Below are 72,089 nucleotides of genomic sequence, written 5' to 3'. Positions count from 1 at the left end.
GCCCATAACTTGAGCAAGTAGATCCCATCATTAACTAGATCAACAAAGGAGCACTAAGAAATCATTATGTCGTGGCCTTTCTTTCTATCAAATACCAAATCGCTGACCATAAACTTCCAAACAAATGACCACCCATGCAACTCACGTGGGTAAGGAGATAATTGTCCACAAACTGCAAATAATGCAGTAAATGGATCCAACTGATCACATTCCCACGAAGCTAATATTGAGGATAAAGAGAGTTTCTTGAGAGCAATTTCTATATCTTCACAACCTTTAAGATCCCAACTTACACCTAAGTCCTTATAAAAATTATGATCAACTCGATTATGGAACCCATCATTTATCCCACCACAGCCACCACAAAAAGGATCTAGTTCAAATTCAATTGCATTGCCACCAATGTTAGTGGCTGTTAATTTTATGCCCTCATTCTTGATTACATGAGCAACCGCATCTGTTGAAGTATGAGTTTGGCCACAGTTAAACACCATTGGATCACTCGTATTCACACCAATAGCAACAACATCATGCATTCTTGGATCATCACCACCTTCTTTGTTGGTTCTTTGGATTAAACTTCAAGGGCAGTGTGTACATGGATATCATCATTCACTTTGTCACAAAAATCAATGTCCCAGCTTGCAACTACAGCAGTAGATTCTTGAAACTTGATTTGTTCTTCGAGTTCCATTGAATCAAGAGATTGTAACTCATCTTCTATCATGTTCTCAAGATCCTCTTGCAATCTTGAAAGCTCTTCTTTCATAGCCTTTTTAGATTCAACCAATGCCTTGACATTCTCTAAAATATCCTTAACATCCTTCGAAACTTTGTTCACCATTTGCTTTATTTCTTTCTAAAGTTTTCTTTGGTCACAATCACTCTTCTCAAGATCAACAGCTCTAATACCACTTGTTAGAAACCTAGTGGTTCCTAATGGGGATGGATAGAAATTGTAGGGGAATTGATAGGAATTATAAGGAAATTAACTTAATTTGAGGCATTCACCTTCCATAGAGAAATATTAAGAGAGAGAGAGAGAGAGAGAGAAAGAGAGAGAGAGAGAGAGAGAAAGGAAATGCACTAAGCAATGAGTTGGTTTATTCTTCAATGATGGAAATGCGATTACAAGTAAGTATTTATAGAACCATAAAACTATTCTATTGTCCCGCATGGCCTTATCCTAATGGTCCTATAATTCCCCATGTGCATCAATAATTCCAAGATGTGTTAAATGTGATTAACATGCTTGGACTTGTAACTAACTAACTAAATTCATTTTATACCCAAATTTGGATTCCTAACATATTTTTTTCTATATAAATTTCTTCTATGGATTATATCAATCATCCAATAGAAGTATTGTATCCAATAATCCAAGAAGTGTGTGGTAGCCCAATAAGTGTTGTTTCTTCAAAGAGTAGTATTCAACAAGTGTAAGGAAAACAGCAAGAGAGAAATAGTGAGAGGTGTGTGTAGCAAAGTGTGTGTAATGTATTAAGCATCTATAAAGCTTCTATTTTATTAATAAATCCTTTTTTTTTTTTGAGAATCCAGCCGAAGCTTTTCATTATATTGAAAGTGAAATTTTGTCAAGGATTACAAAGTTGTTAGCCTCATAGTGAATATCTTCCCTCCATATCTATGGAGTAGAATTTTTTTTGGCTAATTTAGCAAGCTTATCCACTACTGTATTACCACTATGTTTTACATGGGAAAAAGAAGCAAAGCAAAATTGAGAAACTAATTTTCAAGTTTCATCAGTTATGTGACCGAAGCCAAACTTGGCAAGGTTGTTGTAAGGTGCTTGTAAACTACTTCGGAGTCTCCCTAAAAAATTACCACTTAGAGACCAAGTTCAATGGCAAAAGTGACTGATCTTTGCTAAGCTAAAGCCTTTAAGTCATCCACTGATGGAGGCATCGTTACCTTCTCTGATAGAGCTGCAATTACTGATCCTTCAGAGTTCCAAATTACAATTCCCAGGCCTGCATAGTCCAAATCGTTGAAGATTGCTCCATCACAGTTGGCTTTGAGCTGAAGCGGTGGTGGTGGGAGCCAATGTGTTGGGTGACTCATTGTAGCAATGAGGAGCGATAGAATTATGGCTGCCTGAAATTCATTGAGCTGCTCCAAAGCATCCTTACAAATTTGAGACAATGGCAGCAATGGACTGCCCACTCTTGATGCATTTCAGTTTGCCCAAATTCTCCAAGCTATGTTGGCGACTGTTTCAGGCAGGTTGGTTTCTTTGAGGAGCAAGATGCCATGAAACAAGTCCCTGAAGTTTACAAACCATTTCGATAAGAAAACTCGGCATGCCTCAATTTCCCACTAAATCTCCTTCAGCCCAATACACCCACATAGTGCATGTGCTAAGTCTTCCACCTCACTACCACACCTCTCACAGAGTGCATTTGGAATGGATACACTGTGATGCCCCAATTTGATTGAGTGTGTGGGTGTGTGGTGAGTCCCACATCGGGTATTTACTAGGTTGAACTGGGCTTTATTAACAACTACAAGGAGCCTCAATTGTGACTAGTCCTTTTGAGGTATAGCACAGTTGTGGCTAGCGTTTTTCCTTAGGTTGTTACCAATGGTATCAAAGCTGGCCTGGTAACCCCATGTGGGCTCAGAGACACTACTCCACAAAGTGGACCCTAACGAGGACGTTAGGGATTTAAGTGGGGGAGATTGTGATGCCCTAATTTGATTGATTGTGTGATATGTGTGGGTGTGTGATGAGTCCCACATTGGGTATTTACTGGGTTGAACTGGGCTTTATTAATAATTGCAAGTGGCTTCAATTGTGAGTAGTCCTTTTGAGGTATAGCGTAGATGTGGCTAGCGCTTTTCCTTGGGTTGTTACAAATGGTATCAGAGCCGGCCCGGTAACCCCATGTGGGCTCGGAGACACTACCCCACAAAGTGGGCCCTAACGAGGACGTTAGGGATTTAAGTGGGGGAAATTGTGATGCCCCAATTTGATTGAGTGTGTGGGTGTGTGATGAGTACCACATCGGGTATTTACTGGGTTGAACTGGGCTTTATTAACAACTATAAGGAACCTCAATTGTGACTAGTCCTTTTGAGGTATAGCGCAGATATGGCTAGCGCTTTTCCTTGGGTCGTTACATACACGCTTGATTAAATTCAATTTTGTTGGGAGGGAATCAGTGCAGGCACGCCAAATGAAGTGTCATATTTTACTAGGGACATTAAGAGATAGTTGAGGGCCATTTGTGAGAATCTAGGTGGAAAGAAGGAAAGCCCAATAACAAGGGCAGTAACGAATTGGCAAAGCAGACAGCAAAACCATCAGGCCTAAGCGGCAGGAATAATGGATCACAGGCCCAAGAAATAAACAAATGGGCCTTGAAGAGGCAAGTGGGCTTAAAGAAGCCCAGAAAGAGAGAAATAGCATCCCATGGACAGTGTATGATGTAGAAAAGTGAGAAAGGGCCGCCGTAAGTCCAAAGTAATGCAAACTAAGAAAGTAAGGGGTTTATGGCAAGCCCATGAACTCCAAGGATAAGAATAAGGTTATTGGGCCAGAGAAGCTCAATGAAGTTAGTAAAAGCCCATGGAAATGCAGAATTAGCAAAAGGGCCGAGGAAGCCCAAAGAAAGCAAACAGGCCAAGGATGCCCAAGGAAAAGACAAAAGGGACATGGGAAACTAAGGAGTAGGCCAAAGAAATGTAAGGCCCATCATCAAATAAAGCCCAACTCCTAAGAGGAGCGGGAAAACAAAAAGCAGCCCACATAAAAGGTCAAAGAACACGGACGACAAGCCTCCAGACCACGGTAAACGAATGGGCAGCAGGCAAATTTTGGACACATATGAAAGGAAGGCACGCGTAAAGCCCAGGCACCACCAGCCTGTACCCAGCCAATACAAGGCATGGTGAGGTCGGGGGTCAGAGATTTAGAGGGCATGGTTTGGTGGTGGGGAGAGGGAAAAAATCTATTTTAAAGGTTCCGGCTCAGGCTCTTTTAGGGAGGTGTCCTGCTGGGATGGCTTACTACCCAAAAGAGGCAAGATGAGTTGGAACCACTAAGTGCATGCCATGAGGGATAGGAAGAGAGAAAGAACCCAGACCATAGCAGAAAAGGGTGCCATGGCGGACAAGCAAACAAAATACTCTTCCTTGTCTGGTGGTGGGAGGGTGACACATAGACGGAACAGTAATGGTAGGCCAGTACACCCAGACCAGACAAAGGGAGTTAAGGGCTAAAACAGTAAAATCTGGTCACGACAGACACTATAAAAAGAGGGTCTTGCCGTGAGCAGAAGGAGGAGGATGGAACTTCGACTAAGAAATAGGAACTTAAAAAGAGAAACAAAGAAATAGAAAAGAGAGGGGGGAAAAGAAAGAAAGAAAACCGCAAGAAAGAAAGACAAAAGTGAGAATGAGAACGGTAGGCATGCACCGGTAGATTGGTTCCCTCTCTCCCTCATGAAATCTTGCTCTCTGTGAAAACCTCAAAGAGCATCTGTGCAGAAAAACCACTCAGGTCCGTTTCCCTTAGGACGGTTAATCTCCATGGCAGGACTCTTTCCTGAGAGATTAACCGCGTTGAGAAGGAATGTTCTTTCCTCTTTGGCTCTGCTCCTGCGGATCGGATCTTGATTAATTTCCCTAACATTTTGACTAATCTATATATATTAATATTTTTTAACTTCTGTTCTGTTCTTTCCCTTCTGTAAAAACGATTAATATTGTGTTGTAATTGAGTTCAAGGGCTGTTTGGTCATTTCCCATTGAGTGGCTAGATATTTTTTGTTTATTTTATTATTATTGTGTCTGTCTGTCACAACTTGCTTGAAACAGTTCTGCCTGCAATAAACACGTTCCTGGCAAACTTGGCTTAGTTTGCGCACAAGTCGAACCAACTTAAGTTGCAGCTGGATCGGTCCCAACTCCCTTATTCAGAAAACTTGGGCTTAGTGCTGTAGGAAACAACCCAAAACCACTAGCACAGCCCACCACCTTACAATTGGCGACTTCATTGGGGAGTTGGGAAGCAGATAGAGGTGAAAAAAAAAAAAAAAAAAAAAAACAAAGCTCCTCGTAAAAAATGCCACCAAAGTCCAAAACGACATGAAATATGAGTGTCGTACCCTCACAAGCAGAATCCAGGCCAACAACGCCCCACCAACAATAACCTAACCAAGCGGAAGGTGCCAACAGAACGGGGGTTGATCCTCAGCCACAGCCAAGAGCCCCCACGGATAATGTCAGTACTTTTATTGAAGTATTACAATCATTGCAGCACTCGTAGCAATAAATGATGGAAGAGATTCGTCAACTAAAAGCAGACAAGACGAAGGAGAAAGGCAGCTAGCATGACCCAGAGCATGCGGCAGACAGAGAAGAGATGCTAGCAGGAGGTGTCCCACGTAACGCAGAACAGCGCTTCATTACTATAGCTGAAGTAGCGGCTCTCCTGGAACAAGAGAGAGCCAGAACACCTAAGGAAAGGTTTTACGCACGAAGGCCTCCTTACCCTCTAAAAGTACTCAGCAAACCATACTCCGAGAGGTATGAGCCAAGGGCCTTTGCACAATACAATGGCAGGAAGGGAAGGGCAGTTGAGCACGTGAGCAAATTTATTGATACCCTTGGCCCTTACGCCGCAGACGAAGACCTATGTCTGCGAGAATTTTCAAAGTCACTATGTGACCGGGCATACACTTGGTACATTGGCTTAAAACCAAGATCGATCCCAACTTGGGATGACATGGTGGATGTATTTTGCACTAAGTACTTCCACGGAGAGGAAATAGTAACGCTCGCAACCCTACAAGCGACCAAGCAAAGGAATGGTGAAGATTTGATGGAATACATCAAGAGGTTCAGGGATATAGCACTTGACTGCTATGACCATTGTGAAGAAAGGACCTTAGTAGAAATGTGCATGACTAACATGATTCGGGAATTCAAAATTGTCCTGGAAAGTCTAGAAATTTCCTAATTTGCACAGCTATTGCAGAAAGCCAGGAAGACGGCCCAGTCTGTAAAATCCAGTTCAGACAAAAAAACGCTTCGCAGGCTATGGCAGTGTCCATTGGAGAGCAGAGAAGGAAAACAGAAGGGAGGGAATATGATACGCCCCCACCCATACCATGTACTCCTAAGGAGCTGGATGTGCTACTAGACAAATGGATAGTGGACGAAATCTTTAAACCCAACCAGGTTTCCAGAGAAACCACGGAGGAAGAAAGAAGAGATCCTTGCTTCTGTCGCCTGTACAACTATGTACAACATCCCACCGTAGAATGCTGGCGCTCAGCAGATTGATGCACCGCAGGATTAAAGAAGGCACATTGAAGTTAACCCAACAGGAAGTCCAAAGAAACCCACTCCCGAACCACAAGGGAAAGGGTATAGCAATAGTGGTAATATGTGTAGACCCGGGGGAGGAGGAGGAAGAGAACTTGGCCCTGCCTGCCGCGGCGATTACCACTCTACAGCAGAGTGCCAAATTCAAAAATTTGTTTGACCAGTTGGGACTCACAGCAAAGGAAAGAAAGATAGCCATAGAAGCTTTGGCGAGTATCGCCTCCGGGGTAGGGGTAGAATGCTTATCAGTAGAAATGCCAGAAGATAGAGCCCTCCTACAGGAATCAACAGAGATCACATTTAGCAATAAGGACATGGAGGTGGGACACCCGGATCATAAGAGGCCTCTCTATTTGGCAGCATCCATAAATCAAATCTCCATCAAGAGAGCCTTGGTAGATACAGGTGCTTCTGTAAACCTCAATCCGTTGAGCACCTTGCAAGCAGCAAGAATTTCAGAAAGAAAGATCCAAGGATGCCCGATGGAGGTAACAGGGTTCGGCGGAAAAGGCGAGTACACCGCAGGCCACATTCAGTTGTGGTTGAAAGTAGGTCCTATCTTTAGCCCGTTTCCATGTGGTCAGAACAGAAGTATCCTATCATGTGCTTTTAGGAAGGCCCTGACTATACAAACACCAACTAGTCCTATCCACCTATCATCAATGTGTGAAAGAAAGATTGAATGGCAGGATGATACGTATAGCTGCATACCCCTCACCATTTGAGCAAGCAGAAGCTCACTTAGTGTAAACCATGTTTTACGACCAATGGGCTCCATCCGGGGAAAGCTCGGTTTCAAAGCCGCGAGGTACCTTCGTGCCTAGGTGGGAAGATGTCTAAGGTGACCCAAAACCCGATCTAAGGGAGCTACTGGCACGAAAGAAGAAAAGAAAAGAAGCACCTGCCGTAGAGCCAGACGACACACCCCAGTGCATCAAGGTCCGAGGCCTTGATGGCAGGATCGTGTATAAGTTATGAAGGCACGTAGGGCCCACGAGTGAGATGTAAGCGGGCCCCACCCAAGAAGGGCAACACGGGAGTTTGGCGTGTTGTGTCGCTCAAGAAAGTTTGGGAAAGGAAGAAGAAAAGGATGGGGAAGTTGTGATAGAATAGGACACATAGGTTGTGGTAGAAGGAGAATTGGAAGAAGTTGACCTGGGGTCTGATTCACAAGAACCAAGGCCTATCTCAATTAGTGCAAGCCTGACAGAAAAAGAGAAGTCATAACTAATATTGTTGTTGAAAGAATTCAAAGACGTTTTTGCTTGGGACTATAGTGAAATGCCAGGACTGGATCCCGGGCTAGTTGCGCGTATATTAAATGTAGATCCAGAGGCCAAGTCGGTGGCCCATCCTGCCAGGATATTTCACACAGAAATAGAAGGGCAGATAGTCAAAGAAATACAGAAATTGCTGGATGCAGGATTCATCGGGCCTATTCAACATTCTCGCTGGCTATCCAACATAGTACCAGTAAAGAAGAAGAACGGCCAGATAAGATGCTGTGTAGATTTCAGAAATCTCAACAAAGCCTGTCCAAAGGACGAGTTCCTGTTACCAAACATGGATTTACTAATAGATTCCGCGGCAAGAAGCGCCATGTTTTCGTTTATGGATGGTTTCAATGGATACAATCAGATCAGGAATGCATCAAAGGATGCAGAGAAAATTGCTTTCAGAACACCCATGGGCAATTTCTACTACACTATGATGCCCTTCGGGTTAAAAAAATGCAGGCGCAACTTATCAACGAGCAATGACGGCCATATTTCATGATATGATGCACCAGGAGCTAGAGGACTATGTGGATGACATAGTGGTTAAATCAAGGAGGAGAGAAGAACACTTTTGCGTGTTAAAGAGGGTATTTGAAAGATGCAAAGCTTTTAAGTTAAGAATGAATCCCCTCAAGTGCGCATTTGGGGTGTCCTCTGGAAAATTCCTGGGTTTCCTGGTTCACAGCAGAGGGATAGATGTGGACCCGGCCAAAGCGACGGCCCTAACAACTATGAGACCTCCGGCCACGGTAAAAGAGTTGAAGAGTTTCTTAGGAAAAGTCTCATATATCTGGAGATTCATCCCTGGATTGGCATCAATCACTTCTGCCTTCACCAAGTTACTCAAGAAGGGGCAAAGTTTTGAGTGGGGGGAAGTGCAGCAGACGGCCTTCAAGAGACTACAACAAATAATGATGAACCTTCCCACGGTGCAGGCCCCTATCCACAAAAAACCATTGCTACTTTACTTGCCACCAACTCGTATGCCATTGGTGCGTTAATCGCATAGAAAGATGGAGGTGGCATTAAGCAGCCAGTGTACCACATCAGCCGTGCTTTAAAGGATGCAAAGACTCGTTATCCAAGGGCATAGAGAACGTGCTTGGCCATTGTATATGCTTTGCAGAGGTTACATCATTATTTCTTGGCCTATGAAGTATGGCTGATGACTAAGTCCCATGCCATCAAAGCTTTGTTACAACAACCGATCCTCTCTGGTAGGATAACCCAGTGGTTGCTACAATTGTCACAGTACGACTTGAGAATGGGGACACCTAGGGCAGTGAAAAGTCAGGCTATAACAGATCTATTGGCACAGTTTCCAAGAGAGGAAGAATTCCCGTTGGATGATGAAGTTCCAGAGGAAGTAGCCGTGGCAGAAGAGGTCGGAGAACGGTGGGTATTGAAATTTGATGGGTCTTCTACTACCCAATCTGGAGGGGTGGGAGTAGTTTTGTATCATGAAGAAGACAAGGCAGTGGCGCTGTCATTCAAGCTGGAATTCCCCTGTTCAAACAACATGGTGGAGTACGAAGCCTACTAGCCACAGCTCTTGAAATGGGAGTCAAACATTTGAGGGTATTGGGAGATTCGAACCTGGTCGTCTGCCAGACCAAGGGAAGCTTTTCCTTAAAAGAGCCCAGCCTAATCCCATACAGAGCGATGGCCCAGAGGATGGAAGAAAAATTCTCAACCTTCGAAATAGAGCATGCTTCGAGAAATGAAAACCGGTTTGCGGATGCATTAGCTGCACTAGGGTCACAAATAATCTTCAAAGGGGATAGCACCAGGATAGAAGTCAGCAAAAGGGAAGAATCCATCATTGAGGTGTTGAAGGAAAAGTTCTGGGAGGAATAGGGCGAAGGGGATTGGCGAATCCTCATAAGGGAAGTCTTGATAAAGGGAGAAGATGCCACAGAATTAAAAATACTAAAAGATTACACCTTGGTGGGAGAGAGGCTGTATCGTAGGATGCCAGGTGGGGTCTTGTCCAGATGCGTGGGGCAGGAGGAAGCCTAGAGAAAATTGAAAGAAGTACAGACAAGACTTGCAGGTCCTGCGGGGAAGTCAGCCTTTACTGAAGATTTCAAAGGGCAGGCTTCTATTGGCCAAGTATGGGTAAAGATGCGGATCAAGTCCAAACCCAATGTGGGACCTGCCAGCTTGCGGTGGATAGGGAGGAAAGTTACGTTGTATTCGTCAGCGAGGACTGGAGGAGCCCTTTCATACAGTATCTAACAGAAGGTATCCTGCTACAAAAGCACAGTGAAAGATACAAGCTTAAGAGGTTAGCAACACGTTACTTCTTGTATAACATTGTCCTTTTCAAAAAAGGATATGATAGGGACCCTTTGAGGTGTTTGGGCCCTGAAGAAGCAAAAGAAATGATAAAAGAAGTACATTAAGGGGAATGTGGTGAACACCAAGGGAAGAAAAAGCTCTACAGATGCCTGCTGCAGATGGGCTACTACTGGCCAACCATGAAAAGAGATGAGACAGAATTTGTAAAAAAGTGCCACAGTTGTCAGGTACAAGCCAACTTAATTCATACCCATCTACAGAATTTACATAGCATGGCCACCCCATGGCCCTTCCACACTAGGGGGCTAGATTTAATAGGGCCAGTTAACCCACCATCATGTGGATACATATGGATACTAGTGGCTATAGAATATTTTACTAAGTGGACAGAAGTAGTGCCATTCCGTAAGGCCACAGGAGGAGCAGTGGCAAATTTCATCAAAGAAAATATAATTGTAAGGTTTGGGGTGCCTCACAGGATCATCAGTGACAATGGCACACCATTTGTCAATAGTGATGTAAGGAAGATGCTAGAGTTCTACCAAGTCAAGCACCACCGGTCATCGCTTTATTACCCTCAAGGGAATGGGCAAGCAGAGGCAACGAACAAAACTCTTATCAAGATCATCAGTAAAATGAGCCAAGAGTATACAGGAGGATAGACGACGCACCTGCCAGATGCTCTCTGGGCTTATAGAAAATCACCAAAGTCAGCCACAGGCTTTTCACCCTTTTCCTTAATCTACAGAACTCAGGTAGTAAGCCTGGCAGAAATAATGACATTGTCCCTAAGAGTCATGCAGATGCGAGAAAAGGAAAAGGAGGGAGAAGTCTTTGCGGTGGAAAGGTGTGAAGACCTAGAAGGACTTGATGAGAAGAGAGAAAAGGCCCAGGAACGCAGCCAAAGATACAGACAAAAGATGACTGAAGCCTATGGCAAGATGACCAAGGAAAGAGTGTTCGCAAAAGGAAAATTTGTGCTAAAGGTGGCAGACTATGTCAGGCAAGGCCTGGCAAGACCATCTAAGTTTGCACCAAAGTGGGAGGGACCCCTTGTGATAAGGGAAGCACATCAAAGTGGGTATTACCACTTTACTCAAATGGATGACAGAAACTTAATGGATCCCATCAATGGGAAATGGCTGAAACGTTATTATGCCTAGGGAAAAGAGTTATGTAGTTGTCCCTTTTTCTTTTGCTAAAAGATTTTATGTTTCCTTTACTTCTGTTTTTTTTTATTCCTTCAAGTGATTATGTCACAAAAAAATAATAATTTTGTAACGTGCTTTCATGTAATGAAAAAGTACGAAGTATTAACACCATGTCATAGTAATAGTAAAAGTAGTAGCAAAGTGTAGCATCATGATTACAAACCCAAACTATGGCAAACACACGCCAAATAAATACTACAGGAAACATATAAGTGTTCTGGATGACATAACAAAAGCAGGAAAGCAAAGAAAAGGGGAAGGGAACTGTATCATCATCAATGGAGTCCGGGAATGAGAGTTTGGTCTCCAAAATGACTGGGCCCACCAACGCCAGAAAGAAGGCACTTGCGACGATCCTCCAAGTCCGCCACCTCCTTCTTTAGAATCTCGATCCGAGCATCTATAGCATCAACGGCTGGCTGAACTCTCCTCATAAAAAGGGCTCGAGTAACCTCACGGAGGTGATCTAGAACAAACCCCACAGCAAAATCCACGCTGATAAGCTCCTAAATTACGAACCTCCACTACAAGATCCTCTCGATAGAGACAGTATCAACAAAGCTGTGCTCAATGTCGTTTAGCACGCATCCCAACATCTTCAAGAAATGCTTCCTAGCAGAACGGCCAAGACAGAATTCTTGCATAAAATTGCCACGGCTACTGTAGATCATTACCAAGTGAGAAACGCAATCCTCGGGAATCCAAAAACCATAAAAATCCACATAAAGAGGATCGGAATCCCAGAAGTCTGCCGGGCCAAGGTCGTTAATCTCTGGCTAATCAAAGCGAGCAAAGAAGGTTGCAGCATCATTCGCAGGGTCTGGGATGGTGGCAGAACTACTGCCCACCTCAAATTAAGAAGGGACAATGGGAAGCGGATCTATAAAGAAAAACGCAAGGAAAAATGAGAAGCCATGGTCTGGGAAGAAAAGATTTACAAAAAAATGATGAAGGAAAAAATAAAGGGGAAAGGAAACTTACTGGGTCCACCAAGAATGGGGGCTGCGGGTGCAACAGAAACAAGTACTATAGGTACAGCAGAAGCGGGTGTAGTAGGTACGGCTGAAAAGGGGACTGAAGGTGTGACAGGAACGGGCACTACAGGTATGGCAGGAGCAGGCATTCCTACACCTGTTGCGACTCCTGGCCCCTCAAAAGTCTCTGCAAGCAGGGAAGTAGGTGTACAGATGAAATGCAAGTACACATAAAAAAAGGGGGGAGGGGGGAGTGAACTTAGCAGAAAATAAGAAAAGACACATACCCATAAAGTCAGGTTCAGTTGAAGTACTCTCCTCTTCGTTAGAATCAGAAATCCTCTTCTTCAAGATAGGCGCATCATCAAGATCCTCAAGAATGTCATCGAACCCCTCAGAGGATAAGTCTGTATCAGGACCACGTGTAGCAGAACCGAGAATGGAGGAAGGAGTAACAATAAGAGAAGCACCACCCTTTGCAGCCTGGGAGATAACTGCAAAAGGGTCACTGGTGGAAATAATAAGCGGCAGAACAGAGGAAGCGGTCTTGGTCTGAACGGCAGTAAGAGAAATTGCTCTCTCTGGAGGAGCAAGTGTCTCGGTGGGCAGAGGTGTAGTCTCACCAACCCCTTCAGTATGAGTACTCTCTTCTCTGGGTACCGGCTCGGTGGAAGGGGTGGGAGATTTGGCAGGAACCTTATGCGCAACAGTAAAGGGAGTGGATGTTGCGAATGCCACATCAGCCCCATCAAAAAAGCCCTCCATGGATACACCCATGGAGGCAGAGATCTCCTCGGCAGTAGGGCGATATACGGAGAGAGGTTCGGGCTCCTCTTAAAAAAAAACAGGGGAAGAAGGGGAATATAAATACCAACGTGAAGACCAAAGGAATTATTAACTATATAAGGCAAGCAAAAGACATATGGAAGATGGAGTACGAGCAAAGAAAAAAAAAAAAAAAGAAGTGAAGAAAGAGATGTACCTCAGATTCGGGCTCATTAAGCAGAATAGGGCCGGTAACTGACAAGTCCTGCTTATGCTTAGACTAAAAGAAAAGAAGATGAGGAAATTAACAAGGTTAACCGTAAGAAAGTTAAGAGGAATTTTCTATTAAAAAAAAAGATAACTTACCCTCCGCTCAGCAACAGACACGGGATGAGAGGTTGTCTTCCTTCTGCTACCTTGGGTTCTGCTTGCCAGGGAAGCACCTATAGGTGGTAGTGGGGTGGCAGGCTTTGATTTGCCGGCAGATTTAAGCTTGGCAGGAGCTTTCCTACTTGGTACAAAAATGTTTGTTACTTTAACCTTTTTCTCCTAACCGGGAGGATAATCACCAGCATGCCAGTACCATCCCTCTTTCACTGCATCCCATTCGAAGATGGTTGACCGGTTCTGTCTTCTGGCATACGCCAAAGCAAATTTGGAAGGAAGAAGTAAGCGAGGGTTAACCGAGATGACCATACTAAGCCCATCAGGGGGAATAAGAGAGAAGCCACGGCTACCCACTAGCTCATTCTCGAATGTAGTCATCACCGCTTGCCAATAACCATGCATGGGAGGAGTACAGAGGCCCTCCCTTAGTGAACTAGGAACTGTAACTGTACTGAAACGCTGCCTCCAAAATTCAAAGGCAGTATGCCGCAGAAAAGGGTGAACTGAAGTAGGAGACTCCATGAGGAAGGAAATGTCATCAGGGATATCTTGATCTAATCCAAACTGCCTTCTTACTCAGTTAGCAGGATAGTGAACGAACCTGATGCCTTCGTCGGCTAAGTAAGGCAGCCATTCGGCATTAGTGGCTGCCAGATAAGTGATCCCCGTTTCATCAAATCCAACCAAGGGAGTAGTAGTCCCAACAGTATCAACAAATGAACCCATGGCAGAATCTATGCATGTATAATTTGCACCCAAATTTCTATAAGCTCTCCAAGAAAAATCGACACCTTCATCAAAAGACTCAACAACAAAATAACCAATGGGCTTCAAGCCAAACCAACGAAAAGCAAGCGGAAAATCAGACCTAAATCTACTGCAAAAGTTAGTAATTATCCTTGGACATGTTTGGTACTTATCTCTAGCAAAACGAGCAAGTCTACACTTTGCTAGATATTAAGTACAACGCTCAAATAACAACTGTTGCAGTATGGTACAGTGGACGAAAGAGGTAACTATATGATAGGATCCCGCCTGACTCTCGTTACTACGCAGGATGTCTAATTGGACATATAGATGCCCCAAGAACATAGGGGCCAACGGCAGGCTCACCCTAGCAGATATTTTGATGGCTAAATGAAAGTATAAGGGCTTTATGGCATAGTGGGGGTGGGACCCAAAAACAAATTTACAAAGCCAAAACGCAACAAAAGTCACGCGGCAGGCAGCTACAGAAAACTTAGAAGAAGAACTAACCCAGTATGACAGTTTGGCGTTTCTGGCCATCCTCTTCCTCAATTCGGCCTCAATAGCCTCTTCTTCCGGAGAAAAATTCTAGAGTGGCAGGATCGGCATCACCAAGAATAGGCAGAAGTAACTGATTGGCCACATCTTCAAGGGTAACAGTGAGTTCACCACACGAGAAAAAGAAAGTGTGAGTGGTGGTACACCACCGTCGGACCAAATGTCGAAGGTTGTAGAGATCCCGGAAGTTTGACAGGCAGCGAAATGAGAAGATGGCTTTCAAGACGCCGGCTCGTTGCAACAACCCCATAAAACCTACATCAGATAACTCATTATCTACCCATTCTCTCCAACCCAAGGCAGTACCCAAATTCGAAATGAATGGGTACGGGAAGTGAGATGCCTTGACGAATGGCTAGATCAGGGATTGAGGATGCTAACGGAGCCCAAGAGAGGTCGCCGGCCAAGAGCGAGCCATACACGAGCCGGCGGCGGCGGCACATAGTTACCAGGAACTTTTGGAAAGTGAGGGTGGACTTCGTACCACGGATCGATCAAAGGGGCGCATTCACTGTTGGGGTCGCGCTGTGTCTCTTCCCCAGCGGACTGCTCCGACTCAGAGTGTTCCGTCTCCTTACCTACATCAGGAACAGCGAGAGAGTTGGAAGCGATTGCTTTCCCTTTACGGCAGGAAGAGCCTTGACTTTTCACCGATGACATGGTAAGAGGACTTAGCCGGAGAAGATGGGTACGGGTGTTTGAAAAGAAAAAGATAGTGAAGAGTAGGAGACGGAGAAAATGTGTTCTTGGAAAATGAGTTTGTGTTTAATGTGCAGAAGGACTCCTCTTTAAATACCCGGGTCATTAATAATAGCACGAAGGAAGACGACGGGTCAACCATCAGAATGGGATGAAATTAATGAAACCGCGGCTATGCATAGAGAATAACTGCCAAACTGGGAAATTTGAAGAGACAACCCTGTTTGCGGTAGGAAAGAAAAAAAAATATAATATAATATATATGAGGAGGGGTCCACTGCTTAAAAAGGCCTGCAAAGAAAGAAGAAAAGGAAGAGAAGAGAGAGGACAGAAACGTCTTTTCATTCACATATGAACTGCAGGAACATTTCATATGTTCAGGGGGCTAAATGTTGAGGGCCATTTGTGAGAATCCAGGTAGAAAGAAGGAAAGCCCAATAACAAGGGCAGCAAAGAATTGGCAAAGCAAACAGCAAAACCATCAGGCCCAAGCGGTAGGAATAATGGATCGCAGGCCCAAGAAATAAAGAAATGGGTCTTGAAGAGGCTTAAAGAAGCCCGGAAAGAGAGAAATAGCATCCCATGGGCAATGTATGATGTAGAAAAGTGAGAAAGGGCTGCCGCAAGCCCAAAGTAATGCAAACTAAAAAAGTAAGGGGTTTATGGCAGGCCTATGAACCCCAAGGATGAGAATAAGGTTATTGGGTCAGGGAAGCCCAATGAAGTTAGTAAAAGCCCATGGGAATGCAGAATTAGTAAAAGGGTCGAGGAAGCCCAAAGAAAGCAAACGGGCCAAGGATGCCCAAGGAAAAGACAAAAGGTATATAAGAGCCCATAAATAAGAGAAAACCAGTGGCCATACCAAGCCACTGGGAGAAAGAGTAAACGGCTAGCCTAAAGAGGCCCAGCAGGATTAAATCATTACAGCAGGAATAATAGAACAATATGGCAAGAAATGAGGGAAACCAAGGAGTAGGCCAAAGAAATGTAAGGCCCAAGAAATGTAAGGCCCATCATCAAATAAAGCCCAGCTCCTGAGAGGAGCGGGAAAACAAAAAGCAACCCACATAAAAGGTCAAAGAACACGGACAGCAAGCCTCCAGACCACGGTAGACGAATAGGCAACAGGCAGATTTTGGACACATATGAAAGGAAGGCACGCGCAAGGTCCAGGCACCACCAGCCTGTACCTTGTCAATACAGGGCATGGTGAGGTCGGGGGTCAGAGATTTAGAGGGCATGGTTTGGTGGTGGGGAGAGGGAAAAAAATCTATTTTGAAGGTTCCGGCTCAGGCTCTTTCGGGGAGGCGTCCTGTTGGGATGGCTTACTACCCAAAAGAGGCAAGCTGAGTTGGAACCACTAGGTGCATGCGATGAGGGATAGGGAGAGAAAAAGAACCCAGACTGTAGCAAAAAATGGTGCCACGGTGGACAAGCAAACAAAATACTCTTCTTTGTTTGGTGGTGGGAAGGTGACACACAGACGAAACAGTAATGATCGGTCAGTATACCCAGACTAGACAAAGGGAGTTAAGGACTAAAACAGTAAAATCTGGTCACGGCAGGCACTATAAAAAGAGGGTCTTGCCGTGAGTAGAAGGAGGAGGACGAAACTTCGACTAAGAAATAGGAACTTAAAAAGAGAAACAAAGAAATAGAAAAGAGAGGGGGGAAAAGAAAGAAAGAAAACCGCAAGAAAGAAAGACAAAAGTGAGAATGAGAACAGTAGGCATGCATCGGTAGATTGGTTCCCTCTCTCCCTCATGAAATCCTGCTCTCTGTGAAAACCTCAAAGAGCATCTGTGCAGAAAAACCACTCAGGTCCGTTTCCCTTAGGACGGTTAATCTCCACGGCAGGACTCTTTCCTGAGAGATTAACCGCGTTGAGAAGGAACGTTCTTTCCTCTTTGGCTCTGCTCCTGCAGATCGGATCTTGATTGATTTCCCTAACATTCTGACTAACCCATATATATTAATATTTTTTAACTTCTGTTCTGTTCTTTCCCTTCTATAAAACGATTAATATTGCTGTTGTAATTGAGTTCAAGGACTGTTTGGTCATTTCCTACTGAGTGGCTATATATTTTTTGTTTATTTTATTATTATTGTGTCTGTCTACCACAACTTGCCTGAAACAGTTCTGCCTGCCGTAAACACGTTCCTGGTAGACCTGGCCTAGTTTGCGCACAAGCCAAACCAACTTAAGTTGCAGCTGGACCAGTCCCAACTCCCTTATCCAGAAAACTTGGGCTTAGTGCCGCAGGAAGCAGCCCAACACCACTAGCATAGCCCACCACCTTACAGAGACCAGACTTGCTACCATAAATTTTTGTGAGCACATCGGTTTGAAGGACCCACTTCAGCCTTACCCACCTCCTCCATGAGTAACTGGTAGGCTGCTTTTGTGGTGTAAACACCATTTTTTGTTGCAAACCAGATTAGTTTGTCAGCTGCACCGCCTTGGTTAAGAGGTAAACTTAGGATTGCACTTGCTTCATGGGGCAAGAGCTCACCTCGGACACGATCCTCTAATCAGCAAGAGTTTTCTTCATCAATCAAAGCAAAAACCCGAGTATTGTTTGGAAAATTTCTTTGTGGTGAGATAATGCAGCTGACATGTTGAGTTGGCAGCCACTTGTCCTTCCTAACAAAAACAGATTCCCTATTTCCTATCCTCCACCTTGCCCTCAATCTCACCACCTGCCTAGCTTTTAAGATACTTTGCCAAGCATATGACCCATTTTTCTTTACTTCATCATCTAAAACTGAGCAATTTGGGAAGTATTTTGATTTGAAAACTTTGTATGGTAGGGAGTCAGTGTTGTGAAGAAGCCTCCATACCTGTTTTCCCAGCAAAGCCAAATTAAAATTCTCAATGTCCTTGAAACCTAAACCCCCATTGCACTTTGATAAACAAAGATTTTTCCAAGCAACCTAATGTATTTTCCTTGCTTCCCTTATAACCCCACCAAAACTTATGGATTAGAGCTTCGATATCCTTGCATAAGGATTTTGGTAGCATGAGGCAACCCATGGTGTAAGTTGGCATGGCTTAAAGAACTGCTTTTATCAGGATTTCCCTACCCCCTTATGAGAGTAGTTTTTCCTTCCACCCTTGAATCTTGTGCCAAATCCGTTCTCTGATATAGCTGAAGCTTTGTTTTTTTGCTCTGACCACAAAGGAAGGAACACCGAGGTAAGACTCAAAATGTGTGGTGGCCGAAACTCCTAGTGTTGTTTTTATTTGATCTCTCATGGTTTAATCTGTGTTGGAATTGAAGAACAGTTGAATTTTGTCCTTGTTTATTTGTTGACCCGAAGTGGCCTCATAAAGTTGTAGAATTTCTAAGATTGTGTTACATTCCTGTTGTAAAGCTCTACAAAAAAGCAGGCTATCATCTGCAAAAAAATAGGTAAGACACCTTAGGGCCGGCTCTACATAGGGAGACACCATGGAGTGTCCCAAAATCCTTTTGTTGCTAAATAAGAGAATGTAGACCTTCTGCACGTAATAGAAACAAATAAAGGGATAGGGGATCCCCTTGGTAGAGTCCTCTTTTGGGGGTAAAATGACCATGGGGTGCACCATTAACCAAAACAGAGAAAGAAATAGAATGAATACATGAGCTTATGAGGGAGATCCATTTGTTATCAAAACCCAATTTCTCCATCACTTTTTCTAAAAAGACCCATTCCACTCTGTCATATGCTTTACTCATGTCAAGTTTTAAGGCCATATAACCGGATTTCCCTTTCCTTTTATTTCTGGGGTGGTGGAGGGTTTCAAAAGTCACTAAAATATTATTTGAAATCAATCTATCAGACATAAAAGCACTTTGTGTTTCGAAGACCAATTTTGGGAGAATTTTTTTTTTTATCGATTTGCAATGGTTTTTGAAACAATTTTGTATAAGACATTACAAGGGCTTATGGGTCTAAAATCCTTGGCTTTTTCTGGTAATTTTGTTTTCGGGATAAGGGAGATAAAAGTGTGGTTTAGGTTTTCTAGCATGTTACCTATATTGAGAATAGAGAGAGTGGCTGCAATAACATCCTACCCAATAAAATTCCAACAAGATTTATAAAAAATTGGTGATACCATCTAGTCCAGGAGCTGATAATGGCTTCATTTGTTTCAAAGCTTGCTCCACCTCATCTACTATAAATTCCCTTGTCAAATCTGAGTTCATGCTAGGAGTAACCTTTTGCTCAATTCCTTTGAGAATCGGCTCAAAATTTGTTGGTTGTGCCAAAGTGAAAATCTTGGTGAAATAATTCACCAACTCTTCCCCAATCAAATGTTCTTCCTCAATCACAAAGCCATCCTCCTTCTCCAACTTTAAGATGTAGTTTCGTCTATTTCTTTGAGTAGCTTGGCTATGAAAGTAGGTAGTATTCATGTCCCCACTTTTCAGCCAATCCACCCTAGACCTTTGATGCCACATACAATCTTCCTTCACCATGAGTTCATATACTTCACCTTTGAGAATCCGTACTTGTTCATGATTGCCTCCCCTTATTGATAGTGCCCTAGCTTGTACAAGTTGTTTCTTTTTCATCTCAAGCATTCACCTAATATTGCCAAAAGGTAATCGGCTCCAACTCCTTAGGCTCGTGCTACATGCATCAATCTTCCCCATCACTTTTTGCATCTGATCTCCTAAATTTGTCTGCAACCACGCATCCTTGATTACCCCCTCACATCTTTCATCTTTCAACTAGACAGCCTTAAAGCAAAACGACCTGTTTCTTTTATAGAATCGAATATTTTCATAATCCAATCTTATCCACAAAAGACAATGATCTGATAAAGAACCTTCTACATGATGAACCCTAACCATAGGGATTAATTGCGACCATGAGGATATAGCTACTCCCCTATCCAACCGGATCCAAGTAACCATTTCATCAATCCTGTTGTTGTACCAGGTGAAAGGAGAACCCACAAAACCTACATCCCAAAAACCACAGAAATCTAGAGCTTCTCTAAACTCTATCATCAATCTTTCTCTTCTAAGGACTCCTCCCATTTTTTCCTCCGCTTTAACTATTTCATTAAAATCCTCAACACAAATCCAAGGGAGATCCACCTTGAGACGAAGATGCTTTAGTAGTGCCCAGGAGTGTTCCCAGTTGGCTGTTACCGGATCCCTATAGAAACCCGTGAACTGCCAAGCGTCATCCTCTCCTAGGTTAACTACTGTGTCAATATAGGATGTGGAAGAAATCATGACTTTGAGATCAATGCCATTCTTCCAATATAGAGCCAATCCACTCCATGAGAAAAATAATTCAATGAGATAACCCTCTCTTGATCTCATCTCCATGAGAAAAATAATTTATAGGGCATATTTCTTGACCAATTCAATGAGTTCCAAAACTGCACGTATTTGGCCTAAACCACGTCAGTTCCAACTGATGCAATGCATTGTGGTTGGCGGGGCTAGCAACCAGCCTCCTCCACCTTGAAAGAAGCATTCTCAAACTCCTGAAGTTTCTGATGTTTTTTGGAACCCTACTCCTGTTCAATCTCTATCAAGGTGAGCTATTTCTTTTTTCCAATAACAGATGTGAAAGAATTACTAAGCTCTGGGATGTTTGGTCGAGTGCATGACCAGGATGGTAGTTTTTGAAGTTCAGATGAGGTGTCATCAACCCTAGCCTTGGTAAGTGGCCCATATGCTTCATTTAGATGGGCTCGGTTCGGATAAGTGTGTCACGTGCTAGGGTAGAGTTTGTTACCTTCTGCGACTCTTCCTTATCAAACTTTGATAGCTCGGCCTCAATGCTATTTAACTCGGATTCCAAGCTATTTTTAAGGTTCTCCAAAATGGCTTAATTGTTTAAAACCTGATCTACAACAGCAGAGTGATTAAAATTCGTCTTAAAAGCAATAGCTATCCCGTGCATCACTTCAGGTAATGCTTCCCCCTCTTTATCGTCTTAACTGTCTCTTGGTCTACCCGTTTGGTGGCTCTTCGGCTTCCTTACCACATTCTCATCAAAGCTTCCTCGGCCACCCCCAACCACCTGCTCTCCGCCGTGATTTGAGGGGTGATCTTGTGTCTCGAATTCCATTGATGATTGAGGAACACTTGGAGTATTTTTTTTTTTTTTTTTTGGTTGAATAATATCCCGGCACTGTTACACAAGTGTTTCAAGATGGGACAAAATCATGTGCTCTTAAATGTGCCCCAAATTGTCTCTCTTCTGATTTTAGAGTGCCCTCACTGTTAATCCAGATTTCACAGTCTTTATCATCATGAGTGAGTCGTCCACGCCAGTAGCACATGTTTGGGAGTCGCTCATATTTGAAACTCACCCATGTTTGTTTACCGTTTTCCAAAGAAATAAGGCGCCCTCAACACAAAGGAAGAGAAAGATCATTTGTAATTTTGAGGCGAAAGAAAGTTCCCCCATCGGATTCCTTTGGAGTAATTGAATGAGAAACCTCTCCAATGACAGAGCTAATCTTAATCGCCGCTTCCATAGTTCTGTAGCATAATGGCATGCCATGCAATTGAACCCAAAAACTAGCTCGGTTAAAAAGGATTTCTTAAATGGCTGTTTCTTGCTCATACCTTTGCATAACTACTAAGTGTTTATCAAAACTCCATGGTTCGCTTGCAAGGACACAATCCACATCAGCTTTGTTATCGAAGGTAAACAGCATAACATGATCACCAAGATTTTGGATTTTAAAACCATTGCGAGGCCTCCATAAAGGATTGAAAGTCCTAGCGATGATGTCCACATTTAGAGCTCTTTTTGTCAGAAATTTGGCTGCTATTGAGTGAGTCATGACGTCTTCCTTTTTGTGAGATTGCATCCAAGGCCCTCCTTGTCAAATAACGTCAGACAACTCCAACTCTGTGTCAAGTCTTCCATTGCCAAGTTGCCTGATTTTTTGGAAACACTAGACTAAAAACTCCTATTTCCCAATCCCTAGAAAGAGAAAACCCAACTAGCCAAGGAATAAACTTGTTATTCCAAGGAAAAATTCACAACACCTTCGTGATGAAGGGACAATAATTCTACTGAGGACTAGGAAGTTGTCCATTTGCCTCAAAGAAAACCTAATTGTATCCTGGTAGAGTTAAAATTTGTCAATTAGAATAAAGTTTCAACATTTTCTATTAATAACTCCATTGAGTATTCTATTTGAGTGTGGTGAGATTTATCATTTATCACAAATTATTTGACAAAATACTTTTCTTTTGAGTGTAAAATTTATTTTGACAAAGATTCCGCAACAGCAAATCTCTATAATCCACTCCAAGATGATTGCTCAATATTATCAGGCCGTAATACCAATTAGTTTTTTATATAGGCAGTATTTGAACCCAAGATCTCTTTTTCATTGACAAAATTTTTTTTCTAATTAAGTTGACCGAAACCTACAAAAACTTACTGTTAAACATTCATAAATTTTCGATTTGTTTTGATTTTTTTTAAGGGAAAAGAGAAAACTTACACAAACTTAGTGGTTGACATTTTTTTGAAAATTTTCTTGACAATTGGGGCAGTAGGGAAGGTGGGTTGTGACCAACGGCAGAGGAAGGAGGGGCCACCAACGTTTGGTCCCCCAATATTTTTTAGAAATTAAGTTATAAACTAAAATCTTCCTCCTCCTCTTATTTTTGTACAGACACTAATTTAAATTTTTTTTTAAAAAAAAAATTATCAAAATAATAATAATAATTAAAGCACTAATATATATATATATAATTAATTAACTTTAATATTTTTTTTTTTGAGAAACAAACACACACACATGAGAGAAAGGGAAAGGAAAAGAGGTTATAACACAAAAAACACACTACAAACTCCACTAAAAAACAATGGTAACTTTTAAGGGAGTTACATGCCCATTTATTTCTAATAATAATAATTTTCATTTTGTATTTAAGAGTTAGAGATATAAGGGTGCATTATTTTTTCCACCTTTATACATAAAAAAATAAATAAATAAATAAAAAAAAAAAAAAAGATGCAATGAATTTTATGATTAAAAGTGGGGTATATGTTATTCTTTTTTCATCCATCAAAATTTTTTTATTTAATATTATTGTTATTATTTTATTTCTCTTAAATATGAATTTATTTGATTTGTATACATTTTATTTTTATAAAAATATTATTAAAAAAAAAAAAAAAAAGATGCAATGAATTTTATGATTAAAAGTGGGGGATATGTTATTCTTTTTTCATCCATCAAAATTTTTTTATTTAATATTATTGTTATTATTTTATTTCTCTTAAATATGAATTTATTTGATTTGTATACATTTTATTTTTATAAAAATATTATTATTGTCTAATGTCTAATATTTAATTTATTTAACAAAAATTAATATTTATTTAAATGGTTTAAATAATATTATTTATCATTAATATAATTTAAAAGATGATTAAACACAATTTAATGAAAAAAATATTTAACTTGAATTATATAAAATTGACTTTACAAAATGTTCTTACATATAAGAAGATAAGCTTATCAAAATATATGAGAATGATAACACATATAATAAATCATGTCAAAGACATAAGAAAAAAAATCTTTGCTATACACTTGTTATTGCGCACACTAAAAGAAATGTGTGTTGAGGTACAAATTTTTGGGTCATAATTTCATTAGCCCACTCACAAAAATACCCACATAAGCCCATAAACTATTTTGAGCCCACATAAATATTCCCCACTTATTACTCAAATATTCTCCATGTTATTGGGCTCCCACAAATACTCTTTATATAAGCTCCATAAATTACCTTGGGCCCCCTCACACATATTACCCACATATTATCCAACTTAGGTTTCCACAAGAAATACTCATCATATTACTACCAAGATTGGGCCACAAAATTATACTATCTCCACAAAAAAAAGCCCAAAAAACATTTACCTTGTGGGAAAATCCAAAAAGCCCAACAAAACCCCCTTTAAAGCCCATTACGATATGGCCTGTTCCGATACGACACCTCTAAAGCCCATTACGACATGGCACTCTAAAAACCTATTACGATACGACACCTCTAAAGCCCTTTATGATACGATACTCTAAAAAACCCGTTACGATACGGCAACTCTAAAGCCCGTTACGATACAGCACCTCTAAAGCCTATTACGACACGACACTCTAAAAGCCTATTATGATACGGCACCTCTAAACCCTGTTACAAAACGGCACTCTAAAAGCCCGTTACGATACGGCCCCTCCAAAGCCCATTATGATATGGCACCTCTAAAACCCGTTGCTACATGGCATTCTTACTAAGTCCATTGCTACACGGCAATATTTTTACGAAATCCTACAAAGCCCAAATACTAATTTGGCACTATTTTTACAAAGCCCAAATGCTATTTTGGCACTTATTTTACAAAACCCAAATGCTAATTTGGCACTATTTTTACAAAACCCAAATGCTATTTTGGCACTTATTTTACAAAACCCAAATGCTAATTTGGCGCTATTTTTACAAAACCCAAATGCTATTTTGGCACTTATTTTACAAAGCCCAAATACTATTTTGGCACCCATTTTTATGAAGCCCAAATATTATTTTGGCACTTATTTTATAAAGCCCAAGTATTATTTTTGGCAACTACTCATAAAGCCCAATGATACTTTGGCACCAATTTACAAAAGCCTAAATATTATTTTGACAAAAATTGTTACATTATGCTCAAAGCCCAAAACTATCTCTTAGCAAAATATATACTAAAGTCCCTAACTCATGGGAAATTTAAATTACTCATCTCTCAAAATATTTCTTTCACAAAATTTATGGGAACTAAGCTTATTTTTCCATAATCAACTAACTACAAAAGCCCATGTATATTACCTATGGCAAAACCATTCATTTTTGTAGGGATGACCTAGCCCAATGAAGCTTAAAGCCCAGCTAAGCCAGCCCAACTCATATACAAATCCCAGCACCTGAAGCTCACGTGAGCTATTCAGCCAAACTTCAGCACAACTTGATAGCTGGAGCCCATCACCATCAGTTCCAGCATGTCCAATCAGATCAGAAGAGGGACACGTGTCCAGCAGGGGTTAAACCCTTCCTTGCCAAGCTGAATTCCATCATTTCTCATGTGACATAAAGCTGAGGTGACATGACAAAAAGCTAGGAAGTTTCAGCCAGCTGTATCTCCTTCCTTCTCCAACACATTCGGTCAAGGGCCAAGGGCGGCCATAACCAAGTCATGAAAACTTCTGGAACAACATGAAATCAGTTCATTATCATGCCAAAAATGTGTACTTTCGGGTTCATGGACCAAGCACATGAACCCACATAGGAAAACTTAGGGAAATGTGGTTTAGAGAGCACCAAAGGGATCCCAACAGAGTTCCCAACGTAGGTTTCCAAGATTGACACCTGGCTTAGGGTGATACAATTTTCCCTAGGGAACTCTGATTCTAGCAGCAGCAAAACCAAGATCATTAGCCTAATACATGCTTTAATCCCATCAGCTAAGGCCAAATCAGCATTTAATGCTAAACCAGCTGTTATTACCCAAAACAGCAAAAGCATCCTAAAGCTAAGCTTACTACTCTTGGCCAAAATCTTATGAACGATTCTCTAAGGACTTTCTGAAGATTGAGAAAGATTTAGCAGAGATTATTTGCTAATTACCCCCTCAAACTCAACTATAAATGGAACTCTCCACTAATCCTTCAACAGGGACCCAATATACACTAAGGGACACACTGATAGAAAGAGTTCTTCTTTAACTTCTCTGTCTAAACATTCTCTAAGCTCTGGCAAAGTTCTGAGTTCTTAGTTTCAAGCTTAGAGACTAAGTTCTCCAGCTCCTAGCTCACAAATACTCCTCAAACTCCTACTCATAAACACTTATCTATCCCCAGTAGAAAGTCTCAGCAGCTTTACTATACACTCTCACTCATTACTTACACTACTCACAAATGACTTTCTCTACTCACTACATATACTATATTCACGAGCATGTCTTGGCACCATAATGATCTTGCTGCACTAGCTGAGATCTCTCTCTCTTTCTTCATCTCACACTAAGTTTTCCTCATTATTTGTTATAATGGAGCCCATAACATTCATTTACTCATTTAATATTGAAGATTATGATGTAACTGTCACTATAGAATTTTTTCCTCATATTGTTGTGTTAGAAGACTCTTCTCTAGAGCCAATGAATGATGAGTTTGAAAATGTGGATACTTTCCTTAATTTGTGAAATAACTAACAACTACCACCAGGACATTTTACCTCTAGGCTATTTTTCTGCATAAACATTTTACTACTGGTCAATTTCTTACAATATGCTTTTTAATCATGCTGATGTGTCTACTATAGGAGTTATTTGTGGGCCGTTCTTGTCAGTCTCAACCTAAGCCCAAGGCATAAAATAAAGTGAGTTCTTCGGATCTTCGCCGATAGCCTTGGGGCCGTGCCTTGAGCCCATTGTCGAGTTTCGATTTAGGCCCCCAACCCAACAAAAATCTTATTTGTTGAAAGGAAAAACTTTTTCGCCCTCGACAATGTTTACAAAGTATGTGTATGTGTGTGTACATGTTATTTGTGGATTGAAAATGACTATATATTTAGCTTGACCCCTAGAAAATATTTATGGCTTTAAGACAAGTTGCGGCGTATCCAACAAAGAAATTACTTAGTCCTCATGGAGGACCACATCTGTAATGCCTAATGGTCTTCCAAACTAACAATATTGTGTCATGTGTTACAATTTATTGATTGAGATCCTAGTCATCAACGTATCATAAAAATAATATTATATCATATATTATATAATAAAAGTCGGGCTTAGAAGCCATGGTTACGCCAAGTGGCTTCACTAAATTGCACCATTTTTTTTCTAAGCTTTAGTTGTGCCAAGTGGCTTCACCAAATTATAACAAATTTTTAGATAAAAACACTTTTTTAGATGGAGACAACAACTTATTTGTTCTTATTAATTTCTTTAGATAAAGTAACAATAAATATTTTAACAAAACATGCAAATGCATTTTAGATAAAATATAATAAGTGTTTTTATAATAAAAGTTGAGTTTTAGAAGTTATGGTTATGCCAAGTGGCTTCACCAAATTACATCAATATTTTAGATAAAAACATTTTTTAGATTGAGACAACAACTTATTTGTTCTTATCAATTTCTTTAGATAAAGTAACAATAAGTATTTAAACAAAACATGCAACATGCATTTTAGATAAAATAACAATAAATGTTTTAACAAAACATGCAACATGCATTTAAGTTTCAGTTGATAGAAACAAAAACTTTTTTTTTCTTGTCAATTTTTTTAGATAAAGTAACAATAAGTGTTTTGACAAAAACATACAACATGCATCTAAGTTTTAGTTGATAGAGACAACAACTTATTTGTTCTTATCAATTTCTTTAGATAAAGTAAAAATAAGTATTAACAAAACATGCAACATGCACTAAGTTTCAGAAATTTAAATTCTACTCTAACTAAAAATATATTATCAAATTTTCAAATTATATATATATATATATATATCAACGTTATTAATTCCGTTTCGGAGCCCGTTTCGATTTGTCCAGTGGAACGAAATATTTCGGTACTGGCCTATTTCGGCGTACCATTTCAAGGTGTTTTGGGGTTCTTAAAATACATATATATATATATATATATATGTATGTATGTATGTATGTATATGAACACACATGTATACAACCTATTATTTACAATTTATTGTGTAAGTATTGTGAAAATGTTATCAATATAATATTTTTCTAATAATAATATTTTTTAAAAAAATAAATTAATATTAATATAAAGTTACAAACCATTGTATAATGAGGAAAACAAAAATAGTACCTCTGAGGCTCTGACTGACATTTGCTTTTGTATTAACTTTTTTTTGTCATTTCCAAAGTCACTCACGTGATTGGGCTCAGAAAAGTTAAAATTTGAAAACAATAAAAGACTCTAGAAGAGATTCAAGACAAAAGAAAATAAAACTATAAAAAAACAAAAGAGTCAAAAGACCGGTCCACTAACCAGTGGATACAAAACGGAGAAGAAGAAGAATGGCGGGCCCAGTGGATACTAACCAGTGGGCTGGGACGCTGGGTTCATTCAGGCAAATGGCGGGCCGGCGTCATTTGAACCTTTACTGGTTTGTTTTGTTTTTTGTTTTTTTTTTAACAGGCTAAATCCTGTACCGACCGGAATTTACATCTCGGCCGAAATTGGCCAAAATTTTCCGGAATGACTGGAATGGCCCGAAACGGCCTGAAATTTGACCCAAGGGGGAACGTGGGTTATTCTGGTACCAATTTTCATACCGGTACGAAAAATTCCGACCATTCTGGCCGGAATGGAATGGTATTAATAATAATGATATATATATATATATATATATATATATAAATATTTAGTCTTTCCATAGAATTCCTCTTGCATCCCACATTTTTGTTTTTTGTTTTTTCCAAGCTGCAACTTAGGCATATGTATTTGTATTGGAAGGATATAAATGTTATATAGATTCATAGGAGTTGATAAATTTATATGATACTCTCTCTCTATCTCTCTTTAGAACTTTTTTTTTCCTAATAAACAACTACTCTCATTAATTATTAAATTAATTTTTTTATTAATTGTTAGGATATATTTCCTCAAATTAAGTGATAAAATTAATAATAGTTTAATTTAGTAAAATTTGAAGAAATTTTAATTCTATTCAAACTAAAAGTCTATTATAATTTTTTTTTTAACTTCCTTCCGTAGAAAAAATAAAAAATAAAAAAAATTCTAAACTGAAGTCTAGAATCCCACACAACCCTCACACTTTTTCCCCCTCAAGGTTCATCTTACGTTTTATTAATTATTTAAAAAATTATTTTATTAAATGTTAGGATATATTTCCTCACATGTTTTTGTTTTGCTTTTTTTTTTCAAGTTGCATCTTATGCATATGTATTTGTATATGATAGTTTTGATTAAATAAATTCATCTTACTTATTGTTATTTGTTTCTAAATTTGCATGTATGAATATTATGTCAAAGGAAGTCTGTTTTAAAGAAGCAAAACATGTGACACCCATTTAAGTTATTGGTTTCTCTTAGGTAAGAATATTTTGTGTGTTTTAGGTTTGGTTATTTTATGTATTTAGTTTGTAAGTGTTTTGATTTTTTTCAATTAACTATCATTATGAAAAATCTGGTTCAAAACATGTCCTTGTGCTATAGTGCAATCTGATTTCAGATTACTTTTACTTATTGATTGTTAAGATTTTATCAATGTTTATCTATTTTTATATTTTAAAATTCTATTTGTGCTTTGTGTTAATTTCTTAGTGTGGGGCCCGTTAATTGGTGGCCCTGGCCCATTTTTAATTTGAGACCCAAGGCCCAAGCCGAGAAAGGTTATGGCCGAGAGTAGGGAATAAAAGTCTGAGTAGCCTTGGGATACAGCCAAGGATGACTCTATCCTCGGCATATTCGAGGATTCCTAGGAAGGAAGGGCAAAAGTGGTATAGAAAACAGTTTGGGAAGAAATCTAAAAATATCTGTGTCTATAGAAAAGGGTGCGCTGGAAAGTATAACGACCAGGGAAAGCTGCCCTTACTACCATTTAATACTCTGCTCCTGACAGAGCCATACTCTCCAGCCTTTATAACCACCTCCAACCACTCTGGGTATGGGTTGATGGGACAAGTATCAATCTTAGAATGCCAATCCTACACGTGGACAAAGGATAAGGAACACACGCTAGTATAAAAGGAAAAATAGGCAGTCTAGAGATAGGGGCTGGGAAAAAAGGGCCAAAAACCAGAGCCTCCCAGCCCGCCTTCGGGAGAGCGACTCCCAGGGCGAACACGACTTAAACCATGTATGAACGCCACGAAAATCCACCGTCTAATGACTAAGGCCTAGCCTTTCAAACCCACGCTCTACAAATGATATTGTTTGGGCCTTTTCACGTGCGAACCCAACACTGTTACGGTTTGTTACGAAGCGTGTCCTTACACTTAGTATGTGGAATTTCTCTCATATCCTTTTAGATCATATAATTTAAGGTTCCTATGAATCTTTTCATGACTATATTTCTTCGAAAGTCTAACTAATTCAATTTAGAATTCCTCTTATTGTTAGGGACATATTTATGTAATTGGTAATCTTTTGACAAAACGCACTTTACTTGTAATTGGGTAGATCTATGATGGATTTAGTACTTCAAGAAACAAGTGTTCAAGTTAAGTATTGAAGCCATGCAAGTCTGACCAAAAAACAAGTAAAGGAAGTGTTGTTCTTTAAAACTTGACAACAATCTCGACAGAAAGACTTTTATCAAGATTTAATGTTAAAGCTTGATAGAAGCTCGACACAAGCTATATCTGTCGAGAATTACGAAATTAGATTTTCAAGATCTGATTACACGCATATTCCTATGTATTTGTGTAGGGTTTCTTTCCTCACAATCCTAGACATATGTAAGGATTATTTTAAGGGTTGTCACAAGATGATGCAAAAGAATAATACATGCATTGTGTGACTGGAGGCAGAAATTGCTCTAATTCATCATTCGCTTTGTAGAAGCTACTACATCTTTACACCAAGGGTTTTGTGACCAAGGAGCTTCCTAATCTTCATTGTTGATAAATTGAAGAACTTTGCAGCCAACACCTTCTTCAAGTTGGTGAGTTAGTCACGTACTGGGATCTATGCATCATTGGTTAGTCACGTATAGAGATTCGTGCATTGAATGGAGAGATTGCCGTTACAATACAAGTCCAATTGGGTATTGGGATAAAGGTTCAACTATAGGTTGGTATTTTGGGATAGGCCAAAGGGTTTGGTAAGATTTCTCATACTTGTAACTGCTTGTGATTGATAATAGTGGATTCTCGGGAGTAGTGACCTTAAATTTATCCGGTGGGGTTTTGCCTTAGTGGTTTTCCCCATTCATAAACAAATTACCTATGTCAAATTTAATTTTGCTACATTTAGTTATTTGGTAATTTGTTTGTGCTACCACGCTATTGCATGTAATTTAACTAATTAATTAACTTGGGTAATTAATTAATTTGCAGGGGGTCAATTCATTTTAACCCAACACTTATGTCCTTTTAGATCATAGATAATATTTGGCTAAATTAGATCTATCGGACTTGTAAGGCCCTGATTTAGTTCCTAAGCCTAAAAGGTAAAAGGATTTAGGCCCAAAGAGCCCAATACAATGAATTTGTAGAAAATGGGTTAAAAAATTAGGTTCTATTGAGTTGGATAACAATTATTGTGGATCTAGATGACAAGAAAGCAAAGATAAACTAGTTTTACCCAAAGAAAATCGTCCTCGGCACAATTTGAGGCGATTAGTTCTTGTATATATTTCTTTTGAATTTGGTTACAAGTCCAGTTCTTGTTCCTATAGTGTTTTTCTCTTTTAATTCTCTGGTCCCCCCTTGTAATGGGATTTCTCTCCTTCATATTACCATCCCTTACTCTATCTCAACCCTCCACGTGTAGATCAAATGGCCAACTCTTACCCTTGTCCCATCAACACCTTCCTGAAACTTTTAGTGGCAGTTGTAAGACTGAACATCACTGTTCAGGTATCGCTTCCACATTAATACAGCTAGAGAGTTAGCTATAGAGCATTTAATGCGATGATAGCAACTTTCCCTTAGATATTTCTTACCATCCCCTTCGTCTTATTCCTTCCTGATGCTCGTCCTTTCCATTAGAACTGCCCAGAATGCTGTCGTTGATGTCATGTCAACCCTTCTAACCTCCGCTCTGTTCAACCGAGGACTCATTTGTCCTCAGACCTCCTTCCTAAACCCTTATGGCCAACCACTTTCCTTCATTCACTAGCTTGTACCTTTATATCAATGTTCCCTTGTCCTCAGACTACTGAGTGTCATCGGACAGAGCCCAAGGCCCAATATACATTTTTGGGCATATCCCTCCTACAAGACAAATTGCTATCTTTACTTAAACTTCTTTTTCATTTAAAAAAAAAAAAAAAAAAATTGGATTGTTTTTCATTAATGAATTGGGATTTTGGCTTAATTTTGTTTTCAAATGTTTTAATTATTAAATTTATTATTTTTGTCATGTGTAATATTAATAAATGTGTTCTTAAAGGTTAAAGCATAATATAGTTAGAGACATTACTCAAGTTGTATAACTTAAGGTGTTAACCATTTGAATAAAATCAACACTAAAACAAATGATTTAAATATCAAAATAGACTTAAAAATGAAATTCTTTTTAGGGGTACAAATAAAATTGATTTTTTCTTTATTTATGCTAGTATTAAAAGAGATTTAGGGGCCGTTTGGTAATATTGTTCTAGTAACGTTGTTTATATTTTTGGAAAATATGTGTGAGTGAAAAAGTGTGGAAATACATGTAATGTTGTTTAAAAACTGAAAACATGTGTTTAAACACATTTACCAAACAGCCCCTTAAAGGCTTGAGTTAGGGGTGTCCACGGGTCGGGTTTGTGCCCAACCCGAGACCGACTTGCCGGACTCGGGTGGAGAACGTTCTGACCCGCCGTCGAGCGGCGAGAGAGTCGGATCGGAGCGGTCGGTTTTGCGCCGAAAACATGGTCGGTTCGGTCGAAACCGTCCACGGTGGAAAATCCGGCCAAAATAGTTAATTTCATGCCAAAATGCGCTAGATCCGGCGGAGATCTCACCGGATCTGGTGAGATCTCGCTAGATCCGGTGAGATTTCCACCAGATCTGGCTGAGATCTCACTAGATTCGGTGACATCTCCCCAAATCTGACCTAAATCTCATAAAAATCTAAGGTATTCTGACCAAAAACTCGCCGGGAAATTCTTATTTCGCCGGATTTCGTTAAGGCTTCGGTCGGGTCGGTTGAGGCGGGTTTTAGAGGAGAACCCACCATCCGAACCGTCGGACTCGGTTTCTGGGCTTTGCAACCCGCCGCCGACCACCGGAGCTCACGGATCGGTCGCGGATGAGTCGGTTCCGGTCGGGTATGGTCGGTTGGATCGGGTCCGGTTCTAGCTGGACACCCCTAGCTTGAGTTAACCATTTTTCAACACACTCTCTACTTGATACTCCTCAAGCCTTGCCTTCTGGATCTCCTGATAAGTGAGGTAATCCCAATTATTTTTCATGTTCCTGTATGTCCTGTACTCCCCAGACCAGAGCTGTCTGATCTGCTCTTTGGATGAGATGTCGCTTCATAGTCTTTAACAATGGCTTGGATTTTCTGACCTGCCTGGATGAAGACCTGAGTGATATGCAGGCTGTCTGTATGTCCTCTGACTCGCCAGAAACGCTATTTCAATTGCGGCATCCAAAATGCCTATACGAACGCAATTCATTATTTCCATATAAGAATGTAAAACCAAAGAAAATAAATCTTTTGAATGAAAAACAGAAAAAGAAAAACAACACAAAATCGTAGGTTTCTTCTTTTTCTTTTCTTTTTTACTTTGCCGCCTTGCAGTGAAAGAGCAAATAAAAAAATTAATCAAGCAAATAAAAAAAAATTATTTGATTCAATCTGGAATAAAATCTATGATTGGATTCAAAAAAGAACAAGGCTTGGGAAATTTTGAAAAGAAAAAACTACTTGAAGAGAATTAAGACACATACAGATCAAACTAAAGATATTAAGCATAACAGATTTTTTTTTTCTTTGTTCTTGAAGATAATTGTATTTTCTGGTTTGTTTGTTTATTTAATCATTCAGGAGATGAAACTACTACCAGGTTTAGGAAAACTTGTTCGAATATGACTAAGAAAAATGCTCAGAATTACATTTTATAAGCTTTCACTGGAACATGTATACGGTATACCGGGCAAAATAATGAGTTTTGCTGGTCACAAGTTTTTTCCCTAAGTTTATTATCATAATCTTTTGCAGAATTTTGAGGAACCAACCACCTGTTTCCGGCAGCCAGAACCTTATATGGGTTTGGAAGGGAGTGGGTATTCTGAATCAAATTAAGCGAGTAAACCCTGGCAGTAACTGGATGCAGGATGATGCAGTAGACGAAGCTAAGAAGTATATAAAACAGGGACTTCCATTCTCGTAAAACTTGGTAATTTACATATATTATAAGAAAGCATTCAATCAAGCCACCAAAGGCATCAATTCAAAATGTTCACAAAAAACTTACACCAGCATTTATATACAAACGAAACAGCTGGAAAAGAGCATCATCAGACCCTTGCCAAGGAAGCTTATCTACATTTTTCTTCTGTACCATAAATGATCCAAAAGAAAGCTTCACATATAGCATTGGGATATTCTTAGAATTTGTACTTCCTGAGCCACAATACATTTCCCCCTCAGGTCTAACCATATGTACAATACAACAAACCTCTCGTCACCTTAAACGTTATTTTATACATAGTTCCCCCACTACACCAACAGTGGCTTTTTACAGAGATCTTTTATGATGCCCCCATAACTACTCAGGACGGAAGCTTACCAGATTGGGGAGATCAGTTGACTGAAGCCTCTTTATATCATTTGCTGTCACCTTACAGCCCTCCAATGTCAGCGATTTCATATTCTTCAGTGTCTTCAAATGACGCAGTCCCACACTAGTGATACGAGAATTTGAAACATTTAAAGAGACCAATTCTGTCAAGCCTGCATTTACAAGTATGTGAGAAAATAAATTAAGAAAATAGGGAAATCATTATTCTTGAAGAATGCAATCCTCAGACAGCGCTTAAAAATATAAGTGGGAGTTCAGAGTTTTAATAGGCTGCAGTTTGCCAACAGTGTAAACAATGCTTAACTTAAGGTTTAAAATCGTAGAAAGGAAATATTAAAAAAAAAAAATTTTAAAAAATAAAAAACCTTTTAATAATAAAAACCTACAACCACAAGTATATGAACTTTTATTTAGAAAACTTAAAGCCACTTCCAGGTATCTGTGCAGAGTCTTTAGTTAATGATTGTTGAAACTTTCACTAAATAGTAAAGCAGCATTGACAGCATAAATTTCGCAACTGATGTTTCCATAATTAACTACACCAAAGAATGTATTTATTTCTTACTCTGGTCACAAAACTCTGGTACATGATTCCCATCTAATAAAGAAATTTAAACAGATAAAGCAAGCATGTGTGTTGTGTGTGCGTGTGTGTATATCCTTCCACATACACACACCACAAAAAAAAGAGAGAGATCATAGAAATACCAGATATCAACTCCAAGGTTTTATCTGTCAGGTTGGAGTTTTGTGATAGATTTAGCAGCCTCAGGTATGAAAGATTCTTGATATTCTTGACACCTGTATCAGTCAGTCCTCCACCACATATTTCTAGGGACCTCAGGTTTTTAAAGTCTGCCAAAGGGGGAGGGGGAAAAAAAACAAATTAATTCAAATCAGTAGTCTTTCGACAAGCAAAGCTAACAGTTCAAAAAATGTTGTTTTTTAAGCTAGAGAAGGCATCTCATGATCATATGGTATATAAACTAATAATCATGCATATTCAATAAGCAATTTGGTTCCAACTTGTGTTTTATAGTTTAGTACTTATTGACATCTACTAACAAAGAGCATTTCCAAGTTCCTTCTGCATTTAATTAGATATAAGAATGTGACCATATAATAGTACTCCACAAAATTCTCTAGGACCAAATCCAATATTACATATAACTAAGAGAAATTTATGAGTATAGGCAACAGAAATATTAGTGTGTTATCTAACATACTTCGCAGATGGTTTGTTCCACCATCTGTAATACGAGCTCCAAAAAGATCAAGATGAGTTAACCCAGTCAAACCTACATCAATAAAGCAGGAAAATGCATCATTAAATCAAAACATTCAAATATTTATGAAGCTTATAAAATATATATTTACATATGAAAAACTAAAAACATAATAAGCTACTATTGCACCGTGTAACACTAGACCTCAGGAGTTCAACTGCAGGAGTAGCAAAAGGAGGCCACTTAAAGTGAAGGAAACAGCAAAGAGAACTGAATTTTAATAGGCTCAAAGGCTGACACATTTACATGGGAACGGTTTTTGAGAGGCTCAGTGACCCAGATATTTGCAGGTCAAAATTGTCAAATACACACCATCTCTTTTGCTAGATTATTGGAACAAAATCATTAAAAGAGAAGAATGGTTCAACATTTAAAACATAAAAAGATTCATTTGGGCAATGCTTCATTGTGATTCCCACAACAGGTATTCTTACTAATGTTGATTACTTATAATTCCATTCTGTTCCCATCTGAATGCAATGTCTATCTAGAATACTTACTAGTAAGAGCTGCAAGTCCAGCATCTGAAATTTGGCGAACATCCAAATTGAGTGATTTGAGAGATGAGAGTCCAGACAATTTTCTTAACCCACCATCATCAACAGCAGTGAATGATAAATTTAAACTCTCCAGGTTAGCCAAACCTACAGAAAACAAACCAACAAAATACTAAGTTAACCCCAAAATAAAAGTAAAAGGAAATTCACTGAACAACTCTATTGTGTCCTTCATACGTTCCGACAAGTAACCTTGACTTTATTCTTAGAAGTCCCAAGCATTAAATGTTAAGAAGTGCATCAAAAGTGAGGAATCTCTCTCTCACATATAAAAAATTCTTAAAACATAAAAAAGATATAAGAAGTTACAAATAATTGAAATAAATTTTGCACTATTCTTGGGGGCTTGCAAACTTGTGAAAATAAATTTGACAATATGGATAAAAAGTTCTCCATTGTCTATAGTTCTCTTTCAATTTTCCTCTAAACTTGTGGTTGCTGTGTGATTTTGTTGGCAAAGGCTGCCAGAATCTAACAAACATGAGCAAACAATCCTTATCTAAAACCACAGACTACACACATACCCAACCCAATACACCCATACGGATAATGTTTGAGGACCCTATATACATGCATGATGCACCTAGCCTCATACACACTGTAATGTTTGGACCCTACGAATTAGTGTGAATTAACAAGAGGAACGCTTCTTGGAGGGCGGGGAGAAGAGTTAATGCATTAATTGTGAGGCAAATGGCTAATCATATAACCATAAACATAACCTGATTAAAACAAAATGAACATGTAAAAAACATTTGTGATTAAGCTATGCTGAGGCAAGGAGACAAAATTAAAATCACAATTAGCATCAATTGGACAAAAACTCTTAGATTACTCACAAGTTGCAACATTAGTATCACCTATGCCACATCCATTTACTCACACAAACTCTTAGATTACTCACAAGTTGTGACATCAGTATGCCCTATGTCACATCCATGAACTCTTTACAAGTTCATAACCAAAGACAAACATCATAATTTAAGACGCTTAAGATACATTGGACAGTTCAGGCATGATTAGATGTGGCTAATCCTCAAACCCTTACGAAAAATGACAATGTGACTTTGAGGGATGGGAGAGGAGGAAAAACCTTGTTTTGTGGATTGGAAAACTACATGCACTTTGCTTCATGAAGATGGGTTAGGAATGAGAAATTTGAGCGTGTTTAATTGTGTGTTATTAGGTAAGTGGCTATGGAGGTCCACTTAGGAGAATGATCTTTTATGGAAACAGTTAGTTCCAATGAAGTATGGAATAGAAATGAGGGGCTTGGACTTCTAAGTTCTTCTAACCCCATTCTCATAAGATATGGGATGGGAGTTTGGAAGGCAATAAGAGCTAATTGGGATTCCTTGAACCGATTTATTAGATTAGATATAAGGTAGGGGATGACAGTAGTGTCAAATTTTAGCATGATCTTTGTAACACTAATAGTTAGGGCTGTTGAAGTTCCAACCTGAACCAAAGAAATCAATCACAGCTACACTGCTCTTGGCTGATGCCAATAGTGCAAGAGTTGGTGATGGTCATTTTTGAAGACAACTGCAGGTTGGCTAGTGCAGTTGTCGGTTTTCATAAAACCTCAAAATATACAATCAAGAGAGTGTCTTTATGATTATGGTGCCTCTGTCAATAAAACCTCAATTCTTTAATTTTAGATCTGCAAAGAGTATCAAACATACCATTCAACTGCCTTCGTCTTCACTATCCAACTTAACAACATCAATAGTTTTTTGGTAAATTCAAATTAACCCTTTCCATCAAAGGATGCTGTCATTCAAACAAGTCACTCAGGATAAAACCAGCAAAAAATAAAAATAAAAACAAAACAAAACAAAAAAAAAAAAACAAAAGGAAGAAGAAGAAGAAGAAGAAAATATCAATTCATTTCCACAAGGCCCTAGAAGGCTGGAACCCATCAAACCTAGATTACCAAGAGACCACCAACTAAGCTTGCATGGAGCATCAATACAAACATGGTGGTGAAAACCAAACAAATGAAGCATTGCATTTATTTAGAATCCACTTTGCAGATAAATAAACTAAGTGAAACTGATTATGTGCTACACTGAATTATTAAAAAGAAAGAGGAGGGCATACATGGGAACCAATCAGATTCCATAATCTGTAAATAAATACAAGGTGAATGTCTAACCAGATAGATGGCGAAGTCCACTACTTCCAACTTCAGTATCAGACAACTCCAAGCATTTGAGATGCCGAAGGCCTAAAATCAAAGCATTTCATATGCATATTTAAGCATTATTTATGATAAGGTGGGAAAATAAGAAAAGCAGAAAAGAGGGAAGAAGAAAAGAAAAGGGAACAACTAAAATAATATATCCAAATGAACATATAACAGAGTACATATCCTAGACTACTCCTAACTTTAAATTCTTCTATAAAGCAATGAAAAAGCTTTCTTATGGTTGCAACTCATCAGTTGGTATATACTGAGTGAAACTAGGATTCTGATGCAAAATATGGCTCTCATGTCTATAAAAACCTGCATCACACCATCAAGCTATGCTAAAAATGATATAAATTAGAGCTTGCCCACAGATTGCCACACTTTTTCTGTGCTTCCCTGAAGAAAAGTTAATAATTTGATTCCACAAATTTACTCATGTAACCGAATGAAAAGATGAATCCACAACCTCAACTAAGTTAGGACCTCAGGTTTGTAACAGGAATTTTTTTTTTTTTACATGAGTAATGAAATCTGATAAAGGGGTGCAATCCAAGTACAGAGGAAGTATATAATAGACACCCCAAGCAAAAAAGTGAGAGAGTTAGAAGTTAAATCCTAGAATTAACAAAAGCATTAAAAAGTTAAATCTTATATATATAGCACTTAAAATTAACATCATCTGTAAACCCTATAAACAAGGGAGAAATATTTACAGAGCAGACGTGAAAATTGTAACAAAATGAGTTTCTCACATTAATTTCCATAATAAAATCTCATTTTTCAGTGAGGGAAACACAAGATACTAACAATTAGTGACTACAACTCAACATGCTGATTTTTTTTCCCTGATTTTAGCAAGCCACTAGAGAATAACCCCAAATCAATTTTCATGGAACTTAAAAAGGCTAGTTTTTTTTTTTTTTTGAGAGATAATTACAACATGCTACTAAGCCCGCAGCTCTAACCCTTTTCCCCCCTAGACTCCCAAGCACTTTGTGCATGGGGAGGTGCCAATTTAGCTACAAGGCCTTTGGCAACTCAAAAGGCTAGTTTATATTCTGTGTTGGTTATTTTTTTAAAATTTCATTAAAATGATGTTCTGATTTCATTGCCTCTAATGAATTAGAAATATCATGTCATATAAAACACAACATAAATTATTTATTACATGGAACAAACCATATATGCTCAAAAGAAAACCCTCATTATTAGGACTGCTTACTTCAACTCAAAAAAGTTGCAACTATAGCCAGCTGAGCAGCTCTGGTATTTAGGTCACATGGCAAACACAAAAGCTGCCATTATACCATTTCCAGAGGGAAATGACAGATATACAAAGAATCACATATTTGTTGTTGTAATCTGAAAAGCTTTTCTCATAAATATGATCTCTAGTGCTAGAAAACACCTTTCTACTAAACCTCTTTGACTGGAACAGAAACATTGCAAAATCAATACACAGATTTAGAATTAAAACAGAAAATGAGGGAAACCCTTTTAACACCAACCTGTCAAGTTAACCAGCCCTTCATCACCAATCCTACATGAGTCCAAGTTCAAGCTTTCCAAATTTGTAAGACCTGCTTGAAGCAAGATCAAAATTTATGTACAAAATATATTGTTCAAAATGTAACACAAACACATGAAGATATACCAAGACATTTAGTACCTTGTTCAGGATATCTCACATAGCTTTTAAAAAATATATACTTATTCCAAAACTTGTTAAGTTATAAACTCCATGAACTAGCCATAGAAGCCCTAAGCTCAAAGCAGTCGCACATCTAAAAATTTTAGGTAGCAATGACACATACAGGAAAGTCATATTGCTGAAGCTTAGTTGTTGACAAGAAAATTAATACATCTATATAATACGTACAAAATGAAAGCATTTGACTTTTTAGGTGACCCTTTCATATGTTGCCACATAAGCTTTTGAAAGTCCACACTTTTCCACATCAACATTATAAATATAGTTTGTTTTGTGTCACATTAGTTAGAACCTATCAGAACTCATTGGTTATAGAATAATCAACCCAACACTAAACAAAATTTGATTAAATTACGGTTGGTCTGCTTTAATTTAATTATAATTTAACTAAAATTCATATTTTCTACCTATCAAAAAAGAAAAAAGCATATTTCCTACAAATTATCGAATTTGGCTTTTTTTATTACTGGATAGATATTTAAGTATGCATTATGCATTACTTATAAATATTTTTCCATAAAAATTTTCCTATGCATCACACAGTTTTGCAACTAGTTATTGATAAACACACAGAAAATCAAGCTATGTTGTGCTCAAAGGAAAGTGGAAGATCTCAAACCTCAACTACCTATGCGACCACAGTGCATTCTGTACATATTTAACACACACAGATTGCTTCCTACATTCTATAAGGCTCAACTCTTTATCCTCGAACCATTTTCCATTGTTGCAAAGGGAAAACAAAACAGAAATTGTAAATCAAAATTTTGAACTTGTGTAGATATGAGAGTGAAAGACACCCACCTTTCAAGTGCACCAAGCATGCATCTGTGATATCATTGAACCCTAAATTTAATACTTTTAAGTTCCTAAATCCTGCAGAAACCAAGATATATGCAATAAGTTCAACACAAGGTTCTTCCAATAAAATAAAATAAAAAAGTAAACCCCAGAAGCATCACAGTAGATATATAGTCGATTACAACAGACCAAGTAATGTATTTATGCCAAATGCAACTTACTGGAAAGGTTCTCGCATCCATCATCAGGCAGCTTACATCTGTTAAGATTCAAATATAACAAGGCAGCAAGAGCTGGCACAAAAACAATGCCAGTTAGATTTCAGGCCAAACAAAAGTATTGAACAACACATTGAGTACATATAAATTGAAAAGTGAAGGAAATTTTATTTTTCCTACTTTTAATAGATACTTAAGTGTACAATTCATCAGGAATTTAATTTTGTTTTAATCTTCACTCCAAATGTCATCAACAAAATATCAATGCATATATCATGTGGAGTTTCCATTACACACGAATAGAAACCCAAGTGGCCATAAAATCCCTGAGTTACCCAGCAAAAAATAAAAAATAAAAACTTCTAGGATTCAAAATAAAGCAAAATTCTAGAAGCATAACAGTAATTAGCTGTAGAGCCATAACTGTTTCTACAATCTAAACCACCAATTTTACATGCGCGCGTGCACAAAGATTGAGAAAAGACATTTGTCTTTAGTATCTATTAGCCATGGTGCACACAATTAATGTGCACATAAATATAACAAATATTACCAATGAAAATGAGTGGTTATGATGCCAACATTTTATCCCGTATTACATAGTTAACATCCGTAGTGCAAAATTAGGGGTGAAGAGCTTATTTAGGTAATTTCTGTTAAAAATATTCCCAATGGAAATGAGTGGGTTTGCTTTAATACACGGATTTATATATGCAAAACATGAAAATGTTCCAGATAGATCTGCAAAATATATCATATAAACAACTTTAGAAAAAAATCATTCATGGTAAATTTTTATGAAAAATCTAATGAACCATTATGTAGTACAGGCCTGATCCTAATGGGAATGAGAATATAATAATTGGCAGAAAGGCCAAGACTTGAAGAGAATCAAAACCTGAAAGAGAGTCCAAGCATGCAGCAGTAACTCGGCATCCCTCCAAGTTCAACAGAGAGAGTTTGGGCAGCCCTGAGACAGAGAAATAATATGCACCAAAATCAACATAGAGGGAAAAGAAGAAAAATGACAACGAAAAGAGATGAAATCCAAAATCTTTGATTAAAAGTTATTTAGAAGAGTCACCATTCAGAACGCTGAAATAAAACAAAACAATATCAGAATCAGTAAAGGTGGAACCTAATGATTAAAGTATCGCTATCATTTTCTTCATTAAGTTCAGCCAAATAACCAAAGAAATCCTAGAGAAGATCAAAATAAATAAATAAATGAAAGGCTCAGCCAGGAGGGCTTTCCTAAAAGCAATGATAAATTGCATGAATTAAATAGCTACTCCGACTTCACTGCATACAACCTGAAGTTGGAATGCAACCAGATTCACAATATCCAATATAGTAGAAGAGATGAGTTCTTTCTCTGTTTATGGGTATTGACATTACAAGAATTGCTGATATGTAGATTTAAAAACATTGTTGGGGTCTTTTTTTTTTTTTTTTTTTTTTTTTTTTTTTTTTTACTGGTAAGAATAACTATTGTTTATTAACAATCACTCTTTCTGAAATGTAATTCATAAAATACCAATTTCGTTTTTGCTTTTTTTTAAATGGTTCTAGGACCTAATAGCATTTCCTCACCCCACAAAGTGGAGAGCAAGGACAAGATCCAAAATGTTATGTGGATGCATGAGCCTTCAGCTACCAAAAGTTTGACTTGAAACTTCCAAAACAACTGAACTATACCCCAACCCAGTTGGATCCCCACACACAAAAACGTCAGCAGGATTAAAGGAAAAGGTGGAACAGCATTTTTTTTAATGTGCTTCAAATGAGGAGAATGATGGTCCAGATAACTTTGTTTTTAATTTTTGATAGCCCTGGTTCAGCCCAACAGTTTCATACATCGTGTTAAATAGATACAGAACCTCCCACTTTCTTTTTCTTTTTCTTTTTCTTGATTTATCCTTATAACAACAAAGATGGAAAACAAAGTAACAATACAAATAGAAATAGAAAATATAGATTACCTTTAAGAAAAAAATTACCTTTCAAGAAAGTAGTGCCATCAACAATGAAAACAGATTAACAACAAAAATAGAAATCATAGAGTACTTTATAGAAAATAAAGTACCTTTCAAGAAAGTAATGCCAACATTTGTAACCTTGCTGCATGAAATCTGTAAAGCCTTCAAGTTTGTAAGCCCTGAAATTTTATTGAACGTGTAACTCCTCACAATTTTCTATACCAAACAATTGCAAGTAAACAGTAATCACAACTCAAATAACATGCCAAGACATGCATATGCTCAAAGGAACATATCAAAATGAATTTGCAGTTTGTGGTCTATGTGACATCAAACTCCTAACCTGTTTTCCAGTCCATGCATGACAAGACCACAACGGGACAAAGATTTACTTCTATTTTCCATAAAAACCTTAATTCTTTAATTCTTTTTATATGTAAAAACTAATAATTTTTATAAGGAAACAAATGGAAAATTTCTTCTTGGGTACTTTATCCAAGTACCTTATGTTCTTAAGAAAGCTTTTTTTCTTTTTCTTTTTTTTGATAAATTCAATAGCTACCATGGGGGAGTGGGGATTTAAATCATGGACATCTCTGTTGGAAACATCATAACGTACCAATTGAGCTACAAGGCTCTTAGCAAGTTCTTAAGAAAACTTGTAAGCCAAAAGGTAAAATTTATTGATAACAGTTAGTCAAACTGTCACAATGGCTTACTAGGCTTCAAATTATAAGAAGAAAAAACCTTAAAACCCTAAAAAAATGTAACCATGGCCCTTATTTTAAACTAACCCTATCCATGCATATCATCTGCTTAAACAAAAAGACAGAAATATCAATAGAAACCTTAGCTATACTAGCACAAACATTACTGTCAAAAGACTGTTAGTCTGCTACAGTGCCTGTGAACAGAACACAACTTTATCCCTGTAGGCTTTTTTTCCAGCAAATTTTGCCCTGAATTCATGAATCCCATTTTTAGTATCTCCTAGCAAATAATTATTCAATGAGAAATTAAGAGCACGGATTTTCTGCAAGTAGAACTACCTAGAAGGCATCCTTAATGTAGCAAATTTAACAATATTTCAATGTTCAAAAAATTTCAGAATAAAGGATGTACTCATGAAAAAATTCATCACCAGGTGCAAATGAAAAAGGAAGAATGAATTCTGAATATTTATACAGCTAGCAAATACAGAGTGCATGTTGTAGAGAGAGAGAGAGAGAGAGGGAGAGAGTAGACATACAATTTCAACAAAAAAGAAAACCATGCTTGAAATTTTGAGCCATCATTGGGAAAAAAATAAATATAATAAATAAAAGCACAGAAAGATGTAAATTACCAGAGAGAGGCTTCATGTCATCATCCGTAATGCAATTACAGCACTTGAGATTGAGAGACTCCAATTTTGATAAACCTGAAATAAGATATATGCTACATCAATGGTGAGCAGAGTTACTTGACTACTCCATGCAATGTTCATGCTGCTTTATCTTCATCATTCAATGGGAAGACTGGAGCTACTGCAAGTCCCATTCCTTGGTAAATATATGTTGGTTTGCATTTTCCAATTATACCCCCACTACAAAGTACTCCTTTTGTTAAAAACCCGCTACTTTTATAAATATTACCATCACATTTCTATTAAATACCTAATATAACAACCACAATGCACACCTTAGTTTAAGCATATAATTTGACATAGGTCATCTATCAATTTACAAATTTTTTTCCATGTAGAGTTTTCACATGTGATTTTTGCTAAAATTACATGCAATGAATACAAAAAGGTAGTGGAAATGTTTATGGAAAAGGAAAAAGGAAATGTATATGGTATTGTAAAATTTAAATTATCATTAAGGAAATCCTTCTTATAGTTGTTAATATTTATCAAGTGCAGCCCATGAGGGGATAAATTAGAAGGTTCCTTGTTGGTTAACAAATCCCACTTTAGAAGAGTAATATGGAGGTGCAAGAATTCCTATTAGGAGAATTAGTCCCACATTGCTAAGAAGAGAAGTAGGGAAGTGTGATGGTTCCTGCAAAAATATTGGTAGTGTAGCTTTTGTATTGATGGCCTAATATGTTAAAGTGAAAGCACCTTTGGGCACATTGAGGAGTTAGGATAGTTTATGTTTGTGAGTGTTTGAGATAGTAGATTTTGGTTGGCATTACAAGCTGATGTATGCATCAAGTTTGTCAAACCACGTTAAAGTTTGTGTTTTGCGGTGTTTGCCTTATATTGTTTAAAGTGTTTTTCACAACAATTTCAATTTCTTAAGTAGCCTTAGCAGGCTGTATGTCTATATTTCAAAAACTAATGAGTTAAAGAAGTGCAGTAATACTGAAAAAAGATTTTTTTTTTTTTTTTTTTTTTTGGTTAATTCCCTCCAACGGTGCACTAAACAATAAAATCTTGAGAAGTGCCCTGTGCCCCACTGCCTCAGAAACCAAATATTATATTAAAATTTTATCCCCCACCTTGGTTCACATCTCAGATGTATCACAACTGATATATGTGGCATTCCATAATCTACTTGATCTCTAAAAGAATATCTCCACACTAAAATATTTTACTTAACTAACTAAATCAAAACTCACAGTACTCCATTTTTTACCTGGATCTTTTTTACCAAAAGAATTTTGGCAAGCAAAAATATATTTTACTTAAATAAATCTTAACTCACAACATATAAGTACTTCACAAACTGCCAATCTATAATTTTCTTTTAAATTAAAATTAGTGTAGCTGGGTAGCACCTCTCCCTTTAGTCAAGGGAGATCTTGGATTTAACCTTACAGGAGGAAATGTATTTGGTAAGGGAGAGGCTACCCCCAATATTTAGACTCCTGTCGCCATTAATTAAAATAATAATAATAATAAACAACAACGAATGAGCTAACAATATCATTTATTTAATAAATCCCCAATCATAATTCATAAAGGCCTTTGTACTCTTTTTCTTGGGCAAATTTAATTCTAAACCCTAAATTTTGGGGTTGGTTTCTAATTGAACCCTAAATTTTAAAAAGCTTCAATTGAGACATTGATTTTTTTTTTTTTTTTAAAAGAACATTTCAGTCCGTCTCCTACACCTATTTTTTTCTTTAATGCCGTTTACTAAACACGCGTGCCTAAAGGGGAAAAATCCTCCTTTCCTCTCAAAAAGTCACTCCCAAATCTCTCTCTCTCTCTAAAACACACACGTCAAGTTTCTAAAGACATGTTAGAAGGCAGCCAAGGGGGGAGAGAGAGCACAAATAATGTGCTGCTGAGGAGGAAAGGTTGAGCCTATGAAGAAAGAGTGGTAGACTTATAAAGATTCGGAATGGAGGAGGATGGTTATTGGAAAATCATCCTTTATATGGCAAAATGACACCAATTCAAAAATCAGAGGAGAAGAAATAGAGGGGGAAACAAAGGGGTTAATGTGAAGAGAAGTGGAGGAGGGAAAGTGAAATTTGGTTAAGGATTATTGGAGGTGGAGATTGAGAATGGTGAGGGAAGTGGTGGTTTTGTTTCTTTGAAAAATAGAGAGAGAACTGGGGGTGATGAGGGTGAATTACATTGGATAGAATCTGATGGTGATGATTGGAAGTTTTATTGAAGAAGTGTGGGAGGAACTGTTATGGTGGTCTCAACTTGGAAGTTTGAGTGAGTCAAGTCCAATGGCGCCTTTTTGTGGTCCATGAAGTGTGTCAAATTTTTAATATACCAGCATTTTGCCCCACACATTGTCTAGATGGCATTAGCAAGAGCTGTAAAAGGGGCGAACTGAAACGATTTCAAAAATTCAAGGTTTTAATTTAAGATTTTTGAAGTTCAGGGTTTAATTTGGAATTGATCCCAAATTTTAGGGCTTAAAATGTAATTTTCCCCTTTTTCTTTTATTTTTTTATATTTTTTCCCCCGGGGGGGGGGGGGGGGGGGGGGGGGGGGGGGGGGGGTGGGTTGTGTTCAAGATGAAAGTACAAGTAGAGAATACATACCTTTAAGATTAATTAGCCCACCATGAATCTCAGGACATCTCTCCAAGTCCAACTTAACCAAGTTAACTAAATTGGTAAAGGCATTCATTCCCTTAGCAGTAATTGCATTGTTTCTTCTAAAACTCAAACTTGTCAAGTCTGAGAGACCTGAAACATTCATAATGGTCATACAATATCCATAAAAGAACTGCTTCAAGAAAATCAAGGACTGAGCAATGCCAATTCACATCAATCTCAAGTATGAGGAAAAGATTGAGCATTAACGACAATAAAAGAATAATTAAATAGAATACGCCCAAAAATGAATAACTTACTGGAATCTAACAGAATTATTTAAAAAAAAAAAAAAAAAGTCCTTGCAGGCACATAAAGTAGACAAACTCCAAATTTATGTCCAGCAAACTATTTTAAAAATTCAATGCACCAAAGAGAACAAAAAATCAACATGAAAACAATCTCATATGATTAGGAGTATCTGTCGCCCTTGGCTCTCTCAACCATGTGGAGGTTGAGTATATAGTTTAGTATTCAGAGAGCCCCTACGACTCTGAACATCTATGATGAGTTCCGAAATGCCTGTCTTAACTTTTTGGGTATAACAAACTCACTTGTATCATGAGATCATCATTAATTTTAAGTCTCCTTTTCAACCCCCCCCCCCCCCCAACCCCCCATCATTTTTGTTTTCTCTAGATTTTCGTTCTTTTTGGAGACATAAATCCTCCCCTTATTTGTTCCTATTTAATATTTTTTTCTATTAAAGTAACAGTTTCTCATTTAAAAAGGAATTAAATAATCAATTGAAAATAGTAAATGACCAGAAGCAACATTGTAATTGAACAGGCATAAGAAAGACTACCACTTATTAGTTCCAGCCCACGGTCAGAAATTTGGTCACAATAATCAAAATTTAAGGCTAGAAGATTTGTGCAATCTTTGAGATGAAGCAGTCCTGTATCAGTAACTTCAGAGCCCGATAGATCAACAGAAAGTAAAGATGGCCCCTGTGAAGAGATTACATCCATCCAACTATCATTCACCCCAGGGTATTCTCCCAAGTAAAGATCCTGCCAAACACATGACACGAACCTTAAAGAACAGCATGACAGACTGAAAACAAATGAGAAACATACACCAACAAAGAAAGTAAAGCCAAATTTCCATATCATTCATGATGATACCTGGATAGCACAATCTCGGAAGGCTTTGAGAGAAACATCAGTTAGACGTTGGGAATATACCAATTCATTAAAGATCTGCTGGCTAATATCCCTTGGGAGCGTAGAAAAAGTGTTATATCTATCAATGTCCTGTTAGAAAAAGGAGGAAAAGTGATAATCCGAGATATAAAAAAGGCAGGCTCTTTACCTAAGTATGATATAGCATACAACATACCTCACATATTTTACGTATGCACAAGTCCATAAGTGGTGGGCAATTCCCTCTTCCTAGCTGAATATCTATAGCAGGTCTAGAAAATGAGGTTGCCAACCACTTTGAACTCCCACTTTTACAATACTTTCTAGATACCCCTCTGTGCAAAATTTCTTCATTGTCGCGTTGGTCACTCTTCCTAGAACAAGCTCCCCCCATCGAGGAAATGTCTCGTAATCAATAAATTTCACAAAAACTGCACCAGAACACTACTTAATCCATTGAATTACCACAAAATGAGAATATGCATTCTACTTCAACCTGCAAAAATAAACAGAAAGAGCATGGCAGAATAAGTATTCAGCACAAGTAATCAGTTGATCATCTAGAAAATGTCTAATGTCTTGCAAAGCCTTTTTTAACTATTTTGACATATTTGGCAAAAGCATACAACCAGATTTGTTGGATTCAACACTATGGAAGGTAGGCACCAAAAAGTGAAATTTAACCATATCATGTGGCAGCTGTCACAAGCCAAACGAAATTTACTAAGTACATTTTCAATGTACTTAACAAAGACCCAACATGAATATTCAGCCCCCTCACTCTGTAAGAATGTTTTAAAGCTTAGGATGAGAGCTGATCTCCACTTTGTGGTATAACTATGTGTAGCAATGGTGCACGTTTCTCCATCTCCAGCTCCTCCCTCCACAACTTAAAGCCTCCCTCCATATTGAGCAAAATATTAATTCCATTCCCACAACACTCCATTAATTGAACAAGGTAATTTTATAAAAAAAAATAAGTTTAAAGCAGCTAAACTTGGCAAATCCAGAAAGAAAATGAGATAAAGAGTAGGAAAGAAGAAGAATATACGGTGGCTATTGTTTTGCATAAGATTGAGAGATAGAGAGAACTAATGAGGGTTAAGGTGTATAAAATCTTCCATAACATTGGAAATCTTTGTAGTTATATAATCAAATAGGGAAACTTTTACTCTGCCACATTGCCATCTCAAGGAATGAGCATCACCAACTGCGATCTATGAATCTCTATATATTTATTTTCACATCTTTTTCCTCACTTTTCTGTTTAAGGAAAAAAAAAATTTATTGACAATACAAAGACTATAGTAGGAACCTAGAGATGCCAAATCACATTAAAAAAAATTTCATGACTCTAGGTATTGTCAAAAATTCCCACAATGCGCAGACTGCACATATATACAACTATAGTGTGCATGTGTACCAGTTGGATTTTATAGTATTTCATCTCTGGATTAATCAGATATAATTTACAGCAAATAAGAGCCCTCAATCATCGATACCAGACAAACAACAAATGGCCATGCAAACACTTGTGAATCAAATCCATCGACTCTACATAACTGACACAGTAAATGACAGAATCACAGTAAAAAGTTCATATAAATACTAAAATAATTAAATAAATGTACGTAGTTGTTCTGCTAAATAATGCAGTCCACCAAAATAAACTCAATCTGGCTTCCATGTAAAATTGACACAAAACCCATGTCCAAATTCTTTTAATTTAAACAACCAAATAATTTTTTTTTAACATTTATTAAACAAACCGTTTTTATTTTTTTAAAATTATTCTTAAGAGAGAGACACACACACACACAAAACAGAGGTAAAGTAATACATACGAAACAATTCAACTTTTTTGACAAAATAATATAATTTATAATAAAAAAATTAAAATAAAAACAGCTGAAACCTATGACTTTTTAATTTCAAGTTCCCTAGTGGGAAAAACTCACCAAGAAAAAGTTGTGTTTTTACTCTTTTTTTCTTCCCCACAACCACAAGACAAGAACAATAACCGTTGCTAATTGTTTCTTTTTTAAAAATCGGAACCATTTTCATTCCTAAACTTTATCAGAAACCAAACAGAGACCAATCATAACATAATAGATGAACAACAAAAGGCCACAAAACTGACGCAAAAAAAAAAAAAAAAAAAAAAAATCACAAAGAATTCACCATTTCCTAACCGCTTAAGCTCTCGGAACAATCGGTAATTTAACACGTACCAGATCAAACGAAACAAGATGACAAACCTCGATCGCATAGCACACAACCCACACCATCCTTCATTTCCCGAGAAAACTTTCACACCGAAATTTTCCCGAGAAAATTATTTTAAAAAAATAAAAAATAAAACCGTAAGAAGAAAACTTTCATTTCTCGACATGAAAAAGCGACAACCTTACTCGATATATCAATTCACATGAAGAGACCTTCAAAGAAGTCAAAAAAAAAAAGTCATCATTTTCCAACCAAAAAACTTTCCAGGAAAACAATTTCCAAGGAAACAAACAAGTACGAAACCAGAAAAAGAAACAGAGAAACCGTTGGACATAGATATACCTCACCATCATCACGATCAACGAGCGGTGATGGAAAAAAACTGTCAGTGAATTTTCTAGAGAGAGAGAGAGAGAGAGAGGGGTTTTAGAGAGAGAGGCAGAAGCTAGAGAATGAGTGAGGAGGGGACTGAAAAAGTGCGAGGTGGCGTAAAGCCGAGCCTGAGCCCGAGGCTACGGATGGGCGACACGTGGAGAATGATTGTGTTGGCTCGGATGTTAGGTTTGTCTGGTTTGGGAATGCCGATGGATAAAGAAATGTGAATGTGGGTCCTATAATTATTTTATAATTTATTATATTGAGGCTTTCCTTGTCTCTGAGTTTATCCACTGGATTTTATTTCGGGACCCACTCGGTGGCTTTTGAAGTTTGTGCACGCAATGTTCTTGCTTTTCTCTCTAATCTTTTAATTATTTTTCACTTTACTTTAATCATTACATTCATTTGCCATCAACTATCCAAATTATTTTTTATTATTATCATTATCATTACTGTGGTAGGTAAGGTTGATCATTTCAGCTGCAATAGATTCTGAGACTTGCATTAGATTTTAATTAGGACAGTCAGTGGTTTTGAACTTGATTAAAAAAAAATATATATATATATATAAGAATTTTTTAAAGCATTGGAAAATAATACAGTAATAATCAATCGTACTTCAATGGATCAAATTGAGTTTTAACCTTTTAGGAAGAAAAAAATGGTTTTGGCTTCTTTTTTTTCTTTTTTTTTTTCTTTCACAATTTCATACCATCGAAAGCTTTCTTACTCTTACCCGTTTTTAAAAACAATCTCTTGGATTTAAAACCATAAAAATAATAGGTCCCACTAAAACTTTTTTTTTTGCTTGACAAATTATTTTCACATAATTTTTTTTGCGAAAACTATTTACGAAATCATTGTGCAAAACAGCATTAAGAAAACACCCAAATCTTCATTTTTCTCAACTCAAATTTACGGTTTACACAAAATAATAATATAGTTGTAATAAAATATATTTCTCCAATTTTCAGTCTTTCCTCTTTCTTTACGTAGGTTGGTGATGGCTGTTAATTGTGGGTGCGCATGAGTTGCATTACCATTAGGTCATCGTTAATGGTTTAGGTTACGTGGGTTACAGTCGGGTTTGACTTACTTCCAGTAATTTTTTAAAATGAATATTCTTTTGTTTTAATGAGAAATTATCACATCACCTATTAACTAAATAAAATATGGGAATTAAAACTCACTTCCACTTGTCATTGTATATTTAAAACAAAATGACATGTCCAGTTAAATAAATATTGAAGGTAACTCACACCTGTTACCGTCATGGGTCTAAACATTTACTCAATCTCGACTTGCATAGGTTGGGTCAATTAATGGTCATTAGAGTTTGGTCAATTTCTAAGAAATGACCTAATGCAACCTAGGTAAATGTTTAGACCTCCAATTTTAATTATGGTTTATAATCAATTATGGCTTATTTAAAGTTGGGACTTGCTCATTTGATAGTAAGCTAGGGAATGAGTGAACTTATTTATTAATCTAGGAATCCCATTTGAATTTTAATTGAGGTTGAACCAAGGCTAAATCTAAGGCATCAAACACAAAATTACTTAATCTTGAATTTGAACCACCACCAATTCACTGGTGAAGCCATACTATTTTCTCGAGGGGGCCTATGTGTAAAAATTAATATATAATTTTATTTTTCATAGAAATTGGAAGAAGGATAAGGGATTTTTTTTTAAACCTAGGGGGGCCATGGCCCCCCTATGTCCCCCCTCCCTCCACGAGTCACCACGATGCTTGTTTAGAGCATTAATATATGCATTTGAATCGCTTGCAAATACAACTTGTGAGAACTTTCATTAAGAGACAGCCCAAAGAATGGATTTGGCTTCAACTTTGATAGGGATATTGGTTTTCACTTTCCTTGAAATTGCGAATACCATGCTCTATCTCCAATCTCTAGCCAAATATAAGCTTCAACCTTTTCCTAGTGCTTGTTGGAAAAAGTGGTTTTAGCAAGTGTTTGGTTGGTTATTTTTTAGCCAAAATTAAAGTGGGACTCACACGTCCTTTAAGATAGATTTGAATTGGAATGTGTTATCCACTGTGAGGACATTAATGTCATGAGGTCACTTGCTCAAAACCATTGAAGGAGGGAATGAGAAACTGACGCCTAATTAAAGATGTTTTAAATTGATAGAATCTATGAGTCCTCTATAAGATGAAATTGAACTTTTATAAATATATATATATATATATATATAGGGTTGGGTTTAAGGTATACCTAGTGTAACTCTAAGTAATATTACACCACTCAATATTTTTTAATTGGATGTAAATTTTGATAAATCTACCGTTAGAATACATTATCTTTGTATATTCTTCATGCTTGCGAAATTTCAAGGTGTTCAAAGATTAATAGTCATGTCATCAATCAATTGTTTAAATTCAAGTTTTTGTAATTTAAAATAATGTATAAAAAATGAGTTTATAGATTGAATGGTAAATAACATACAATTGACATAAAAATTGGCATGAATGTTAAGTACATGTAGAACAAGTAATTTAACAGTTGGATTTTCAAAATATGAATTCTATAACAAGTTATTAGGTGGTGTAACATTACTTAGAGTAACACCAGGTGTAACTTGAACCCAACTCATATATATATATACACACACACACACCTATGGGCCTGCATCCATGTGGGTTGTACAAATATTAAATAGTTATTTATTATTAATTTTAAATTTCTGATTACTACACAATATTTACTTTTATTATGGAATAGTGTGCCTATTCATGTGGCATTGTTACAAATAGAGAATTCCTTATATATCATGTACGTTAGTTTTAATTTTTGTATTTAATGTTCATAGTCAAAAAGAGAGAAAGAGACAGTTTTGTTATATATGCTCGAAGATTGTACTTGATCATTGTATCATAGGAGGCAAACATTCATGAGTCTTTGAGCATTATTGATGAAATAGTGTGACAGAGACAAAATTTGTCTTAAGGAGATAGTGTCAAACACAAGCCTAATGCTCCGTTTGTTTCAAAGTAAAAAGATTTTCATCATTTTACGTTTTTTTTTTTTTTTTTTTGGTGAAACATTGGTCAACTATAAAACATTTTTGGTCAACTATAAAACACAAGTAAAACCAAAGCCAAAAGATGTAAAATGTTGTACCAAAAAATCAACCGTAAAATGTTTTACCAAAATATGAGGAACACCCCCCTTCATTCTCTCAAAACCTTCTCTCTCTCTCTCTCTCTCTCTCTCTCTCTCTCTCAGACGACAAACTTTGGTAGTTGGCTAGGGTTGTCGTCACTGATGCCGCCATTGCTCACCACACTTTGATCTCTGTCGATCTTGACGATGTGTTGCTCCACTGCTTATTGTTGCTCCGATCTCATCGATCTCGTGAGTTGAAAGCCTCCTCTTCTCATAATTTCTTCTTTTTTTTTCCTTTATTTTTGCTTCCCGGTTTGGATTTTCCAGTTGTGGCTCACAATGGCATTGTTTTGGTGGTGTTAGAGGTGATAGTTTGGTGGTGTGGTGGGGGTGTTGGTGGTTCAGTGAGCTTCACTGTGTTGAGATAAATGCCTAAGATTCAAAAACAATTAAAGATAATGACAACTCGCTCTATACAAGTCACATTGTCTTTATAGATCACATTCCAAATCAAAGTTCCAATTCAAATGCTTCCAAAAAATTTCAGATAAATTCCCAGAGGATTTGGTTCTACCTTCTAACTGTTGTTTTTTATTTCAATTCAAATGGCTCATCCTTATCTTTTATCCTTAGCTTCAATCTACAACTTTCGATTTAAATCAAATAGCTACTATCGAGGTCTCTCTATTGTAATCTAATAGTAGTTGTTTTCTTTTGTACGTGTATGTGTGTGTGTGTATATATATATATATATATATATGTTAGGTTCAAGTTACACCTGATGTAACTCTAAGCAATGTTACACCACCCAATAACTTGTTAATAAATTCATATTTTAAGAATCTCACTGTTAAATTACATGTTCTATATGTGTTTTTAACATGCATGTCAATTTTCATGCCAATCGGATGTTATTTACCATGTGATCCATAAACTCATCTTTTATGAATTATTTTTAAACTACAAAAACCTGAATTTAAATAATTAATTGATAACATGACTGTTAATCTTTGCTCACCATGAAATTTTGCAAGCATGGAGAGTATATGAATATAATGTAATCCAACGGTAAATTTGTCAAAATTCGCATCTAATAATAAGTTATTAAGTGGTGTAAAATCACTTAGGGTTATATCAGGTGTAACTTGAACCCAACTCTCTCTCTTTCTCTCTCTCTCTCTCTCTCTCTCTCTCTCTCTCTCTCTCTCTCTCTATATATATATATATATATATATACACATATAAAAATATAAAATTCAAATACAACTCACAGGTTGATAATTAAGCCAACACCAGTTACTCACTTTTGTTTCAAGTTGTGGTGTTGGTTTTGCTGGACTGCTAGGTTCCCCCCCCCCCTCTTAGATCTAGGTTTTTTTAGCCAATTTAAGTTTAGGTTTTATTATTATATTTCTGATTAAAGGAATTTGAGAATTTTAGTTTAGGTCCTTTCTAATCAAAGGAATTTTATTTAAAATTTTAGAAGGAACCAAACACAGGAAAATGATTTTCATAGCATTTTTATTTACGCAACCAAACACGGTTAAATATTTTACAATGAAACTATGGGGAGATGAACTTGATTTTCAGGCTGAGGCCCAAAGGCCCAAAAGGTCATGCTTTAAGAGATGGGCCAAGCCCAAAAATGTGGATGGGAGTAAGAACACCTGAGGAATAAAGGGCAATTCCCCAGAACAGGTCCTGTTGAGATCCGAGTTAGCTACCATTACTGAAACTCTTGTTTGAGGTAACAAGCGAGGCTTGTCCTTCGACAAATACGTAGGGGACCAAGAGCAACCGATTTCCTTTTTGATCTGAGATGCCACCACCATCAAATTTGCCTTAGGAAATGCCATGAAAGAATAAGAATAACAGAGGCAGTCACCTCCGGATTAATGAGAGGTTTTTTGCCAAATCTCTTCCACATTAAATGCATATAGATTAGCGTAAATAGTGCAAACACCCCCAAAAGTCCTATTTCATGATGAAAATGAGGCAGAACAGAGTGTGATGCGACAAGAATCTCGAAAATCTTGCTGGAGGTAGGCCTGCTGGAGAGATAAGGGAAGAAAAAATGTTTATAAAAGGGGGAGGGGGGGGGGGAGGGTGCAATAGAGAGGGGGTGGGAAAATATTGAGGGAAAAACATGGAGAAGAATAAGAAAGAGAAAGTTACATAAGCTAAGTAGAGCCAAGTTTTATTTTAGCTTTTTTGCCTACTCTCTGTACTTTGGGAAAACAGTCTATGTATCTTTGAATAATTTATCATCCCTCCTTTCTTCTTAATCAGTTGTTTAAGTCTCTTATTGTAGAACTTTTACCTTATATTTCTTATAAATAAATTGTGCAAGTCAGTTGCTTAGTCATTGTAGCTTATTACGGTGTTTGAGTTTTGAAACCCCACAAAAACATTTTACAAAAAATATTTAGTCAGGCTTCTGATTCATTACTATCACTCCATCAAATTTCTTTGTTGTTCTGACTAGGTTCCAGGGGATTGAAAGAAAGGGATTTGATATTGGGTTTAGGATTAAGCCTATGGTCATGTATATCTTGAGGTTGGAATGGGTATGGAGAAACAGGGTTAAGGTTAATGGAGTTGTTGAAGTGTTTGTTATAGCTAGGATATGTAAGGGTCATGAAATGTGACATTATTTTTTGGATAATCTTTCTTGTACAAGGGAGATATTTGGTTTAAGTAGAGACTCTCCATTCCTAACTCTTTATAAGCATAAGAATGGAAAGATTGTATCCCATCTCTAATTAGTGGTTTCAACGGTGGACTAGCAAAATTATTACTTTCATAAGGTTATGTTTGACGGCTGTGGAATGGGTATAGAAGTGAACGAGTATGCGTGGTGCAAATACCCACGGCTCACGGCTTGGAATGTAAAAAAAGAAGAAGGTTGGGTGTTCAAAGCAAATAGATATCGAGATAAGAGGGTGAAAAGAACTGTACTGTAGATACACATCAGACATGCTCACAAATTGTATGATACACAAATGTGTATCAGTGAGAGATCGCGCCCTCAGGCCCAAACCGTTCAAATGTAGGTTTTGTCTATGTCCCACATGAATGTGATAGAGTCGTGTTGGTGCCTCTCATGAGACAATAAGGGGGATCCTATTGTTGTTATTCTCCCTCTTAGGTTAAGTGCTTTAAAATAGAATCGCCACTTATTTTAATAGATAACATAAGAAACTAAAAAAATTGAAAAGTGCATTATCCTTATTAATGAATTGAAAATTGTACTTCTCTTTGATAATAATTAAAAATTATATTGTTTTGATCCTAGATTCAATCTAAAACAAAAGTACAAAACTTTGATTCCTAGTTACAATCTAGAAAGAGAAAATTAAAAGGATAAGCCTAATCTACTAACCCTTGATCTTAGTTTGAAGGCTAGATTACAGGATTGGGAAGGTGTTAGGCACCTAGTTTGCCTGGTGAAACCAATCTTCTAGACTTTGGTGGCCAATGATCATGTCACATCATTCAAACATTGATAGGCATGATGAAACCCTATTCTAGGCATGCAAAGAGTCGATGTTGAAAGACATGGTGAATATGTGTGTGATGTGATAAAACCATAATCTAAAACGGGTGGACATGTTATTTGAATTGAAAACCCTACTTCTAAGAGCATGTGGACATATCATTTTGAATTGAAATCCCTAATCATACAAAGACTAAGAACATCCTAAGTATAACATGCTAACATACAAGAACATGTGAAAAACCTAGAAAATAAACATTCTCGAATCTAAAAATTAAAAGCATAAAAAGAAAAGGAAGGTTTAGAAACCTTAATTGCATGCACAACACTCCAAGCACTACCCTTAATAGAGAGACGAATTTTGAAACTTCAGAGAGTTTCAGTTTTTTTGAGGGGATTTCCAAGTGTTTTGAAATAGAGGTGAATGGAGGTATTTATACTAAGAGTGGGGGAGCTAGGGTTAGGTTTCTAGGCAATGTGGGACTCAAGAAAATTAGGTTTTCTGAGTGAAAAATGTAGGATTCAAGGTCAACTTGTGTGGGGAGCAAGCCGTACTAAAAAAGGGAAGAAAATCTAGAGGCTCTAACCTAAGTGCCAATTGGCAATTAGTGCACAAATCCTCTAAATTTTTCCTATTTCATTTCGTTTGTTTCTGTTTCCAATTCAGACCTATTTTCTTCTGAATTTTGACTTTATTTTCTAATTTTCTTGATCCTCAAATTTAGAAAATCAATCACAAAGTCAAACATGTCTAATTAATTAATTATTTAATCAAATTTTAACTATTTTGAAAGATATCAATAAATGCTTTGACCTGGATTAGATTCAGTGCATGCAACTTTATTATAAACTCTACTCTTAGCTAATAGGACCATGACACATCACCTAATATACATTGGACTAAAAATAGGCCAATCAGAATTAAGAGATCATAATCACTCATGCTCGGAATTTGATGCAAGTGCATTTTACCATTAAAATTGTTTATTTAATATCTTTTAATCTGGTGGTTCGATTAATGCTCATGAACTATTGTTTTGATCGTTATGACCTCAAGATTTTTTTTTATGAAAGTAATTGGAGATCAAACCGCTAGAATTATAGTTTATAGTATAATATGAATCGCATCATATTGTAAAATATATAGACATGTGGATTTAAATTGGATTTTTTTTGGGTTAAAGTTTGTGCTTTGATTTTTTTCCAACAAATTTAGACTTGTTTTTAATACAAAATTATTGGGTTACTTGATTGAGCCCAATGAAAAAACTTGTTCATGACTTTTTTTCCCTATAAAATTTGGACTACAAACTTGACACTTTATTTTCATATTTGCAAATATCTTTTCTATACTATGAAAAAGGTATTGAATGACAATATAATTACGTTTTATTTTTGTTGTTATTATTATTATAATTCTAAGAAATATCTTTTCTATACTATGTATAAAGTATTAAATGACAATATAATTACTTTTTATTTTTGTTATTATTGTTACAAGTCTAAGAAGCTAGAATGCAAGAAGGAAATATAAAAATAAAATAAAATTATCAAAGTTAAAGAACAAGAAGAGATAATAAAATCTGGTGATGTGGAAGAAAATGTTAATGAAGAAATAGTTTTGCTAGATGATGAATATGTTGATAACACTGCCTTGGATGGAATTGATTAGATAAGGTGATAAATATGATGAGAAAGAAATTATTATTTTGGCTCTCATGTCATATATTACACTTTTTGGTTTAATCAAATTAAACATGGATGTTACAAACACATGTTAATTTGATTTATTTAATTAGTTTTGTTAAATATTATTACATATGTGATGATCATTAAACTAGCCACTAGTTGAGTTATTTATTTATTTTTTAAACAAAAAATAAACTAGTCATTAGTTGTGAAGAGTCTTGTAGTTCAACTGATTGACACATTTTGCTGTGTCCATGACATTTGGGATTCAATTCCCCCCTCTCTTGTTGTAATTATCGAAGTATAAAAAATATAAAACTAGTCATTAGTTGAATTAAATATGCTCCAAATTTATAATAAATATACTTTTTAATGTTTTGACAACTATGATTTAATGTTCCAAGGAAAACCAAACCAAAGGGCTTTTGTTAAGCGATAGTGGAGGGAGGATTCTATTGTACAGCTACACTATGATTTTAATTTTTTTTAAGGAACACACTATCACTATGAATGCTATAACCACAAATTATTTTACAACATTTTTACAGAATATTAATTTGGCTAATTTTCATCTGGGTCCACTACTAACATCTTTTTTTCATTTGCCAATAACCATTCAACATATTAACAATTTGTAGATTTTTTTGAAAAATAATTTATAACTCTAACATTTTCTGTCTATAAATAGGCATAATTCACAATCCTGCTCAGATTTTTCCCATGTGGGGAGGACAATTGATGGCATACGCCAAAGTTACATTTTTAATTCACAAATTGCTCCTTAATTCTGTCTCTTCCAAATCTTGCTCCTTAATTCACAAATTGTGTTTTCACTATCAGACCCTGCTCTAGTCTTGATGCCGCCTTATAATAACTTATATGCTGATTTTACATTGAACTGTCCATAGTTAGATTTTGACCAAACCCATTTGTCCTCTTGGCCCCTAGTCAGCAGAGTGGGATACTAGTTATTTCTGCTACCTTTTCATCATCAAATATAGTTGGGGCAACATTTGTTAGTAACATGTGCAGCATCCCGGCTTGCCGAGTTTCTAGGATTGGGTTTGAAGTGTCGGGCAACCATGGACTTGAGATTGAACCTACAAACAAGAGTACCACATATAAGAATGGAATGTTGTGAACTTAGGATATCACCAAGAGTCACTCTGTTGAGAAGTTGAGATACTCATTGGTGTATTATTGTACTGCCCATGGCCATGCTCCAAATAGTGCGAATAAATTAAATTGAAAGTAAGCCAAGCTAAAAAACACAATCAAAATCCACATCCTCTTCGAGCTTGAGAAATAAATATTGAATAATTAAAGTGGAAGTTCAACAAACTGTTAAGTCAAAAAATGTTAATCACCACCGGACCTTGTAACCTAGTGGTACCTAGTTCTACTTGTAACCATTAGTGCGGGGGTTCTATCCCCCGCAATAAACAATTACCCAGCCAAAAAAAAAAAAAAAAGTCAAAAAATGTTAATCAAACAAATATTCTAAAAATTATATATCTTAAATGCACTATAATTTTGTGTCCAAGTATATTCCTCCCTTCAAACCTATTTTTGATCCATTTGAAATTATATTTAATCCTATTGGAAACTAATCTGAACTCTATAACTCAAGTTCAATTTCCTAAACATGCAGATTTTAATAATACTATATGGTAATAACTGATTATATCATGTTTAAACCCAAAAAGAGAAAGAAAAGAAAATCAACTCATTTTTTAGAATCTGTTTGATAAATGAATTTGAGTAATATTGTTTATAATTTTTTGAAATAGTGAAAAATTGTTTAAAAAAAAGTGTAATATTATTTAAAAATTAAAAATAAATTGTTTAACAAGCCTACCAAACGCCTTACTTTTTATCCTATTTTTCCGGAGCTTAAACCAAAAATAGAAAAAAAAAAAAAAAAAATCTTTCAAATGAGAATGACACTACCGTCCGCAAGTACATGTCTGATTCTGATATTATTTCCATTGAATACCTAGAGAATTTGAGATAGGCAGATAAACCCTTCACTCTTTCTGTGCACAAATCCTAAAACCCCCCAAAACCCAAAAACCATTACAAATTTCTACAACAAAACCACATCATCATCATATCATGGCTTCATCAATATCAATAACGGCGGACCTAGCCAGCACCTTTCTGAGCCTCAGCTCTCGCGCAGGCGCAGCCCACCGCACCCGACTCTCCCAGGTCCGAGCCACTGTTCTTCCTTTCTTACTCTCTCCAAATAATAAGACCTTTCAATCCCAGTCCCACTCTCTACGCTTCAGCTTCAGTACGTTGTCGTTTAATTCCAGCATTATTGCCGCCAAGCCCAAAAGGGGCCTCCGCCGCTTCACCACGGCGGCCACCGCCACAACAACCACCACGCCGCAGAGCGAAGGCTCTGATCTCTCCTCCAAAATCCCGGCCGACAATCGCATTCCCGCCACTATTATCACTGGATTCCTAGGCTCTGGAAAGGTATATTTACATTTTTAATGTGTGTATTTCATTTCTCACTTGAACAATACTAGTAGAACCGACCCATCGATTTGGGACTAAGGCTTTGTTGTTTCTTTATGCAAATTCCTGAAGTAATAGTTAAATTTGGAAGTGGGTTGTATTTCTTTTTTTTGAAAAGTAATGAAATTGTGTTTGAAATGAATGTTGGCGTAGTAAATTATAGTAAAATTCAAGAGGGTATAGTTGCTTGCGAATGAAAGAGAACTAGTGGGTTGATTTTTGCAAGCCTTGAGAGCTTGAATTCTGATTTCCGATACTGCCATTGCAAATCTTGCTTGTGACTTATCGGGTTGCTAGTGATTTTCACATGCGAAGAATTATGATATAGTAAGATTTGAGTTGATGGAGATTTTAACTTTGTTTTTTTAGTTGTGGGTGTTTGTATAAGTGCTTATGTTGTTATGTTTTATTTTGAAATGAGCAGACAACTTTACTTAACCATATTTTGACTGCGGAGCATGGGAAGCGAATTGCGGTGATTGAGAATGAGGTATGAGGTTAACTTTGCTTCTCCTGTTGTGCTTATGTGTGTGTTGTGCATCCCATGTTGGTAATAGATAATTGAAGTTAGTTTTTAAATTTGTAATTTGTTGTGTTCTTTTCTTGATTTTGTAGTATGGGGAAGTAGACATTGATGGTTCTTTGGTTGCTGCAAAAACTACTGGGGCTGAAGATATTGTCATGTTAAATAATGGCTGTCTTTGCTGCACTGTGAGGGGTGATCTTGTGAGGATGATTGCAGAATTGGTCAATAGGAAGAAAGGGAAATTTGATCATATTGTAATAGAGACTACAGGTAGGGATTACGGTTGTTGCTTATGTTCATGATTATTATTTTTATATGTGCACTAGATGTACATGGTTGGCTTCCACTTATTTTCGATACTTTGTAAAACTTTATGCAATTTGTCTGGAACTTTGCAGGATTGGCGAATCCGGCACCTATCATTCAGACATTTTATGCAGAGGACCAGGTTTTCAACGATGTCAAGTTGGATGGTGTTGTCACTTTGGTTGATGCTAAACATGCTGGTTTTCACCTGGATGAGGTTAAGCCAAAAGGGATAGTCAATGAGGCTGTAGAACAAATTGCTTATGCTGACCGTATCATTGTGAATAAGGTATGCATGATTATATTCTTTTTGCTCATGTACACATGATTACTGTATTCTTTTTGTACACTATGTGTGACTGCTATATTCTTTTTGCACACTGGACTTAGAGCTTAGTCATCTAAAATTGAGACTTCAGGATTCTTGACAATGTTAGCCAATCCATATGCTTTTCTTGATTTGAGTTTCAATCCCTTTCCCAGTTTGTTGCTGGCTTGTGCAACAACCTCATTCAGTGTGGCCTGACGGTCTCAGACTTTAGAAATCTACGAGCTAACTAATTTACTTATATATATTTACACAAATGGAAGTTGATTGACATCTTAGACATGGAAAAGTTTGGTTTTATATATATCTTATGTTGGAGCGCTTCCTCGTGTTTGTGGTGCTGGGGTTATTAGAACCACTGTAATTGAGAAGTATATATCAAAATTTATTTTAGGATGATTGATATAATTTTACTCGAGAAATTTGATTAATTTGCACTTACTGATTGGTTATTGTTGTTGTCACTAGACTGACCTTGTTGGTGAGCCAGAAATTGCTACTTTGGTGCAGCGAATAAGGGTTTGTATCACGCCTCTCCTTTAATTTAACTTAAATACTCTTTCTTTCTTTTTTCCTTCTAATCTTGTTATCTTCTTTTGGTTTTCTCATTATTTGATTCATCTCCAGTATTATGTTGATCTTGATGTTTTGCGTCTGAGAGCAGAATATAAATCGAATGGCTAACTTAAAGCGGACAGAGTATGGAAAAGTTGACTTGGATTATGTTCTTGGGATTGGTGGCTTTGATTTGGAGAGGTAATCATTGATTCCCATTTCTGTGTTGTGGGGTTTTAATAGTTCTATTATTTACAAAAGAAGATCCAAGTCTCATTGCTGTATATTTAGGACGTTCCCTGCTCTTTTCTCTAAAAACTAGTTTCTTTATAATATAACTTTAATTACATTCTCATTTTATGCATGTATCATCATCCAATAAATTGAGATTGGTTTTGATATTGGAAGTTTGCTTCTTTGTACTCCGATTTGGCAACTACATGAAGTTGTCTCAAATTTGTGATGACCAGTTTTAATTTCACTGTTGCAAAGTAGCTATGCTCCAGGCCTGCTGGAGGCATCTGTTCCATTGGTGAATTATGACATTGAGATTCCAATTCTGGATATTTACTCTAATTATCTCATTCTGATGTTAGATCTTGGGCCCTGGAACGTTAATGCTTCCTTGACCAAAATAGAAATGGTAAAATGGAACAAAAAGAAGAGAATATTGTTATTTGAAGCGGGTACTATGTAATTTGCTCTTTGGTTTGCTGGTTGCGTCACTCACAAAACATTAATGTTCTCATTGTGAGAAAAATTCAGTAAAAGGTAGCACTCAATTTTTTGCCATTCACCAACCACTGTGTCCAAATTACTATTGAAGCTCCAAAAGAATGTTTTATCTTAATCTTTAATTTCTATATAAATAAATCTGCACGTTTGTTTTCATATAAAGAGATTCCCGTATTAGTTGCTGGTGCCATCTTTAACTTAATGCTTGATTTGTTTCTTTTAAGACTGCTTGTGAGTCTAGTTCTTTAGCTCTTAGAAAAAGTTTTTTAAAGTTCAGAAAAAAAGGACAAGGTCTTTGAAGTTCTTGCAATGATGGTAGGCTAAGTATTGACTTGTCCTCTACAATCATCCCAAAAAAGGTAAAAAAATAGCCAATGAGCTCTAGCTCAAATGGCACTTCCTCGTTTTGAAATAATGGGATGGAGGGTGAGGTTGTAATAATGGCACATCCTCTTTTTTTTTTTTTTTTGAATTATTCTCTTACTTATCAAAAAAGAAAAAAGAAAAGAAAAAGATCCACTTTGTGTGTGTAACTTACCAATAACAAGAAGGGTTACACAATACACATTCATTGGGGTGCAATGGGGAACAATTTGGTTTGTCTATTTCCTTTGTGACATCCATTGTTATGACGTTATCAAAGGGACCTATTATTACTCTGATGTTTTTAGTCTTTATTTGTGCTGGGATGCTTTGCATTTTTGCCATATTTCTTTGTTATTCCCCTGCTTCAGCTTGCATTTGCATTTGTGGGCTAACATTGCTGGAATATTTCCAGGATTGAGAGTGTTGTAAATGCTGAAGGTGCAAAGGAAGATGACCATGATCATGATCATGATCATGAACATGACCATGACCATGACCATGACCATGATCACCACCACCACCATCATCATGATGAACATGACCACGCACATGGTAACTCAATCATAATAGCATTTATTGACTTTGTTTGTGCCTAAAATGTTATCTTCTTTTGATATTGTGTACAACAATAAATATCTGTTGTTAGAATTTGTGGTGCGTTAATGGTGGTTTTATCAATTTCTTCTTGTGAAATTAAGACTGCGTAGTTCATCAAATTTATTAGATATTCTGAGCTACTTTTAGTAGATACTTGCTGTAACCTTTGCTTTCAAATTTTTTTTTTTCTTTTAAAGTAAGCCCTCCCTCTCCCCCCCTTAATTTTCTGTTATATCATGGTCACATGGTTGTAGTTGGGAAGGCACAAAATACATAAGCTTAGTGAATTCACTAGAGTTCTTTGCAGATACTCTAGTATGGGACTTAACTATTATACAATAAATTGCAATCCTTGGTGAATCATGATATATATTACCTTGGAGATTCTCAAGCACAAGTCTTATTGGGTTTTATTTGGTGATCACTAGAGTTCTAGCATATGTTGTCTTTGTGAGAATTACTAATGTGATATTTAAATTGAAACTTCATTGATAAAATAATTATATAGAGTTAATTTCGAAAAAAAAAAAAATTGTTTATATTTCATCCAAAAAATATGTTCATTATTTAAAAAATAAAGTTCAAGGGTATTTTCTTCATTTGCAAAGTCCTCCATAATGGTAAAAAAATTAATTATATAGCTATGAGATTAGTATGTATAAGACCATTCTTAGCAATCAAACTTTATATTTTTAAATATACTGTAGTCTAAAATATGATATTTATCCAAATTTTAAGCATATTTGGAATAATAATATGTCAATGCTTTTAAATATTCTAGTTCTTGTGAGTTTAAACTCTAAAGAATCAGTTCTCTTAAGATTTGAAATTCTTAGCAACTGAACATATCTTATCGATTCCAAAGAAATCTAGAACAACAAAAGAAATTATGTATACTTCACGCTATTATTATTCAAGTGATTTTTAGAGAAAGAACCCACTACAAAATAATGAATATGTGAAGGAGTTCTTTTAGTCTATGACATACACCTTATATAACCCTTCAATCCAGAACACAGGCTACTTAAGGCTAGACTAGAGATCCCTTCAACTTGATTTTTGTTCTCTTTAACATTCCTTCCATCAAGGAGTTTAATTGAAAGTTACTTCAAAGTGTTATTCACCAAATGATATTCTAGGTGGCTTTCACAAATAGAATCTTGAAAGATGGGTCTTTATAAATCACTATTACTATTCAATAAAATAAATCTAAATATTATAATTAATTATATAAATTATATGGGAGAAACATTAAGTCTCCTAATGGTGGTAATCTTACATTCTCCCACTTGGCCACATGATATTTAAATAACTTGATGAGTGATATTTGCTGTAATATGGCCAAGATATTACCCATGCCATCTTGTTTTGAAATGCTCACACTCTAATATAATAATGCCCTTGAAGCCCTGACTCTAACCCGTACCCGTACCCGTACCCGTTTCGCTCCTACTGGACAGCCTGGATTCGGAAAATTTGGAGCTGTTTTTGGTGGTGGATATGGGGTTCCTTTTGGGGTTAGCAGGCCTCGTTATGGCTTGGTGAGACTCGGGTCCAAATATGGATTCAGGTATTGTAGGAAGAGTGAGTATGAGCAGTCGAATCATAATATGGATTAGCATATGAATGAAAGATTGAGTTTGAATAGACTGAGTTGGAATATGGGTAGGGTATGTACGGAGACTGGAATCTGAGGAGCATGGATTGGAATAAGGATCTGAGTATTGCCAAAAGCTAGAGTCTGAGGAGCCCATATCAGAATACAAATATGTGTATGCCAAAATTCAAGTGCAACACATTCAATTCGAAATATGGATCTGGGTATGGTCGAAAACTTGAGTATGAGGCTATCATATTGGAATATGGATCTGGGTATGGCTGAAGTATGGGACATTTGGTCAGAGTATTTGATTTTTTATTTGAGTTGGAGCATTTCACTACTTGATGGTATAGGTGTTGGGAATTTACGAATTCCTAGATTTGTGAGAGGTGAAAAACAGATAGAAAAATAACACACTAAGACAATTACATGACACAAGAAATTATGTGGTTCGACAATTTGCCTATGTACACAAGTTGCAGAGATTTACTATTTTTACGGAAAAATAAAAGATGAGGCAGTACAATGTTTCTCTCTCAAAACAAAACACAAACCCTAATTTGAAACAACGGTATATACATCCTACACAGAGGATCCACAATGGACTAAGCCTCAGAATATCTCCTATTAAAACCATAGCACTTTTATCGGGTCGGATTATAATCCGAATTAAACACAAACTAGGCCCAATTTAATAGGTAATAATATTATGGTCATATTACAGTGATTATCACTCATCAAGTTATTTAAATGCCATGTGGGTCAAGTGGGAAAATGGATGGTTATCTTCATTAGGAGACTTAATGGGGCCCACATACAATTTATCCTAATTAATTAATTATTACATATTTAGATTTATTTATTTTTTAATAACAAGAGTGATAGATAAAGACTATCTTTTAGGAGTATTTGTGAAAGTCACCTAAAAATGTTATTGGGTGAATAGACGTTATTTTGTGAATAGGCGTTAATTTGTGAATAAACACTTTAAAGTAACTCTTAATTGGTGAATAAAAATTTTGAAGTAGCTTTCAATTGAATTCTTGATGAAAGGAGTATTAAAGAGAACAAATGTTAAGTTGAAGGGGTCCCTAGTCTAGCCTTTAAATAACTTGTATTCCCCATCAAAGTGTTTTATAAAGTGTAGGCAAAATAACTTGTATTTTCCATCAAAGGGTTATATAAAGTGTAGGACACAGACCAGAAGAAATTATATTGCAATGGGGTTTTTCCTTGAAACTCACTTGAACAATAACGGTATGAGGTATGTTTAATTTCTTCCATGGAATTAATTTACTTGAGCTAGGTAGTAGCAGGAAATGAGGATTGTTTATTTTGGACTCCAGATGGAAGGAAAGTTAGTGTTTGATTCTGCTATGCATGTTTAACTGCAGCTAGGATCCCTTGGAAAGGTGTATGGGGGTAGTAAGGTCCCAAGTAAAGTGGCTTTCATTGTGTGGACAGCAACCTTAAGTTCCATATTGACCATGGATAATCCTATCAAATGGAAGATGGTGGTTAATAGATGTATAATGAGTAAGTGTAGCTGCGAAACCATGAGCTTTGGTCTTTTGTACTCAAAGCTTTCAGGGTTTTATGGGTGATGCCAAGGCAGGTGATGGATTTGTTGATTGTATGGAGAGGAGTGTTTGGCCATCACAAAAACAAGGTGGGGGGGCAAGCTATGTTGCATTGTCTTATGTGGATGATATGTAGAGAGAAGAATCGTCGGAACTTTGAGAAACGAGGAACTATTTTTGGAGGAAGTTAAGAGTTTTCTGAGATCTTTTTTTTTTTTTTTTTGGAATATTTTCCTTTGATTGGGGGTTGTCATGTAGTTCCATTGTTGATGTTTTGGATCATATGAATGTTTGTTTGTAATTCCTTAAGGACCCCCTTTTTTAAGGGCTACTTTTTGATAAAATATCTTATAAAAAAGAAGTTGCGTTTAGATTCTTCCATTGTTCTAGATTTCTTACACTGCATGGATTGTTGACATCTCTCTCTGTCACGTGCACACACACACACTTTATCTCATTATTTGTCACTTTGTATTGGATATATGCTTGTTAGTTGCCGGAGCAGATTTGTCTGAGTATTTGTTTTATGGCCCTGGCCATCCAGTAAAGACCGGAATTTACAAAATTCTGTTGCTCTTCTACATATAGTGTTATGATAAAATCCCAATGCAGTAATCCTAGAAACCAATAACAATGTTTGTCCCTCCTTATCTGCAGAACATCATGATGGTCACAATTCTCATGATCACAGCCACGATCCTGGTGTTTCTTCTGTCAGCATAGTTTGTGAAGGGAATTTAGATCTTGAGAAGGTTGGTTCTGTACATACGTTTTGCACTTTTGTGACAGTTATCTTTATGATTGATGAGCATTTATACCTTTTTGCTCAATCATGTGTTCTTAATTTCAGATAGTTTAATGGCCTGGAAAAGGTAAAAAACTGACAATTTGAACTGATGACCAATCATTTTATTTCAGGCAAACATGTGGCTTGGCACATTGTTGTTGGAACGTAGTGAGGACATCTATCGGATGAAAGGTCTCCTATCTGTTCAAGGCATGAATGAAAGATTTGTTTTTCAGGTGAGAGTTTCTGAAATGCCACTGGCCTTTGTATATATTTTTCTTAATTATATGTAATTTTGATTGCTATATATCTATTGTCAAAGTTTTTATTTACATCTTTAAAGATAATTCCTTGGGGTACCATAATTGGTTGGGGACAATGTCTAATGAAATGGAGGTCACTAGTTTGAATCGCTCCCTTTCTCTTCTCTTGGGGCTAAAACTCACTCAACGTATTTCATTTTTCAAAGAAACTCTTAGGATTTTTTGAGTTGATATTTCTCCTTTCGCTGATAGAATGGTGGGTCTCAGGACATCCAAGTAGAGTTACCAAATTATACACAGCTAATAGTTACTTAGAGAGGACCTATCTTCCTTTCTGTTGGTTGCACAAATTTTCAGCATCTTATTCAATCAATGACCACGTCTCTTGTCAATTTCGAAGGTATGAGTTTATGTGTCTGGTTCAAAGTCGAAACTTGATGGACATTACTCTTTATTATATGTGTATTACAAAGATCAATAATGCCTGATAACAAATTTCTTTTGGGAAGTGAAATGAGATCTTGGACATTTATGTCTGCTGTCTCTCTCTCTCTCTCCCCATATTGGACTTTTCCCCCTGATTGATTCCTTATTTGATGTATTCTTGCATATTGAGTTCAATGAGAGCTGGGTTTATCTGTTATTATTTTTGAGTTGGTGATGCACAATTTTTGTTGCATTTCTGAGCATTTTTATCTCTGCCTTTCCTGTTTAATTGTGGTATTCTTGTGTGGTAGGGAGTCCATGACATATTCCAAGGTTCACCTGATCGGTTGTGGGGCCAGGACGAACCAAGGACAAACAAGATTGTGTTCATAGGCAAGAATTTGGATGCACAGGAATTAGAAAAGGGTTTTAAAGCCTGCTTACTTTGATACTAACAGGAGGTTTTATCCATTTTGAGTCTCACTCTCTGACACTAGACAGATGGTGCTTGAACGTTGTGTTGGTAACTTGGTTGTCTAATGGTGCATATGAGAACTATGTGAAACAGTCAATTATAATTGCCATATAGAAATTAAATTCTGATCCCTTGAGTTGTTTGGTGTTGTCAACAATAGGATCTCTGAACTTTTGTCACACGACGACTGTCATACCGTGCATATTCAAGCGATGATCTCTTAACAAAATTCTGGTCATTTTTCTTTCTGACTTAGAATATGTCATCACATCTTGTTCCTACAAGTGGGTTTAGCCCAATTTTAACTCTTAAGAAAGCCTTAACTTTTCATAGCACAAGACCAAGAATCCTAAACCTGGGATGTCAATGAAAAAAGTCATAATTAAAATTACTTACTAATATCATACAAGGCTTAATAGGGTGGAGGGTGAGGTGTTAGGTTCAAAACTTGTTGGATGTATATAACTAATAAATAAAAATTGTTTAATTTACCAATAAAAAAATTATAACAGTTTTAATTACCAAAGTTCCACCTTCAAATGTTAAGTAAATTCATTCAAGAGTGCCTTACAATTCTCCAATTTATACAGTATATATAACCCCTTAATCTTCTACAACTATTGGAGAATTTCCGAACAAATATTTATTTTAGCTGGACGAAAATATTCCACTAAGACATAGAGCCATTTAGTACTAATTATGACTTTTGGCAAAGTAGGGGAGCCTTAATTTTAGATAATTACTAGAACTTCAAATTAAATAAATAAATGTATCTATGCTGGGGGTCAAATTAATGCTTGTAATAGTTGATAGAGTGTACGACGAATCATATGAAAACATTTAGCGTAATCTTCACGATGTATTGGGAAGAACACGTAATGGTTAATGGAATAGAAGTGTAAAAGACAGTATTAGTTCAACAGGAGTGATGCAAAAGACTATATATAATCAACATAAAAATACACTTCAAAAACATGAAGAGAGACGATCCCCCATCACCATGTTAATTTAGTTTGCCCTTACAAAGAGATAAAGATGTGGTAAAAAAAAATAAAGATAAAAATAATATATATATTTATTTATTTATAAAAAAAAAGACAAAGACATAGATGTAATTTTTTTTTTTGAGACTGAGCTCAGGGCAGTTATAATGGTCTTTCACAGCAATTGAAATTCAAGTTTCCCATATCATGACACTTTTAAGCCCAAATCAAGTTCATCTTTCACATAACATTTAAACTCAAAGTAGTGATTTTAAAAAAAAAAAAAAAAAATATATATATATATATATAGTTATATATTTATAAAGGCTATATATGGCCTTTGACAACAATTGAAGTTCAAGTTTCCCATATCATGACACTTTAAGTTTAAATTAAGTTCATCTTTTACGTAAAATTTAAACTCAAACTAGTCATTGAA

General features: G+C 36.8%; 2 protein-coding genes across 7 annotated transcripts; one reads left to right on the top strand and one right to left on the bottom strand.

Moving 5' to 3' along the window:
- Window positions 1-34,305: 34,305 nt before the first annotated feature.
- Window positions 34,306-51,353, bottom strand: LOC115989595 (F-box/LRR-repeat protein 14). Of its 5 annotated transcripts, none has more exons than XM_031113355.1 (17): window positions 51,247-51,351; window positions 51,085-51,116; window positions 48,875-49,174; window positions 48,661-48,789; window positions 48,339-48,546; window positions 47,480-47,626; window positions 44,832-44,906; window positions 43,594-43,665; window positions 42,406-42,477; window positions 41,511-41,582; window positions 41,293-41,364; window positions 40,286-40,357; window positions 38,742-38,813; window positions 36,527-36,670; window positions 35,967-36,038; window positions 35,449-35,595; window positions 34,306-34,892 (listed from the first exon to the last, which is right to left on the bottom strand). In XM_031113355.1, exons 3-17 carry the CDS (start codon window positions 49,070-49,072, stop codon window positions 34,708-34,710), a joined length of 1,737 nt encoding a protein of 578 aa, XP_030969215.1. In that variant the 5' UTR covers window positions 49,073-49,174; window positions 51,085-51,116; window positions 51,247-51,351; the 3' UTR covers window positions 34,306-34,707. The 5 variants fall into 5 exon arrangements, with proteins under 5 accessions (XP_030969215.1, XP_030969216.1, XP_030969214.1 ...); XM_031113356.1 differs by having other exon boundaries at window positions 51,090-51,116; XM_031113354.1 differs by lacking the exon at window positions 51,085-51,116 and having other exon boundaries at window positions 51,247-51,353.
- Window positions 51,354-61,552: 10,199 nt separating this feature from the next.
- On the top strand, window positions 61,553-70,806 carry LOC115991857 (P-loop guanosine triphosphatase YjiA-like). Of its 2 annotated transcripts, none has more exons than XM_031115806.1 (10): window positions 61,553-62,081; window positions 62,548-62,613; window positions 62,739-62,919; window positions 63,048-63,244; window positions 63,752-63,802; window positions 63,948-64,039; window positions 65,352-65,491; window positions 69,374-69,477; window positions 69,635-69,739; window positions 70,504-70,806. In XM_031115806.1, exons 1-10 carry the CDS (start codon window positions 61,713-61,715, stop codon window positions 70,639-70,641), a joined length of 1,443 nt encoding a protein of 480 aa, XP_030971666.1. In that variant the 5' UTR covers window positions 61,553-61,712; the 3' UTR covers window positions 70,642-70,806. The 2 variants fall into 2 exon arrangements, with proteins under 2 accessions (XP_030971666.1, XP_030971667.1); XM_031115807.1 differs by having other exon boundaries at window positions 61,557-62,081; window positions 69,374-69,468.
- Window positions 70,807-72,089: the final 1,283 nt, after the last annotated feature.

The sequence above is a fragment of the Quercus lobata genome, chromosome 5, assembly GCF_001633185.2.
Source record: "Quercus lobata isolate SW786 chromosome 5, ValleyOak3.0 Primary Assembly, whole genome shotgun sequence".
Lineage (NCBI taxonomy): Eukaryota > Viridiplantae > Streptophyta > Magnoliopsida > Fagales > Fagaceae > Quercus > Quercus lobata.
The sequence above is the reverse complement of the archived record's forward strand: the minus strand, read 5'-3'. Positions and strand labels throughout refer to the sequence as shown.

Bases quoted from the DNA above. Each gene is read 5' to 3' on its own strand.
- LOC115989595 (XM_031113354.1), bottom strand. From the start codon at position 49,072: ATGGGGGGAGCTTGTTCTAGGAAGAGTGACCAACGCGACAATGAAGAA. The intron at 48,547-48,660 runs GTATCATCATGA...TGTGTTTGGCAG, and splicing joins TCCGAGATTGTGCTATCCAG to GATCTTTACTTGGGAGAATA. The intron at 34,893-35,448 runs GTATTTCTATGA...TTGTAAATGCAG, and splicing joins AACCTTGGAGTTGATATCTG to GCTTGACAGAATTGGTCTCT.
- LOC115991857 (XM_031115806.1), top strand. From the start codon at position 61,713: ATGGCTTCATCAATATCAATAACGGCGGACCTAGCCAGCACCTTTCTG. The intron at 62,082-62,547 runs GTATATTTACAT...TGAAATGAGCAG, and splicing joins GATTCCTAGGCTCTGGAAAG to ACAACTTTACTTAACCATAT. The intron at 69,740-70,503 runs GTGAGAGTTTCT...CTTGTGTGGTAG, and splicing joins ATGAAAGATTTGTTTTTCAG to GGAGTCCATGACATATTCCA.